Source organism: Bidens hawaiensis, unplaced genomic scaffold, assembly GCF_021521415.1.
Source record: "Bidens hawaiensis isolate Kalapana, Puna unplaced genomic scaffold, B.hawaiensis_p1.1 tig00001269_1, whole genome shotgun sequence".
Lineage (NCBI taxonomy): Eukaryota > Viridiplantae > Streptophyta > Magnoliopsida > Asterales > Asteraceae > Bidens > Bidens hawaiensis.
Window position 1 is genome coordinate 1,367,374 of NW_027491072.1, and position 72,089 is coordinate 1,439,462.

At 39.3% G+C, this 72,089-nt stretch overlaps 1 pseudogene across 1 annotated transcript; it reads left to right on the top strand.

Moving 5' to 3' along the window:
• The first annotated feature begins 31,487 nt into the window (after nucleotides 1-31,487).
• Nucleotides 31,488-35,479, top strand: LOC143570573 (glutamine synthetase cytosolic isozyme-like; annotated as a pseudogene). The gene is made up of 12 exons (XR_013141954.1): nucleotides 31,488-31,576; nucleotides 32,488-32,527; nucleotides 32,621-32,724; nucleotides 32,816-32,864; nucleotides 33,671-33,777; nucleotides 33,850-33,937; nucleotides 34,023-34,151; nucleotides 34,312-34,386; nucleotides 34,458-34,511; nucleotides 34,588-34,625; nucleotides 34,714-34,873; nucleotides 35,324-35,479. The product of XR_013141954.1 is annotated as a glutamine synthetase cytosolic isozyme-like (transcript).
• Nucleotides 35,480-72,089: the final 36,610 nt, after the last annotated feature.

A 72,089-nucleotide genomic window follows, 5' to 3' on the forward strand; every position in this document is an offset into this window, starting at 1 on the left:
AATAAAGACTTATAAAATGGAAAGTAAATTGGGAAAAGTAACTTGAGGAAAAACAAAAGGTGATAAAATATTTATAGTTTAAAAGTTGAGGGTAATGATTGAAAATACACTTTGATAATTTATAGTTTGATAATATGGAAATAAATGAGAAAAGATGAATTAAATAATATTTTAACGGATATGGATTAGTATAAGATTTCTTGTTCGATACATGCTAGTTTTGTTGAGGTTGGCGGTTGTTTGGTTAACGGAATACAACAGCAAACTCCTTGTCGATTCTAGTAATTGAACTGCGATCACGAGAAGCAAGCGAACGATATTGATTATGATGATAGATTCTTAGGAAAGACATTCTATGAGAACCAAAGATGAAACTTTACGAGTTGATGGGTAAGTTGTGAATAAGTTGATGTGAAATAATAGAGAAATATAATTAAATTGTGCAAGTGATGACTCGAGGACGAGTCGGGATTCAAAATAATGTATATAAGTATGAAGCATTTAAGTAAATGAATAATGTTTATAAAATTTTCCAAGAATAAAACAACCATACGTGTTGACCTCCCATGAGCTTTCCATGTCAATTTGAATGGCCCAACTAAATAAGCAACATAAAGTTTGTGAATTGGCCACCCATGAGCGTTCCATGGCAATTTGTTGGCCTAATTCAAATAACGAGTAATAAACAATTGAGTTGGTCAGCCCATGAGCGTGTACATGGCATTTAATTGACCAAACTAATTAACGAATTATCAAATCAATGGAGTTATTCGGACCATGAGCGTTACATGGCATTTAACCGACCCAACTAAATATCGAATCAACGAATCAAATAATTTAAAAATAATTAAAAACACAATTTGGGAAGTTTTTCCTGAATTTAGCCATGAACCACCGTGAATTTGGTTTTTATAAAAGGAGTGTAACCGTTTATCCGGTTATGCTTACCACGCAACCGTTTAGCCGATTACGTGTACCACTTGAAGTTATGGTTGTACGACATTTGTCATACCCCCATGCTTCAAGGTGAATGAGCAAAAACAAAAAAAAAAGAATTCTTAAGGAATTTCACACAATAAAAGATAATCTACCAAGATAAAAGTGATATCGTCTAAAATATACATATATAATATAATATTTCCTACACTTTTATGTATTTTTAAACCAGGTTTTATTGAGTGTTATCATTAATTGGTTCATATGTGGGGTTTTAAGGTTTTAAGAGACAACAAGTTAAAACAGAGTAATTTTTATTAAATTTGAAAATCAACAATGGAAATATAAAACAAATTTAATATAGTTAATAATTTTTTCTAAAAGTTAACGTGGTTAGATAATAATTCTTTCTTTTTAAATACTATTTGATTAAGTTATGATTTAAAACTCCATGTTTCTAAATGAAATACTCATGTTAGCATTTAATAATGGTGGATTGATGTAGGCTCACGTGAAGCAGATCACAAATATCTTGATTTATTAGTAAATGTTTTTTTTGGATGAGGGGCCCGTTGATGGAGGACTCCACGGCTCAATTAAGATTTGAGAGATTGTTTAACCGACTACTAAAACATATTAAACGGAAGAAAGAATTGTGGGCCGGTTTTTGTTTTGACTTGTGAAAGAAGAAAATGACAAGCAATTATAAAAGGGGTCATCATTATTATTAAAGAGGCGTTTTGAAGTCAGCAAGAACAAAGATCGACAGAAGGTTTTGTTAGAGTTCATCCCAAGAAAGAGAAAGAAGCAACAATAGTTTTGTATCCGGGTTCAATACCGACTCATCCAAGAATCCTTATTATTCGGTTTGAATTTATTATTTTCATTATGAATTTATTATTTGAACCTATTTATTATCTTTTGGTCTTGAGTATGATTGTTGGCTAAACCCTTATACTGCCTAGGTTATGATGAACCTACTTTGCTGTTTTGACTTGACTTGGGATTATTTATCGTTATGGTTTTTATGTTTTAGTAAAAGATTTATTTATATTAAATTGATGCATATGGATGCTTATGATTGTTTGATGAGTTTTGTTCCATAGTTTTCCTTGATTATTGTTTATCATATGATAGGATTGCTATTAGGTCGATTACTTTGTGTTCTTGATTATTTTATGATTGATGTCATGATAAGATCATAGGAATAATATTGTCAAATAAACCTAAGTGTGCTGCTAACCTAAAATCTGTAAAGTGCTAGGTTATTGATAGATCTTTATTATTTAATCTTGCTAGATTTAGTTCTTAGTAAGGAGTCCGTCTAGGGTTGATTATTTATTATTGTCTATTGAGTCAATTAAATATTTTAAATTGCCTTTGATTTCCGCGCTGTAAGGTAGGATTTCGTATAAAGGAACTAAATCATAATTAATTAGGTGACCGTAAGGGAACTTGATTTTTAATACTGGTGTGCGTTAAAATTTATTAGAAACCCATAGGTGTCTTCTTGAGAAGGGTCAGGGGTCCTGTTCGGATTTTCTTTTAAGTGTCTATTTTACGATCCCACTCCATAACTAAATATTTTCCCGTGTTAATTCATTACTGAAATTTAGGGGATTCTAGCCTAGGTAGTTTTCTCATCATCATCTTATTTTCACAACAAACTTTGTTTTCGTTTACATTACTTATTTTCTTAATTATTTTTTAATTATAGTATTAAATTAGTTTTTTAAATAAAAACCCCCCAAATAAATATAATTAATTAGTCGTGTTTTATAGTCGAATATAATTAGCTAATAAACGTAATTTAGAGGGTCTCGTGGGTTCGATATCCGGACTTACTTAGCTTTACTAGAGTCGATCGGTTCACTTGCCGATTAGTAGTTTAGTCAAGTTTTAGAGTCTAGAGTATTACTTAGTGTTTATTTTTATTTAATTTAGTTAATAAATATTAAACTACTTTAAGCACAAAAAAAAGATTTAGAAAAATATTTTGAATGTAAGGCATAGCCTTGGAATTTGTGTGTGTGTGCAATAAATAGATAAGATACAATACAATAAAATAATTAATCTAATTAATCTGTAAACAATAAAATAGCACATAAGGCAGTTTAGATAAGCATGTATAGGGTTCCTAACATATGTCTAGGACCATTTCTAACAACCTATCTTATAACCTTCGGCTCTAATACCAATCTGTCACACCCCAACCTAAGGAGGAAATGTCGGGGCGTGATCTGATTGGTCACAGCTCAAAGATACTATCATGACTATAAATGGAAACATCTAATTAATTATTTTATTCAAAGAATAAACACACAATATCCAAATATAACAAAATATTCCAAATAGTTAAATATGATTTCCAAACAAACTTAAGCAATGATTTTCTTTGTTAAACCCTAAGGTCTTGTCTATGTGTCCAACTCCAATCTTCAATACAAATCAACCTGCATATGCGTAGAAAATAAAAGAGTTTGTCAACAACACATGTTGAGTGAGATGATCACCAGATTTTGACACAACAACGATATATATATATATATATATATATATATATATATATATATATATATATATATATATATATATATATATATAGGGGAGGGATATTTTGAGAACCATGTTGAGTTGTATGAACTTAAGAACTCAATTCTTGGCCCCACATTTAATTAAATGGATTGGAATATGTGGTTGAGATTAAATCTGACAAAAAAGTCAAAGTAGGAGAGAGAATAAAGATGTAACTGGTTAGACTAACTTTTACGTCCGTTACACAGGTGTAAAAAGCGACTCGGTGCGTAAAAAATTCTGTAATTTTTTTACGTGTGTGTAACCTACATATATTACACATGTGTAAAAAAAATTTAGAAAAAAAAAATCGTTACACTGTGTTCTTTCGAGTTCTTAAAACTCAAAGAGGTTCTCATTTGAAATATCCCCTACATATATATATGATAGATAAATGATAAATACGCAAACAAACATATGTGGTAATAATGGTAATAATCAATCAAAGCTTGACAAACCATATACACAACCAAAGTCTTGCTAGTGTGCCAATGAATCGTTGCCAAGCGAATCGGGCATTGATTACAGTGACTGAGATTGTCGTTTTACCTTCGCCAAGCGAATCGGGCTCCGGTTACTAAGACGGTCGTATGATCATACTAATGAGCACCCTGTACAAGGGAATACAGTGGACCTCTCCGACAATGATAGGATATACACATGAGAAAATAGCAATTAGCAAATAGCATTTAATTGATATGCACACAATGATTAAGTTTGCGAGTTTGTGTATATATGTAACATTTAGGATTTTCTAAACCCGTATTCGTTTGCGTTTAACCCAACTCGGAATATTTTGGGATCTTTATTATAAATTAAAAATCAAATATTTATAAGACTTTAAGTTTCTAATATTCACTTTAGGCCCTTCATACTTTAAATGATGTTCAATTATTAATTTATGCATAAAAGATTCATTATTTATTCAATTCTCAAACTACAAGGACTAAAAGCGTCAAAAATCAAATTCCTCCCATTTTGGCCGGAGCACCACGTGATGGGGTGGCCTTCCCCAATTGTGCGGCGCCTTGGGGTGTCTGCACAGATCGTTTAACTTATTTTCTTTCCTAGTTCGTTTTTAGCATCCGAATCGCTTATTTTAGGCATAAATCGAGTGAATTAAGGTCCAAAAAAAGAATATTAACTAAAATAAAAGTCCATACCCTTAGATTACTTATCAACCACGAAATCTTTTGATTTATTTCGTAGATCTTCTCATTAAAACCGTATCTTGTTACTTAAACGAGTAAATCTTCCAAATATGGTTCGTTTTCACTATTCTTATATAAACAAGCCTCATAATCTCTGCCACAAACTTTACATGAGCCCTAGGAGACATCCTCAGCCATCACCTACCTCTGTTCATCACCAAACCCTTCGGTTTTTGTAACGCCCGTTAATTTTAGGTTCAAGGATTCGAAGCTTGTAAAGCATGTATAATTCTCGGGACTTAACCGACATTTCTCGGAAACCTTTTCGTAATCCCGGTACGTTAAAACACTTAACTTTCCATACAAGTTGCCAAATCTTACAAATTTGAGGGGCTTGGATGAAACATTTTTATATTATAACATTAATAATAAAAAAAAAAACCTAACCCTAAACCTCTTGTCCGATCGGCGCACCAAGGCAGCCCCCCTCCCCTTTGTTCTTCAACTTCTGATCGATTCCAAGGCAACTAGGAGTGGTTCAAGGTATGTACTACAATCCCCAACACTCCCTTTGTCCAATCCTAGTCGTTTCGATACTCAATTTTGCCTATTCGTTTCGTATGACAGTTTTCGGCTAGGGTTCTTTTGACCAGCTTCCCATGGATAAAAATTGGGGCTTCTAGTGTAGAACGACTCCCAGGTATGACATTTACATCATATTAAAATTCCGGGGTCATTGAAGGTGTTTAGGTTGGTCAACTGATTTGAGTTCGAAAACTAGGGTTTATCGGGTGTAGAATCGTCAATTGTTGAGTTTGATGCGTTAATCGATTGAATTACCAACCGAATCAGTTTTCATAGCCCTAGAGGGATTTAAGGGCTGTGGGAAAATTATTTTTTTAGTACTCGGGGCTGATTTGGTTGGTGATTAGTCAATCGAGTCGGTTGTGCGCGAATTGTTGTTTAAACGTTAATTTGAGTGTTGTGAAAAGGAACCAACCATATCAACTCGGGTTACATAATTATGATGCATGAAAAGGTTAAGATGGGAATTTGGTCCATTTGGGGCTGATTTGCTTGGAAATTGGTTTAAGGATTTATTGTGCGCTTATTCGACTCGATTTGCATACCAACGGGTGATTTGTGGATCATGGTTAGCCCCGACCATGATCGTAGGGTGGGTTTGGTTAATTGAAAGGTTTTAGGGGCTGAGATAAAGTTAATGAGTATGGGCTAGGCCTCGGGTCAAAACTTTTGGGTTTGGACGGTCCACTAGGCGAGTGTGTTATTACGATCTAGTTTCGTAACACGTTGTGTACAATTTAAAGGCTCTTACTTGTGAGTGTGTACTTAGAGATTTCCTAGCTCGTTGCTGGTGTTTGGTTGATTTCAAGTGAGTTCATGACGTCCCTTTTAACTTCGTTTAAGTTTTGGGCTAGCATGCACACCAAAACGATTTTCTTGATGAAACATTAAAACTATTTTATATAGGCTTGCTCGTATATGGTAGGCCTTGGGTTGTTATAGTATGTATGTATATACATTATTGTATGGCCAATATCAGGCGATGTTGTAGTCGTTATCGACTACGGATGTTACGTATGCCTACTTTGTGTTTGCATACGTTGATGAGATGTTACGTGTTTGGGTTGTACGTTTTCTCGACCCTGATGTTATTACTGGATGGTATGTATATATATATATTTATATATATAGGGATGCACTTATAGAGATGTTTAGATATATGTATGTGTATATATATATATAAGGATGATTATTTACTAAAGATGATGGCCTAACTGATGTATCCCGTTTACAGTTTAAAACCTTTGGAATGATTATTATGATTGATGTTATTTATTAAAACTTGAACTCACTCAGCTCAAGCTGACTTTGTGTACATGTTAGTGTGAGTTTCAGGTTAGGAGGAGGATGCCTTAATCGCTTGGACGTGCGCAAAGCTACTTGGACGGTGAAGGGCATACGTGGATGGAAGATTTCATTATTGAACATTTTATTTTAAAAAGTTTATAAAATATATTTAAAATTGGTTTTGGGCCTAATTCCCGGGTTTTTGGGAACTTATTTTATTTATTATGTTTTCCGCTGAATTATACTCTAAATTGGTTGTTTTAATGAAATGAATTGTTTTCAAGTTTAAGTATTTTTACAAGTGTTTTGTATGAATACCAACTGTAGGATTCCCGGAGTTCTTGGGTCTTACAAGTTGGTATCAGAGCCATGGTTCGAGGGATCCGAGCATCCCCGAATGCTTGGACTCGAACTGTAAGGGAAAAGACTAGTATGCCCACCGCGAGTAGCTGCACGCCAAGAGGTAACTTTAAATTGTTTAGTCATTCATTTGAATTTTAAAGTTCAAGTATGTGATTAATTGTTTAAGTGTTAGATAGAATGCTAATTTGGTTAGGGGTAGGGGTGCTTAGGACGGGCCGGTGAAGTAAACGAATAATAACACTTGATCAACGTTATTAGCAGTTTACCCTTACCTTCCATGTTCTAAATACCACTTGTGTATGACTATGTTAGGGTTCCGTCTTTGTAGGGATAGGATTTGGCTAACTCTAGAGTCATTAGCGTTAAAGTTCATCTTATTCCCTAAATTCTCGTGTTCGTTTCCCATCCTCTCGAACGCTTTGCGCATAATTGTTTAGCTGAGGCGTAGCATGCTGTCACTCTGGGTTCCTTGGTACTTGACCGCTTAAATTCCTCGCTCCTTTAAGAGTGTATGTGCAACTGTTTAGCTAAGTAGGAGCGTAATGTTATCCCATATACCTTTTTACTTGATGGATTACAAGCTTCGGTCTTATTTGATTCGGGTGCCAGTAGAAGTTTTGTGTCTACCGCTTTCTGTTCTTCGTTGAATAAATCACCTGAGCGCGTAGTCGATGTGTTTGAGGTTGAGGTCGCCGTAGGAAAGTCCGTTTCCGTGTCTAGGGCTATTCAGGGTTGTTCCATCGAGTTGTCTGGGTATAGATTTCCAGTGCGGTTGTACTTGATGCCGCTTGGCAGTTTCGATGTGGGGCTTGGGATGGATTGGCTTGCAAGTGTTGATGCTCAGATCGTTTGTGGTCAGAAATTTGTACGTCTAAGGGCCCCGGATGGGACCCAAATTACGGTCTTCGGTGATCAGAATGGTGCGACGCCACATTTCATATATATGCTTAAGGCGAGGAAACTGATGCAGCGGGGGTGCGGGGCGTATCTGGCGTATGTTTTAAACGTGAAAACCACGGTGGCTACCTTCGGTGATGTTCCTATTTTTCGGGATTTCCCGGATGTATTTCCTGATGATTTGTCAGATGTGCCGCCGGATCGCGAGATCGAGTTCCAGATAGACCTTGTACCGGGCGCCAAACCCGTTGCTCGAGCCCTTTACCGTCTAGCACTGAATGAAATGAAAGAACTTATGGCTCAATTGGAAGACTTGCTCGACAAGGGCTTCATTCGACCGAGCATCTCACCTTGGGGTGCCTCAGTCCTATTCGTTAAGAAGAAGGACGGTAGCATGCGGATGTGCATTAACTACCGTGAAGTGAATAAACTCACTGTTAAAAATCGGTACCCTCTCCCAAGGGTCGACGACCTATTTGATTAGCTCCAAGGAGCTAGTTGGTTCTTGAAGATCGACCTTAGGTCCGGGTATCATCAGTTGAAAATTCGTGAGGAAGATATCCCTAAGACTGCCTTCCACACTCGATATGGGCATTATGAATTCCTCGTGATGTCTTTCGGTTTAACCAGTGCACCGGTTGCGATCATAGATCTTATGAACCGGGTGTGTAGGCTGATGCTCGATCGTTCGGTTATTGTGATCATCGACGACATTCTTGTGTACTCCAAAAGCGAATCCGATCACGCCGGTCATCTCTCAGAAGTTTTGGAAGCTCTGCGAAAGAACAAGTTGTATGCAAAATTTTCTAAGTGTTCATTTTGGCTACGCGAGGTTAAGTTCTTGGGTCATGTTATTAACCCGAGTGGTGTTTTGGTTGACCCTGCAAAGGTGGAAGGCGTAAACGAATGGGAATCTCTTAAGTCTCCATATGAAATTCGTAGTTTTCTGGGCTTGGCGTGTTATTACCGTCACTTCACTCCCGACTTTTTGAAAATTGCTTCATCATTGACCAAGTTGACTAAGAAGAGCGTTAAGTTTGTTTGGGGTACTGAGAAGGAGGAGGCTTTTCTCGAGTTAAAGAACAGGTTGACGCATGCCCCGATTCTAGCCTTACCCGATAGCACCGATGATTTAGTGGTTTATTCTGATGCCTCTTACCAGGGGCTTAGGTGTGTTCTGATGCAGCAAGGTCGAGTCATCGCTTATGCCTCACAGCAGTTGAAGCCTCATGAGGCGAATTATCCTACTCATGATTTAAAGCTGGCAGCGGTTGTGTTTGCGCTTAAGTTGTGGCGACATTATTTGTACGGTGTTCCTTGCGTTTCTATACCGATCATAAGAGCTTAAAGTATTTCTTCGAACAAAAGGAACTGAATATGCGTCAGCGTCGATGGTTGGAGTTGATTAAGGATTATGACCAGGAGATTATGTACCATCCCAGTAAGGCTAACGTGGTAGCCAACGCGTTGAGCCGGAAGGAGAGACCCAAACCTATTCGTGTGAAATTTTATCAGCTTATTCTTAAACCCGATATTTTGAAACAATTAGCCAACGTCCAGAATGAAGCTTTGCAGGTGGAATGGATTATGTCAGAACGTATTTGGGGTCAGGAAAAGTTGTTGGGGGACGTCGGTGATAGGGTGAAGTATAAGGATGGGCGTTTATGGGTACCGAGGTATGGGGGATTCAGAGGTAAAATTTTGGATGAAGCACATAAGTCGCGCTATTCCATTCATCCGGGCGCGACCAAGATGTACCAAGACCTAAAAAAGAATTATTGGTGGCCTGCGATGAAGTTTGAGGTGGCTCAGTATGTGAGTAAGTGTTTGACGTGTCTGCAAGTTAAGGCCGAGCACCAGAAGTCGTTCGGGAAGCTTCAACCATTGGAAATACCTGAGTGGAAGTGTGATCATCTTACGATGGATTTTGTAACTAAATTGCCGCGTACTCCTAGGAGTAGTTATGACACCATTTGGTTCGTTGATAGACTGACCAAGAGCACTCATTTCTTGAGATCGTTACTAGGCAGCTGGCTGATGTGTTTATTCGTGAGATCGTTACTAGGCACGGGGTGCCGGTATCTATTGTTTCGGATATGGATGCGCGTTTTACCTCCAGGTTTTGGAAGAAGTTCCATGAGGAGATGGGTACCAAACTTCTCATCAATACTACTTATCACCCGAAGACGGATGGTCAATCCGAGAGGACCATTCAGACTCTCGAGGATATGTTGCAAGCTTGTGTTATCGATTTTGGTGGTAGTTGGGATCGTCACTTACCGTTAGTCGAGTTCTCGTATAATAACAGTTATCACGCCACGATTGAAATGCCACCATTTGAGATGTTGTATGGTAGGAGGTGTAGGACTCCAGTCTGTTGGGGTTCCATTGGTCAAAAACAGTTGGGTAGTTTGGAGGTGGTTGAGGCTACGACTGAGAAGCTCGATAAGATAAAGGCTTTTATGAAGGCCGCTCAGGATCGTTAAAAGTCCTATGCGGATAAAAGGCGAAGACCTATTGTGTTTGAGGCTGGGGAGCGGGTTATGTTGAAAGTTTCTCCTTGGAAGGGTATTATTCGTTTTCGTAAGAGGGGGAAGCTTAGTCCGTGGTTTATCAGTCCGTTCCGTTTATTGTCCCGTATTGGTGAGGTAGCGTATAGGTTGGAATTTCCCGAGGAGGTCGCGGGGATTCATCCTACTTTTCACGTGTCCCATTTGAGGAATTGTTTAGCAGATGAGGAGGCCCATGTGCCTCTTGATGATATTGAGATTGATAGTAAGCTGAACAACGTTGAGGAACCTATTGCTATACTTGACCGTCAGGAAAGGCGTTTGAGAAATAAAGTGGTTAGGCAGGTGAAGGTGCAGTGGAGGCACCGTAGGGGTTCCGAGTCTACTTGGGAGTCCGAAGATGAGATAATGAAACTCTATCCTCAGTTGTTCATGTCGCATCGGGATTCGGGGACGAATCCCACTATAAGGGGGGGTGGACTTGTAACGCCCGCTAATTTTCGGTTCAAGGATTCGAAGCTTGTAAAGCATGTATAATTCTCGGGACTTAACCGACATTTCCCGGAAACCTTTTCATCATGCCGGTACGATAAAACACTTAACTTTCCTTAGAAGTTGCCAAATCTTACAAATTTGAGGGACTTGGATGAAACATTTTCATATTATAATAATAATAAATAAAAAAAACCCTAACCCTAAACCTCTTGTCCGATCGGCGCACCAAGGCAGCCCCCCTCCCCTTTGTTCTTCAACTTCTGATTGATTCCAAGGCAACTCGGAGTGGTTCAAGGTATGTACTACAATCCCCAACACTCCCTTTGTCCAATCCTAGTCTTTTCGATACTCCATTTTGCCTATTTGTTTTGTATGACAGTTTTTGGCTAGGGTTCTTTTGACCTGCTTCCCGTAGATAAAAATTGGGGCTTCAGGTGGAGAACGACTCCCAGGTATGACATTTACATCATATTAAAATTTTGGGGTCATTGAAGATGTTTAGGTCGGTCAACTGATTTGAATTCAAAAACTAGGGTTTATCGGGTGTAGAATCGTCAATTGTTAAGTTTGATGCGTTAATCGATTGAATTACCTACCGAATCAGTTTTCATAGCCCTAGAGGGATTTAAGGGCTGTGGGAAAATTATTTTTTTAGTACTCCGGGCTGATTTGGTTGGTGATTAGTCAATCGAGTCAGTTGTGCGCGAATTGTTGTTTAAACATTAATTTGAGTGTTGTAAAAAGGAACCGCCAACCATATCAACTCGGGTGACATAATTATGATGCATGAAATGGTTAAGATGGGAATTTGGTCCATTTGGGGCTGATTTGCTTGGAAATTGGTTTAAGGATTTATTGTGCGCGTATTCGACTCGATTTGCATACCAACGGGTGATTTGTGGATCATGGTTAGCCCCGACCATGATCGTAGGGTGGGTTTGGTTAATTGAAAGGTTTAGGGGCTGAGGTAAAGTAAATGAGTATGGGCTAGGCCTCGGGTCAAAACTTTTGGGTTTGGACGGTCCGCTAGGCGAGTGTGTTATTACAGTCTAGTTTAGTAACACGTTGTGTACATTTACAGGTTCTTACCTGTGAGTGTGCACTTAGAGATTTCCTAGCTCATTGCTGGTGTTTGGTTGATTTCAGGTGAGTTCATGATGCCCCTTTTAACTCCTTTTAATTTTTGGGCTAGCATGCACACCTAAACGATTTTCTTGATGAAACATTAAAACTATTTTATATAGGCTTGCTCGTATATGGTAGGCCTTGGGATGCTATAGTATGTATGTATATATTATTGTATGGCCAATATCAGGCGATGTTGTAGTCGTTACCGACTATGAATGTTACATATGCCTACTTTGTGTTTGCATATGTTGATGAGATGTTACCAGTTTGGGTTGTACGTTTTCTCAACCCTGATGTTATTACTGGATGTTATATATATATATTTATATATATAGGGATGCACTTATAGAGATGTTTATATATTTGTATGTGTATATATATATAAGGATGATTATTTACTAAAGATGATGGCCTAACTGATGTATCTCGTTGTTGGGCTATATTTGTGGTTTATGCTTGTATTTTGGGCTTAGGTCGGGTATATTATGTGAACCGAGAACTCTATGGTTCTCGGTGGGCTTTGGGCTTTGGGCCAGTGTGCTGGCTATCCTATATATAGATGTCTTCGTATAGGGTTAGGGGTTGTTCGTTCACTTGTTTATTGGCCGTCTACTATTATAGACGAGTATTGTATTAATAGTGCTTAAGCACCCGTCGTTAATATCAACGTGTGTTTTGAAGCAAATTCTTGGTGCTGTTTTTGTGTTCTTAAATCATCAAGTGTTGGAATTCCGCACCAACACCTAGATTGTTGATATCATAATTGTAATGATCCAGATTCGGGACTTACAATTGGTATCAGAGCCTTAGACCTATTCAGGCTCGTTATTGTGATATCAAGGATTCAAGATTTTGATCTTTGGTGGTTGTGGTTGTTGTTGATTTGCCGGTGATACTTTCGTCGGAGAAGGAAAATGTTTTGTTTTGAAGTTGAAGATTGACCTAATCTTGGTTAAAATTCAAATCCTAGAGATTTTGGGATTTAATTTGTTACCAAAATTTTCTGGTCAAAGCATCTTTGGGTTTCCTGGAAGTTCTCGGACAATTTTCATTGTTTTCGGCCAGCATTTGGTCGTTCTCGGTGAAATTTGTTGGTTCTCGGCCAAATCTGCCTGTTCTCGACCAAGTTTGTCAGTTATCGGCTACATCCAAGAGTTCTCGGTTGACTAAGAGTGTTCTCTGTTGACTTCCTAGCTCTCGGTCAATATTGTTCTTGGTATCTTTTCTCGGCTGCCACTGGTTCTCGGTCAATTTTTATTTGGACCTGACACTTGGACTAGGACTATAAAACTTCCTGGACTAAACTTAATCTTAAATTAAAATAAAATGGAACAGTTATCCAACAGCAATGCGTCATCAAATGCTATACTTCATCAAGAACTGGATTCCATAATGGGGACAACAACTCGTGTACCTCGTCTATTGTCTCATGAGGGGTTCAGTGAGTGGAAATTTCGATTCGAGAAGTATATTAAAATGAAAGATGCTAAGATCTAGAGAAGCATTGTTAGAGGACCCCAAATCATCACGTATCAACGTGAGAATTCAACTGAGGTTGTTGTGAAGCCGGTTGCACAGTATGAAGATGATGATTTTGCCAAAGTTGAAGAGGATGAAAAGGCCCTATCAACTTTAACCATGGCACTTTCACCTGAGATTGCCCTTGGTTTTAGAGAACTTCAATCTGCTAAGGAACTATGGGAGGCATTAATCAAGGTGTATGAGGGAAACGAAGATATGAAAAGAAGTCGCCAAGACTTGCTGCGACAAAAGTTCAACATGTTTAACCATGTTCTGGGGGAGTCATTGGAAACTCAACTCCAAAGGTTCATATCTTTAGTGACTGAAATGAGATCTGCGAGTATTTATCTAGCAACTTCAGAGATAAACAACAAACTGGTAAACTCATTGCCAAAGAGTTGGGATATGAATGTTGCTGTTATCAAGAAGACTAAAGATCTCAACAGAATGTCTATCTCTGAGATGATGGCTACTATCAAGGCATGTGATATGGACGACAAGCAACGTGAAATAAACCATGCGAATTCTTACAGTGCAACTGGTTACAACGTTGCCTCCAACAATGCTCTTATTTCTCAAGATAGTTTCTCTATGTTCAAGGCCACTCAGCAACCTCCAACCCAAAGAAACTTTCAGATGTTTAAGTCCACTCAAGGCCAGTCTTCCTCTACTCCGCCTCAACAAGCTCCAATTTTCTTCACCAAGTCTACGCAACCTTCATCTGCTGGCGCTGCTCAAGGTCAGAACTCAAGCCAGCTTCCCTCCATTCCGAAAGAGACTCAGGAGAACATAGCTCTAATGACAGGGCTCATGAACTGCTATAATGCATTTCTAGCTGGAGACTTGGTTCAACCTGTTGTGGCTGCTGAACTCGATCAGATTCATCCTGATGATGTTGAGGAAATGGATATTGCTTGGCAAATCGCCATGGCAGTGTTTCGTGCCAAGAAATTCACTAAGAGGACCGGTAGAAACAATTGGGACATGCCTAACAATCAGAAGGTGGGTTTTAACAAGAAAACTCTGAGATGCTATAACTGCCACGAGCTGGGTCATTTTGCTCATGAATGTACTAACCCAGCGAAGGAAGGAAACACAAAACGGGCGCTGGTTCCAGTGGGTAATGCTAGGGTAGATGTTGGTGAGATTTCGGGAAATGGTGAAAGGGGATTGATTGCTCAACAGTTCTCTTGGGAGGATCAGATGGCTGCTCTCAACATTGGAAATCAGACCACAAATTTTGCAAATGTTGAAGACATTGAAGAGGAAAACGCTGCTGAGGAGCAAGTCAAGGAACTTCAATTCGCATTCATGGCGTTCACTCCCTCCAACTCATCTGAGGTAAGCTTTCAACCATGTTCTCAAGATTGTGTTGATAAAATCAACTTATATAAACTTCATAATGATAACTTGATCAAAGACATGGAAAGAGTAAAATCAGAAAACTTTAAACTTAAGAAAAATGAAAAATCCTTCTTAGATAAAATAGAAGCATATAAAAAGGATCTCTCTAAGCTTAAGTCTGAAATCAGTATAAAGTGTTGTCACCACCTAGATGCCAAGCAGGAAATTACTGAATTAACTGCTAAACTGGAAGCCTCCAAATTGGAAATTTTGAACTTAAATGCTAAGTTTGAAAGAGTTGAACTTGATTTTAAAAAATTTGAGGGTTCTAGTAAAATAGTATATTCAATGATTGATAATCAATTATGGTGGAAGGAAAAGGAAGGTGAGGGATTAGGGTATAGCCAGGTACCCCCACCTTACAATGACAACTATGTTCAACTTCCTGTCACCAAAGAACAGGAAGAAAAGGGACAGAACATAAAGTACGGTATACATGATAAGAATGACAAATCTGAACATGTTAATGCATCCACTTCAGGAGTGAACGATTCTACCGTGTTTGCTTCATGTGCAGAAAAAGTAACTGTCAGGGAATGGACTGATGAGGACGACGACTCTTGTTTTGAATTTAATAATGACATTATTTCTGATGTTCCTTTAAAACTGCCTGGTTTAAATTTTATTATTCCGACTGTTTGTGTGGGCTCTATTTTAAAGAGCAAGGATTTTTGTGTGGTTGATTCTGTTAATAGTTTGAATTCTGACAATGTGGTACCAAATAAAATTAAAAATTCAAAATCCAACAAATACTTACCACCTAAATTTGTTAAAGAGGGATGCTCTAATGAAAAACAAGGTGATAAGCTGAATAATGTGAATAATGAAAAAGGGGGCCATCGCAATTTTTAACAAACTAGTCCACACAACCAGTCCAGACGAGGAATTGCCCAAAGTGATTTCTACATAAAACGTCAAACTTGTTTTAATTGTGGCACTCCTGGTCATATTGCCAGAAATTGTCCACGTCGTCCATATATTCCATATTATGGATTTTATCAGAGGAATATGTCCTATATGCCTCACAATTAACACAGGCAAAGATTCAGGCATTATACGGCTAATTCCTCTGACGATGATTGGAACCGAAACAAATCTGGTAGGTTTAGTTCTCATCAGACCAAGCCTAACATGTTTCGAAAAAAGGTTAGAAAAGGTGCTTCAGTTTTAAAAGCGAACACAAATTCTAAGCCAAAACAGGTGGAAAAGGCAACCTCGTCTTCTTCCAACCCCAAAACACCGGAGGTTACGACAACCATTCGTACATATAATGCCAAATCATACAATGGTAGACACAAATGGTTGCCTAAATCTCTTGCAAAGGAATCTGAAAAATCCACGTTTGATGATAAAAGGGACATGTCGTGGAAACCCGTGACAACCATAAATGCATCAGGGTCACCCAGTGTAACTATGGACTGGGTACCAAAATCTAACTAATCCCGCACTTTGTGCAGGGACAGCTATGGAGGAATATCATCAGACCTTGGTATGTTGATAGTGGCTGTTCCAGGCACATGACAGGAGACATTTCCCAACTACACGACATTCAAACCTTTAACGGTGGGTATGTGTCCTTTGCAGGAGGAGAAAAGGGAAAGATCACACAGAAGGGTACTGTAAGTAACGGTGTTCTAAAATTTGAAAATGTTAATTTCGTTCCTGAATTGAAGCACAGTTTGCTGAGCGTGTCACAAATCTGTGACAAAGGGTTTTCAACTCACTTTACTAAGAAAGAATGTTTGGTTTTAAAACCTGGTATCATTATACCAGAAGACTGGATTCTTGTTCGATCACAACGAAAAGATAATTCTTATGTGATCGACATGAACAAAAATGTTCCTGATGAAATAACATGCTTGTTTTCAAAAGTGTCGGAACACAATGCTATGCTTTGGCATCATCGTCTTGGTCATGCTAATACGAAAAATTTAAATCGTCTTGCTAAAAATGATTTGGTCCGTGGCTTACCCATTAAAGATTTTGTTACTATTGAAAAATGTGTGGCTTGTGCCTTGGGTAAACATCATCGAAAAACTCATAAACCAAAATTGATCAACACCATCACATCAGTTTTTCAATTGCTGCATATGGATCTCTTTGGTCCAGTGCATGTTTTGAGTCTTTCATGGAGCTCTTATTGTCTTGTTATTACCGATGACTACTCACGTTTTACTTGGGTGTTTTTCTTGTCGAATAAGAGTGAAACTGCAGATTTGATCAAAAGGTTTATAGTGCTCATGGAGAACCAACTGAACTTGAAGCTGAAGGGAATACGCTGTGATAATGGTACAGAATTCAAGAATGCATCATTAAATTATTTCTGCTCAGAGAGGGGAGTGCTTCGTCAATATAGTTCAGCACGGACACCACAACAAAATGGCGTGGCTGAAAGAAGAAACCGAACTCTTATTGAAGCGGCAAGGACGATGTTGTGTGATTCTAAGTTGCCATTATTTTTCTGGGCAGAAGCTATTAATACGGCCTGTTATGTTCAGAATCGGGTGATAATCAACAAATCACAAATGAAGACTTCTTATGAGATTATCTATGGACATAAGCCTACTGTCGCGCACTTCAAGGCTTTTGGTTGCCCATGCACTCTACTGAACCTTGAGTCTACTCCGAAATTTGGGGCCAAAGCTGATGATTGCTACTTTTTTGGGTATGCGGGCCATACTGCTTACAGGTCTACAACAAGTCTACCAAAAAGATTCTAGAATCTTATGATGTTCGTTGGTTGGAAGAAAACGAGACTGGTGCTTGTGTTGGTCCGAACTGGCTATTCGATTATAATGAACTCTTCAAACCGTTCAATGTGTTTCTGGTGATCAACACAGACCCTTCAGGCAGCACTACAGTGGATGCTGAGAAAGATGATTCATATGCAGTATCCCACATCTCTCCACTCCTGGATGATGATGTCCCAGAACTAGTAAATGACGACAAACCCGCATCTGTTTCTCAACCGAAAGCAGTTCCAGAAAATGAATATTCGCAAAGTTCGTCTGAAGATACCGCGACAGTTGAGGGGGAGAGTCCTATTCATCAGAATTTCGGGAGCAAACTATTTCCCGATGTCATTCCAAATGAATATGTCGCTAGCACTTTGTACTCACATAGTACAGCGACCTCCGGATGGAAGAACCCCCTTGCTGACATTGACGTGAATTTATCAAACCTGAACTCTACCAGTGATGTTTCCGATCAATTACTTCCTTCAAGAATTCAGAAAGATCATCCAATTGAGAACGTCATAGGTCCCCTTGAAACGGGCGTGTCCACCAGAAGTCATACTGGAAATATAAACAGTTTCTTGTTTTCCTGTTTCATATCTCAGATAGGGCCAAAGACTGTAGACATGGCCCTCCAGGAACCCAGTTGGGTAGACGCTATGCATGAAGAGTTAAATCAGTTTGATAAGTTGAAAGTTTGGAGATTGGTTGAGTTACCAGAGGGAAAGAAAGCACTTGATACGAGATGGGTGTTCCGAAATAAGCAAGATGACACCGGGGTTATTGTTCGAAACAAGGCTCGATTAGTAGTTCGTGGGTTTCATCAAGTTGAAGGGTTGGATTACACTGAGGTTTATGCTCCAGTGGCTAGATTTGAAGCCATCAGAATTTTTTTGGCCTACGCTTCATTTATGGGGTTCACAGTGTATCAAATGGACGTTAAGAATGCATTTCTGTATGGCGAGGTCAAGGAAGAGATATATGTGGAACAGCCACCGGGTTTTACTGATTCCAAGAAGCCAAATCATGTTTACAAGTTAGACAAGGCATTGTATGGGCTTCATCAGGCTCATCGAGCATGGTATGCTACATTGACAGCACATCTTCTAGATCATGGCTACAAGCGAGGAACCATTGATCAAACCTTGTTCCCCAAAACTGTCGGAAAAGATTTGATCTTAGTCCAGATCTATGTAGACGACATTATTTTTTGATCCACCAGTGCTGAATTGTGTGCAGAATTTGAAGAAGTTATGAAGAAAAGATTTGAGATGAGTTCGTTGGGTGAGATGACAACATTTTTGTGGTTACAGGTTCGCCAAAGTTCGGCGGGAATTTTGCTGCATCAAGGAAAGTATGTTGAGGATATGCTCGCAAAGTTTGAGTTTCAAGACTCCAAGAGTGCTGACACTCCCATGGCGGAAAGGCCTTTACTGTCATCTGATCCAGAAGGGAGTCTCGTAGATCAAACATACTATCGATCAATTATGGGGTCTCTAAGGTACCTCACCGCCAGCCGACCCGATATCATGTTTGTAGTCTGTCAGTGTGCTCGTTTCCAGGCTAATCCTAAACTCCCTCATTTAATTGTTATTAAACGTATTTTTAGATATCTGAAGGGACAACCAAAGTTAGGTCTTTGGTATCCCAAACAATCAGAATTTGATCTTTATGCTTTTGCTGATGGCAATTATGGTGGAGATGATATTGATAGGAAATCCACATCTGCCGGATGCCAGTTCTTAGGAGATCGTCTCATTTCATGGCAGTGTAAGAAACAACAAACGGTGTCCACTTCGACGCCGAGGCGGAGTATGTTGCTGCATCAGCTTGATGTTCTCAGGTTATCTGGATGCAAAACCAGCTGCTGGATTACGGTTTGGAATTTCTTGATACTCCCATTTTTTGTGATAATGATGCTGCTATTGCAATTGTTAAGAATCCAGTTCAACATTCTAAAACCAAGCACATCGATATTAAAATTCATTTTATTCGTGACTGTTTTGACCGAAAATTGATTCACCTTGAACAAGTTCACACTTATAATAATGTGGCGGACTTATTTACAAAACCGGTCGGAACAACCAAATTTAATGTACTTGTGAGTTTTTTTAAAATGCTTCATTTCGAGGACTGAGTCTTTTTGAGTGTAAACTCATACATATCTTCTTGATCTGTACAATTTTAGGGGGAGAAAAATCAAAAAGCCAAAAATAGTGTGTGTGCGTGAATAATTAAAAAAACACTTTTGTGTGTGTAAGTTTCATTTTTGCTTAAAATTATGTCGGTTGCTTAAGTTTGAAGAACATATACTTGTATATGTTTGGTTCGGTGATCTACTTGTAGAGTCAAAGATGATAGCCATTTGTCTAAAGACTGAAAGCATCTGGGGCGATTGTGATATGTTTTGTGTTTTGAATTCTTTCATTTAAAATTATGTCGGTAACTCTAAGTTGGAAGGACATGTATTTTCATATGTGTTTGGTCCTGTTAACCATTTGTGGACATACGGGGTACCTAAGAGTGACCAGGGTGAGCGAGTCTCAAAACTGTCCTTTGGGAAATGATATTATTATTCAGCTAAATGCTTTTCAGATAGCTTAAAGTATTTTTAAATGAAAATTGATTCAACCTTTGAGAAATGATAGATAAATTGATTTTGAATGCCTAACATGTGAAGTTATTAGGCTAAAAAGGGCTTTTCATTAGTTATTGATGTGTGTGGAAGCTTTTCATGATAATTAACAGTTTGAAGTGATATAAACTAAATCTGCTAAACTTATTGTGGAGAGTCATTTTGAAGATATTTGCATGTCTCTAGATACATCTCTTCGAATGATAGGCAGAAAAGCAAGTACCCAGTCATACACGAGCCTGTTAGTATCTTGATCACCAAAAAGATTATATTTCATACTTGTGTCATAAAAAAAATATTTTTTATAATTTATCATTAAAAGTGTTTTCTAAAAGCTTAAAGGGGTCTCAGGGAACTACAGGGGAGGGGCACTAAAATAAGTCCTAAACACCCTGAATGTAAGGCTTGTAAGTCCGGATGGCATGTAAGTCCAACGTTCAACCTTAAAGCTTAAAATCGTTTTGTACAAAGAAAAGTATTTTGATCAAGTACTAGGAGGTTGGAGTCAAATTGGGGTGATCTGAGGAAAGCCAAATACGCCTTGAGAATAGATAAGGGGCATCAGAGGTCCATAAGTGATGTCCATGTAAGTCTTATGCCTAATTGAATCTAATCATATCACTAATGCAATGAAAATCATGAAAATTACCTGCTATCAACCTTTTCACTATGTCACAATAATGCTGAAGATGAATCATTGTGAAAGTACCTTAATCAATATGATCTTATGTTCGGATCTTTTCATAAAAGGTGGTTCGTTTTAAATAGCTGAAATTTGATCCCAATATATGTTAATTTTCTAAGAGACTAGATAGGTAAATTCAGTTTTAGTTTTATTTTACTCTTATTTTTCTGTTTATTTTGTTTTTACCTCAAATCTATTCGTGTCTAAACAAATGTTCTAAGAAATCGTTTTCACATGCATCGGGTTTTTTTTTTCTTTTTCAAAAGTGCACTGAGCTGTTCTCTGTTAAACATGATCTCTGAGTTCTCGGCTCTATCATTCTCAGTCCTAGTTGCTTGTAATGATGATGTTCTCGGCCATTTCTCGTTCTCGGCCAGATTTGAGAGTTCTCTGCCTTCAGTGAATGGTTCTCGGCCACATGTTTCTGTAAACAACTGTTCTCAGCCTAGTTTGATGTGACCAGGTGGTCTATAAAGGCACTTATTACTCTTGAAAATCTCAAACTTCTTTTATCTTCTAAAAGCTTATTTCATTCTAACCATCAAATCTTTCACCTATCTCGCCGCCTTACTTCTCTTCTTGTCCCCTAGAGATTCTCAAGTAAATTTCTTTAAATAGGTGAAGACCTTCATTATGGTTGAGAGGTTGTTAGTGATTATTTGATTTTGTTGATTCATCGTTTTAGACGGTTTGTTTGCTCTCTGTTGAAGTTACTGATGGTTGGTTTTGTCATTGATTGTAGTTACAGGTTTGGTCATTAATGGTGATTGGTGGCATGTTGAAGATGATAAACAGTGCTCTGAGGTTTTCGGCATGGACTGACCAGATTCTTCTGGTCAATCAGAGAGATCTTCGTTTTGAAGAGTTTTTGAAGCATTCTTGGTCAAACCTTGATCGAGGATTTATTGGTTCTACCAAAGATGCATCGTACTTGACTTTTCTGAGTCAATCAAGCCTAATATTTGCTGCAATTCATGATGACAAACATCATGCTTATCTATTTCATATGGATAGTGGTTTGACCTGTGCTGGTTTCCTAGCCAGGTCTTAAATTAAGGCATTAAATATGACACTAAACCTCCAAGTGTCTATTTGGAAGCCACAGTATATACACCGAATGGCCTAAATAAAAGTATAGATGGACGATGATTGTCTTCCGCCAAAGCAGTTTTGATCAAGCAATAAACCAAGGGGGAGAATGTTGGGCTATATTTGTGGTTTATGCATGTATTTTGGGCTTAGGTCGGGTATATTATGTGAACCGAGAACTCTATGGTTCTCGGTGGGCTTTGGGCTTTTGTTGGGCCAGTGTGCTGTCTATCCTATATATAGATGTCTTTGTATAGGGTTAGGGGTTGTTCGTTAACTTGTTTTTTGGCCGTTTAGTATTATAGATGGGTATTGTATTAATAGTGCTTAAGCACCTGATGTTAATATTAACGTGTGTTTTGAAGCAAATTCTTGGTGCTGTTTTTGTGTTCTTGAATCATCAAGTATTGGAATTCCGCACCAACACCTAGATTGTTGATATCATAATTGTAGTGATCCAGATTCGGGACTTACACCCGTTTACAGTTTAAAACCATTGGAATGACTATTATGATTATTATGATTGAGGTTATTTATTAAAACTTGAACTCACTCAGCTCAAGCTGACTTTGTGTGCATGTTAGTGTGAGTTTCAGGTTAGGAGGAGGATGCCTTAATCGCTTGGACGTGCGCGAAGCTACTTGGACGGTGAAGGGTATACGTGGATGGAAGATTTCATTATTGAACATTTTATTTTAAAAATTTTTATAAAATATATTTAAAATTGGTTTTGGGCATAATTCCCGGGTTTTTGGGAACTTATTTTATTATTTATGTTTTCCGCTGAATTATAATCTAAATTGGTTATTTTAATGAAATGAATTGTTTTCAAGTTTAAGTATTCTTTGCAAATTTTTTGTATGAATACCAACTGTAGGATTCCCGGAGTTCTTGGGTCTTACAGTTTTTGCTTATTCGTTGAAGATACAAGCTTGTTCGTTTGACTTTGCATGCGTATGGACCTTTGACTCATCGTATCTGTTGATTCTTTCACGTTCTGGGTACATTGTAAACATAGGAATCGTTCATACATATTCCCTAGTCAATAAAATTCAATCAATTTCGGTGGTTGAAGGGTGTTGACTGGTCAAATCGTTTAAAACTCGTTAAAGGGGAAAATAGTCAACTAGTTTGACTTAACGTTTTCTCATACTTCTGGTCGGATTCAGTGTTCGGTCCAGAAGACTTTTATTCTCATAATGTAATTTTAAGATTACTGACTAAAACCCGACTTTTGACTCGCTGTTCGGATTCTGGTCAGTACCAGCTCGCTTAAATCTTAAAACAAACATAACTTGAATTCTAAACGTCCGTTTGGATTGATTACAGCGAAAACGAGTTCGTTTTTAATTATATTATCATATCCTAAAGTCTCAAATTCTGAATTCTTAATATCATTTGACATGTAGTGGACGACTCGCTTATTCGTTAACTCGCTTATTCATATTTATATTCGTTTGTCATTAATCTAAGGTGAGTTTATCATTCCCCTATTTTACCAACTTTCTAAATGTTTTGGGGACATATGCGTACCTATCCGTATTTCATACTATATATATATATATATATATATATATATATATATATATCAAACAAATGCATACGTGTAATCGTGAGTGACTTAATCAAATATACGTGTTACATGCTTACTTGTGTTAATATTCATTCATTCGTATATTATATTAATACTCATTCATTCGTATATTCAGAGGGGGTCCATCGTATTCCCATGTATTGGGTGCTCATGCTATTGACCAACGCCCGATTCGCTTGGCAACAATCTACATACTTGTTTATGGTTTGATTTATTTACCGCATTTACTACGTTATGCTTATTTATATTGACATGCAAAACTGGTAATATTCTCACTCAACTTTATGTTGACAAACTCTGTTTTCTACACATATGCAGGTTACTTGAAGTTGAAGTATGGACATTTAGAAAGACCTTAGGGTTTTAACGAAGAAAAACATGGATTTAAGCTTATTATATTTGTTTACTTGAATTGATTTGTTGTATTTGGATATTGTTTGTATTCTTTGAATAAAATAATTAATTAGATATTGTCATTTTTATTCATGACAGTATCTTCGAGCTGTGAGCAATCAGATCACGCCCCGACATTTTCGCCTTAGGTTGGGGTGTGACAATATATATATATATATATATATATATATATATGATAGAAAATATGAGTAAGTACACATATGTCCCCAAAACGTTAGAAAACAGTAGATAAAAAGGGGAATGATCAAACTCACCTTAGATTAATGACAAACGAATATAAATATGAATAAGCGAGCTAACGAATAAGCGAGTCGTCCACTACATCTCAAACGATATAAACAATTAAGAATCTGAGACTTTAGGATATTATAATATAAGTAAAAACGAACTTGTGTGCTAGAATCAACCCAAACGGACGTTTAGAATTTAAGTTATGTTTGTTTTAAGATTTAAGCGAGCTGGTACTGACAAGAATCCGAACAGCAAGTCAGAAGTCAGGTTTTGGTCAGTAGCCTTAAAATTACGTTACGATAATAAAAGTCTTCTGGACCAAACGTTGAATCTGATCAAAAGTATGAGAAAACGTAAAGTTAAACTTATTGACTGATTTGCCCTTTAATGAGTTTTAAACGAATTGACCAGTCAACACCCTTCAACCATCGAAATTGATTGAAGGTTATTGACTAAGGAATATATATGAACGATTCCTGTGCCCGGAAAGTGAAAGGATCAACAGAAACGATGAGTCAAAGGTCCAAACGCATGCAAAGTCAAACGAACAAGCTTGTATCTTCAACGAATAAGCAAAAACCGAAGGGTTTGGTGATGAAAAAAGGTAGGTGATGGTAGAGGATGTCTCCTAGGGTTCATGTAAAGTTTGTGGCAGAGATTATGAGGCTTGTTTATATAAGAATAGCGAAAACAAACCATATTTGAAAGATTTACTCGTTTAAGTAACGAGATACGGTTTTAATGAGAATATCTACAAAATAAACTAAAATATTTCGTGCTTGAACATTAATCTAAGGGTATAGACTTGTATTTTAGTTAATATTCTTTTCTTGGACATTAATTTACTCGATTTATCCCTAAAATAAGCGATTCGAATGCTAAAAACGAGCTAGGAAAGAAAATAAGTTAAACGATTTGTGCAGACACCCCAAGGTGCCGCGCGATGGGGGAAGGCCACCCCATCACGTGGTGCTCCAGCCAAAATGAGAGGAATTTGATTTTTGACGCTTTTAGTCCTTGTAGTTTGAGAATTGGATAAATAATGAATCTTTTATGCATAAATTAAGAATTAAACATCATTTAAAGTATGAAGGGCATAAAGTGAATATTAGAAACTTAAAGTCTTATAAATATTTGATTTTTAATTAATAATAAAGATCCCAAAATATTCCGGATTGGGTTAAACGCAAACGAATACAGGTTTAGAAAATCCGAAATGTTACGAAATGTAACTAAAGTTAGAGGCTATACGCCACTACTAACGCTCGCTATCTCTCCCACTCTCTCTCATTTCTCTCTATGAGAATGAAAAGGCGATGAAGGTGAAGAAGAGAAAGCGATGAGATATGGTTGGGAATTCAAATTTTGAGTTGAATATGCGTAAGCATGTTTGAAGAAAAGGAGAGTTCAAATTTTGGGTAAAACTATGTTTTGTTTCATTGGTTTGTACCTCTAGTATCATGAGTTAAGCATTATGAGTTGTAAAACTATTAAACTTAAGAATTTTGGGAAAAAAACCTTCTTACGCCTCTAATATGTATAACATAGTAGTATAAATGGATAAGTTATACGGATACCGATACTATTATGTGTGTTTTCCTTTTTTGGTTTGTAGTCATTACCATTACAAACCCAACCAATACCGACCGTATTCATGTCATTGAAGCACCTCAACATTATGGGTTTGTGACCTAATTTTTACAAAGGCAACTTTTTATGATTGTTACTTTCTAAACATTTAAACACTTCATAATACTTAAAGAATAAGAAAAAAAAAGAAAGAATACTTTTAAGAGCATCGCAACAGCTCCTTGATAAATACGTGAGTGTGTTGTCTATATTTTATGGATTAGTTATGAATGGTTGTGAGTGGATAAGAGATAAAAAAAATTACTGTTCATGAATTAATTGAAGGAATATTGTTCAAACTCTGTAATTTTTTAATACTTTTTAAAAGTGATTGCGAATGAATGTGAGAAAAAATGTAATGATAAAGATATAAAGATTTTATTTAATTGAAAAAAAAGAGAAAATAATGGTTTTTAGTATAATAATAAGTTATTTTACAAAGAGGGACAAAAATAAGAAAGAGTTATAACCACACAAAAAAACTCCTTAAAAATTTAAAAAAATTAATAAAACAATCATAACTCAAAATTTAATAAAAGAATGAAAAAAATAAAAACACAAAAATGTTTCCACCGTCTTCATCGTTCTAAAAAAAACAATGTTGAGGGAAAAAAATGATTGTATTTTTGCTTATAATTGTGTTTTGTGTTTATTTTCGTCATTGATTGTGTATCTTTTTCCTTGACATTGTGTCTTTTTTCTTGATATCTACCTATTCTAATAAACTAAAATAAATGGGGACACTTGTCATGTTTTGGTTAATTCTCACAATTTTTTCCCTCCAAAATTAATATACCCTAATATATGTAATAACTCAATAATTATTCACTTTCCTTTTACACTATATTTATATATTTTTATAAATATAAATATTAACATATTATTTTACTATATATTTCAAAATACTAGGTGAATTCCAAAAATCAACAACAAATCATGTTTCTCAAATGAAAATTGTTTCGGATTTTTTGTGGAAGTTAAATTTGATTTTATGGGTCAAAAGTTGGTAAATAGATTGCTTGGTACAAGTTAACTACATTTAGGTCAAAATATTTTACGGGTCATAAATAAAAATTTTGAATATTTTTAAAAGTTTGAGAATGCAAAATCGATTTATCATCAAATTTGTTATGGGTTCAAAATGTTGACTTTAAAATGTCAAAAGTATGAAAGTTAGAATTTTAAACATGATTCGGGTTTCAAGTTTATTTTTAAGGGCATTTTTGAAATAATCAAAAGGTTCGGAATTTGACAAATTGACTATTTTTCCCTCAATTATTAAAACTTAAGAAAAGATTGCGAACACTTTCGACATACCATCCCCCATGCCTATCAATGCTTTTAACTTTTATCAAATTTTAAATGTTTATATCAACATTAATTTTTCCTTCAATGGTGATCAGAACGTTGTATGGGAAGCACGTCATGCAATTTTGCAATAGAAAGAAGCATTCTCGGTTACGATTTTGCACGAGCATTTTTTTTATTAAGTTCATTTAGAAAAACCATTTTGTGTATAAATAAAATCAATTTATGTACACATTGTATAGATACAAGCATAGATGTAATACATTTTTTTTTTCATATACGCTATGTAATTATTTGTTTTATTTATAATTTTATAATTTGAATTATCCCGTGTGTAACACGGGCTCTAAAACTAGTTGTGTTATATTACTCAACATTATGTTATATTTTGTCGGTATTGTATTATATTTTGCGATCTATTGTGTCTTTTTTTTATTTATAATTGTGTTTTTTTTTATTATCGTCATTACGTATTTTGCCTCGGCATTGTGTCTTTTCAGTGTTCTTTTTTTGGAACGGGGTTGATGAGGGAAACATTTTTTGTTTTTTTATTTTTAAAGTTATGATTTTTTTATTAACTTTTTACGTGTTTTTTATGTGGCTACAAATATTTCTCACACTTCTCATTTTATCTCACTTTGTATTTTAACATTTCCTTAATAATTAAAATTGAAGATCAATGATCTATTGGAAATGCTCTTAATATACTCATTTTCAAACTAATTCAATGCATGCTCTATTGTTTAAAAACTATATGCCATTAAAACTTCCAATTAACATCTATTTCCATTTAAGTTAAAACTCATTTATCAAACAAATTTCAATTCAGGTTCAAGCCCAAATTCGAGTCTAAATTAGAAGTGATTATACACCCTAAGCATCCCTTACGGTCTAACTTGTGATCTATCATCCCATAACAATCTTTCATTTAAGTTATACGTCTAGTTAAGTTAAGATCAAACTAATCATTGAACTATTGTGTGACGCACTATTGCGTGATTCTCTATGGAAAATAAATTTGAAGGAGCATAAATATGACTATTTTTACAAAACTTTTATATAAATATAAGCTCTTTTAAAAGTAACAGATCGAACGGGGGGGCATTCTCCCATTTTATTTAAGTGTAATTTTCAATTTAACTTCATAACCTGATTGGTTGATGGGTTTCGCTGCTTGTTATTTTTATGACAAAACTGTAATGTCGTCGATATTTAAGATCAAAATACGTTATTTTCACCATATAAATTAACAGGATATTTTTAATTGATGGATTGTCTGGTAGCCTCAACCAATGGCTCGAAAGCGATCAATGGCTCGAGAGACTCATGATAATCAAAAGACGATAAATTGAACAGAAGTTCTAAGAACAATGTTATAATAAACTTAATCAAAAACTAATGAACTAAATAACCATAACCCTATTTATACTAAATAAAGAAAAGAGATAAGTATGGAAACAAGATAAACACAAAATATTAAAAGATAATAAAATTAATAATTTAACTTAATAGATGCTCCAGCGTCATACTCCCCGTCTTCGAATAAAACTCGTCCTCGAGTTTTACCTTCAAACCAAAGCCACCCAGATCAAATGGAACATCAACGTGATCTTGTTTTATTATTATCGTCACGACCCACCCAAACCGCTCAACTTTACAAGTCGTCTCACCCGTATCTAAATTCACCTGAGTCTATTGGTTGTTGGGTCTCTCCACCTCCTTCTCCCCGTCTTTGAAAAAGACTCGTCCTCGAGTCTTGAGAGTGTCGAAAAGATCGCCTCCTTTTTTTCCATTTTGATCCATATACGTAAGGTTAAATAACAACCGAGTTTCTACATGGTTCGCATCTTTATTTTGTGACACCATTTCATTTGAAAAATCACCATCCATGGAATAAATTAAAGGACTTAAAAGACTTTGCTGTAGAGTAGTTTTTCCCAAGAGGTATTCACATAATTTCCCATGCATGAGCCTTAAATTCTCAATTAATGTACCCTACAAAACAATATGGAAATCCTTATTATTAAAACTCAACATACTTTCCTTCATTTGAAGATTTTTTCCATTTTGAAAGTTCATAATTATAGGTTGACTAGGCCTATTATTATTATTAAGTTGAAATCCTGACAATTGAGGGTCAATAAACAAACTCAGATCTTTTTGGGAAAAATATGGACTATCAATGAAGGTAGCCAGAATACCAGTCCCACCGTGGGGATTGAGTTTGAGACCCAATAGCAGTTACTGCACCATCTAGAACCACTGATGGAACACCACCATCAACCACCATACAAGTTAACGTACCACCGTTAATGGCCGTTTCTCTCCTTAAAATTGCATATTTCGCTTCGTCTTCTTGAATAGTGATTCCGCTAATAACCTTTTGGACAAACGAATATTCTTCTTCATCGAAATCACTTCCGCCTTCATCAAACTTAGGCTCATCTTGCGACTCGCCTTCGGTATATGTCGGCTCATAGAACCGGAGTGGGTGACGGCCAAACGGATGCTGCTCTCCGTCGCCACCTTCGTCCTAGACGACAGTGCTTGACTCGGTTTTCGTCTTGCACATCTCCTGTTGTAAATCGAGATCGTGGACTCGTTTTCGGAGCCGTTCGATCTCTTCAAGATCACGGACTCGTTGTCGGAGTCGTTTGATCTTCTTAAGGTCGGAATAGACTCCACCATTGCCTCGGTCGGCGACTCTGTGAGTAGGATGTCGATCTTCTCCACGAGCACATGAATAGAAAACGCTCGTGTCGTCCCAGACGATGGTGCTCGACTCGGTTTCCGTCTTGCACATCTCCTGTTGTAACTTGAGATCGTGGACTCATTTTCGGAGCCGTTCGATCTCTTCAAAATCGCGGACTCGTTGTCAGAGTCGTTTGATCTTCTTAAGATCCCGTGGGTCGGAATAGACTCCACCACTGCCTCGGTCGGCGACTCTGCGAGTAGGACGTCGATCTTCTCCACGAGCACATGAATAGAAAACACTCATGTCGAGCCATTTGAGAACTAAAAGCTCTGATACCAACTGATGCAGTTTCGTAAGCGATCAATAGCTCGAGAGACTCATGATTAATCAAAAGACGATAAATTGAACCGAAGTTCCAAGAATAATGTACTTATAATAATAAACTTAATCAAAAACTAATGAACTAAACAACCATAACCCCATTTATACTAAACAAAGAAAAGAGATAAGTATGGAAACAAGATAAACACAAAATATTAAATGATAATAAAAATAATAATTTAACTTAAGAGATGCTTCCGCATCAGCCTCTTAATGATTCTATTATTAAGTGTGTTAAGTTTACCAGAATGACACATTTGTATCGGTTAACAAACTTCTTACCCGTTAAGCTTCAAATGATGTTGAATGAAAATTCTACAATATTCATAACCCTTAGTTTGCCACTCACGCACCATATCCCCGGCCCAATAGCACTATCACCGCATCGCGTACTCGAACTGACTTAACATTTAATGGCTAAGAGACTCTTAACGATTCAATCATTTTACTAATTTAGCACTTAGTGATATAACAGTTGTTAAAACAGCCGGAGAGTCATACCTTAATCATTAGTGCACAGAAATTGATCCGGGTAGCTATTTTTGTCAAATAATTGGTTAGAATGATACGATTTCCGTTTCTTATGTTTTGATTGTATGAGTGGTTGATGAGCTGTCTAGAATGGCACGCATTATTGTTACGCTATTTAAGTTTTAGTTAATAAAAGTATTTTATGAAAAAAAAACATAATAACTTCCATTTATACATTTCTCTTTAAATAATTGCTGCCAGCAACATTCCCCTACTTTTAGGAACTCATTTATTCAATGTTGAGATACTGAATATAATAAAATAATCATAATTAACTTTCTATACTAGATCAGCTGATTATGACAATAAAGATAAAAACTATGGCAGTCATTAGCTTAAATCCGAGTCATAATTAACTTGCATGCGTTACGCAGTGGGTTTCAACTTTTATTGCGACGCAACTGGTGTCAAGTGGCATCAAGGAAGAAGATTCCTCCGAGGAAGGGGGAGACCCGGAAACCAGATGTTATATTCATCAGGAGAAACACTCTGGAGGATCCAAACCAAGTCGGCTGCAAGCTGACCGCAACCGTCCAGTCATGCTGATTGTCCCCGCTTATATAAAAAGAAAAAAAAAAGAAAATAATTATAATTAATACCTAATAAATAATAAAAATATTATTAATTTTATGAATTGGATACAAATAAATTCCTTTGCTATAAATAACACACTCTATCTCTTACAATTTCTTGTCTCCTCCATTCCATTGATCTGCAACAGAAAATGGCGTTGCTTAATGATCTCATCAATCTCAACCTCACTGACTCCACCAACAAAATCATTGCTGAGTACATCTGGTTCGCTTCTTGAATCAACTTTGACTTTTTGTAACATATGTTTGACTTTGTTCCGTACATGAGTCTTGAGTCTTTAATCCCTTTTTTTTCCGCCATGGATGTCTCTTGTATGCTTGATTCTATTGGGTTTTTCAAAATTTGGATGATTTGATCTTTGTTGGTCAAATATGATGTTTAAAAAGTCAAAGTTTGGCAGATTGTTAACATGAACATAAATCAAGAAGTTGTTGTGATCCGGGTTTTGATCTTGTTGATGTTCAAAAGGTTTCAAAATACGGATTTGTGCTATATTTGATTTAGGGTCATGTATCTTCTCACAATTAGATCACCAATGTTGTTCCAAAGTTCTTGGAAACTCAGTTTCCAAATAATATGTTTAATTAGTGTGGAAAAACAAAATTATTATTTATATATAATATATAATTTTGAATTAAAATATGGCCCTACTTGTAAAAGATATGAAGCTTGTAATAGGCAACATATTGACCATGAGAAAGTGATTTTTTTGGAACTGGACTGGACAACGATACAAAATACTCGTTTAACTGGTCTACTGGTTGAATCACACTCTTTTTTTTTTTTTGGTTCAGATCAAATTAGAAACAAACGCTTTAAAAAAATTATTAAAATATTTAACTTTTGACGTAGATGTGAAATTTTACTTGCACTTTGGTATAGATTCGTAATTTTTATAAAATATAAACACTTAAATTAAATAAATAAAATATAAAGTCGGGAGTAATAATTGAACCATAAATGATATTTTGACAAACCGGCTCACCCTAACGGGACCAGGCAGACTGATCATGAAAAGATTACTGAAAAGCAATTAAGTTTTTTTATTAAGAAATAAATTTTAAATCCAGTAAAAAAAAAGTAACATATTGATCTCCTCCTTAATATTCACACAGGATTGGTGGATCTGGTATGGATCTTAGAAGCAAATCAAGGGTAAGTAATTGAATATGCTCAAAGATCATATTTACTTGTGTTATGTTCAATCGACAATCGTTTATTTGATTGATAATTTTATCCCTTTTATAGACGCTTCCTGGACCAGTGAGTGATCCCAAAGAGTTGCCAAAATGGAACTATGATGGTTCAAGCACCGGCCAAGCTCCAGGCGAGGACAGTGAAGTGATCATCTAGTGCGGATTTGACCTGCAATTTATATTGTTCAAACTATAAATGATGTTTTGATATTATTTGTAATAAATGTGATCTTGATGAATGAAACAGTCCTCAAGCTATTTTCAAGGATCCATTCAGGGTTGGAAACAACATCTTGGTATGTTTTCATTTTAAGCATAAAGTTTTGGTTTTTTTTTTCAGTCTGTTTATAAGCATGTTTAGCTAAATGGGTTGTTTTCGGGATAACCCTTTCGACGGTCAACCTGTTTAATCCACCTTTCTGTAACCTTTTTTTTCTTAAAAAGTTGTCATTTCATAACTTAAATTGATCGAGTGTTATGCTAAAATTTAAAAGATAAAAAGAGAAACAAGCACCATGGTTAATTGTTTACATAATTTTGAAGATTCTTGTACTTTTTTCCTTTTTTTTAATCTTTTTTTCTTCTTTTTGAACTGCAAGATTCTTCGTATATTTGTAGTTTTTTTATAAAGCAAATAACTTTGTTTTCAATTTTTTTTTTAATTAATAAACGTGACAAAGAAAAAACTGAAACTTTTATTTAATAATTCTCTTTATGATGAACTGTCAACTTTTTGGTCACGGGTTGCAATAGTATACAATATATTCAGACAAGATTTTTTAGTTAATATCAATTAAATTTTCCCAACCACCGATATCTTTTATTTGTCAAAATCCTTTGTATTTATTTAAGAGTAAATTAAAGATCTTGATGTTCATTGGGTGTTTTTTTAGAAAGAAAATACCTTTACTTTCCATTTTAAACGTGACAAAAGATTGTAACTTTCACTTAATTATTCTGTATATGATGAATTGGCACCTTTTTACTCACTATTGGCCATGATATACATTTACATATTTCAACATTATATTCATCTCTTTATTATTATTATTATTATTATTATTATTATTATTATTATTATTATTAACAACACTTAATATAGGTGATCTGCGATGCTTACACCCCAGGCGGTGAGCCGATTCCAACCAACAAGCGTCATGCTGCGGCCAAAATCTTCAGCCACCCAGAAGTTGAGAAGGAAATCCCATGGTAAATTTCCCATTTTACCTCACAAATCGACCAAATCTCGAATGCAATACTTATCGTTTATGCGTGTGTTAGGTACGGTATCGAGCAGGAGTATACCTTGTTGCAGAAGGATATCAACTGGCCATTGGGCTGGCCTCAAGGAGGGTTCCCAGGGCCTCAAGTAATAAATAATATTTACACATGCATTTTTCTTTTAATTCTCGTAAGTATCGTTAACAAAGTTACATCGGTTTAATGTGATATAGGGGCCATATTATTGTGGTATTGGTGCTGATAAGGCCTTTGGCCGCGATATAGTTGACTCACACTACAAAGCGTGTCTTTATGCTGGTATTAATATTAGTGGCATCAACGGTGAGGTCATGCCGGGCCAGGTATATACATGCATTTCTCTTACTTATATAATTTTTATTTAATGTATTAGATATATGTTAATGAAATTATAATAAAAAGAAGTAAATAATATATGATATGTATAAAAATTTTAATTAAAATAAATAAATAAAAAAATAATTATGGATTAAATATATACAGTGGGAGTTTCAAGTGGGACCGTCAGTTGGCATATCTGCTGGTGACGAGATTTGGGCTGCTCGCTACATTCTTGAGGCAATAATAAGTACTTCTTGAACATGTTATTACTGATGATAATAATCCGGTTTTAATTTCTTCTTCAACAGAGGATAACCGAGATCGCCGGAGTCGTTGTTTCATTTGACCCGAAGCCAATTCCGGTGAGTTTTTTTATATAATAATAGTAATAATAATTATTTCTTCAACCTATGTTTTATACATTCATTCATTTATCAGGGAGATTGGAATGGTGCTGGAGCTCACACAAATTACAGGTATATATAATATAATTTATAAAACTATAACACTCGGGGTTTTTTTTTTAAAAAAAATATTAACCCGACACGTTACGTGATATTGTAGCACCAAGTCAATGAGGGAAGAGGGGGGATACGAGGTCATCAAGAAAGCTATTGAAAAGCTGGGTCTCAGGCACAAGGAACACATTGCGGCTTACGGTGAAGGCAATGAGCGTCGGCTCACTGGCCGCCACGAGACCGCCAACATCAACACCTTTAAATGGGTACACGTTTATGATATATGCCTAAACTAGCCGAGATAACGTGAGCTTATTAGCTCGACTGGTGAATGGTTTTTCAAGTTTAAGTTTGGCTCAATTATCTCGTTTTTAATTTATTAATTATTTGGTTGTTATTTTATATATATTTTTTAAATATTTTAATTACCATAATTTTTATAGATAGGGTATATATTATTTAGCTTTTATTATTATCTACGCAAGTATTTTTAATATATATATATATATATATATATATATATTTATATATATTTATATATATATGCTAAGAGTTGGCTGGTGATGCTTGGGCTTGAGTTTGTTGAGCTTAGCTAATCTCTAGTAACTTACAAACGACTCAACTCGTTTACAGTTTACATCCCTAGTTTTTATGTATGCACATAGCAACATATGTAACATGATCTTAATCTCATCAAATCTTGTTTGATGTGACAGGGGGTGGCGAACCGTGGTGCATCAATTCGTGTCGGGAGAGACACTGAGAAAGAAGGGAAGGGCTACTTTGAGGACCGTAGGCCTGCTTCGAACATGGACCCGTACGTTGTTACATCTATGATTGCCGAAACCACCATCTTGCTGTAAAATCCATGAACCAGGTGTTGATTAATGGGGGGCAGATTTAAAACAGAATTTGGAAACCATCTTTATGTTTTACTGCATTTTAGCTTAACTCTACTTCTACCATGGTGTTTTGTTGGTAAATTTTCTTGTGTAATAACATTGTCAAGAATTGGTTCCAATATTTTCTTCTGTCATATTTGCTTGATTGGGTTCATCTATATATGTTATGTTTAGCAAACCGCATGAGAAACGTAACGAAAATGAAATAGCAAGTTTTAAACTTTTAGACTGAAATGGTGAATTTAAACAAACTACATGAATGAAAATCGCGTTTTACTTCACGTTGAAAAAACTTTGTCAAATTGTGTCTGAAAACTGAAGTTTAATAAACGAAGCCAAAACACGTCAAATATTGAATGACTAAATTGTTTAAATATTTATTATATATTTATTATTCAATAATTTATTCTAGATTTAATTGTGCATTAAAATTTTTAAATAATGGGAAGATATGGATTTTGAGTAAAAATTGTTAAAAGAAATCGCATAGTTATGTTTCTTTGATATTTGGAGTTTTGAAATACCAACATAAGATTATTTTAAATAATCGCCTGCATTCTTGGAAAGATAAAAATACAAGATTATCTAAGTTTTGTTTAAAAATAATCCTTATTGAATCGTATTGGTCAATAATAACTCCTATTTATTTTATCACCATTGACGGTCTCAAGTTTAAAAAAGTTGGCCGTCAATGATCCCCCGTTAAATAGGACTTAATGACGTTATATATATATATATATATATATATATATATATATATATATATATATATATATATATATATATATATTTTTCGAATTTCAAGTTAATGTTTTAAGGCTTTTGATCGGAAGAAGAATACAGTCGATTGATGTAAAACTTAGTTTGAAACTGTGCTCCAAAACGACGAAACAATGCTTCAAATCGGGTGCTTGAACTTTTAGTTAACAAATATCAAGCCTTTGGGATCATTGTTTCGAGCTAAGTTTACATCAATCGACTTGTATCATTCTTCCGATTGAACTTTCAATTAACAAAAGTCAAGCCTTTTAAATCACTGTTTCGAGCTAAGTTTTACATCAATCGACTTGTATCATCCTTCCGATCAAAAGCCCTAAAACATTAGTTTAAAATTCGAAAAAAAGAATAACGTTGTTAAGTCATTTTTAATGAGGGACCATTGGGGGCCTATTTTTTTTTTTATATTTGTGAATGTCAGTGGCAATAAAATAAATAGGGATTGCTATCGTTCAATACCATTCAATAGGGATTATTAAAATCCAATAAACATATTCTTATGACATAGCGTAAATATTAAAAAGACAAATTGGAAATAAATAATTCCAGCTTTTGTGCATTAGCCGATAATAATATCAAATTTAAAAATCACTACCAACGGGCCAACCTTTCAGCTATTTATGTCTCAGTGGTCTTCCGTTAAACAACACTTAACGTCGTTAGGTTTTTTTCCGAGTTTCAAACTGATATTTTAGGGATTTTAATCGAAAGAATGATACGAGTCAGCTGATGTAAATCTTATCTATAAATGGTGATTCAAACCGATATTTTAGGGCTTTTAATTTTTTTGTTTTTGATTTATATATTGAGTTACGATTTTTTTTAATTAATTTTTTATTATTTGCTTGAGTGTATTTTATGTGGCTATAAATTAATCATATTATTTTAATTTTTTTCCATTTGTAAAATAACTTGAGTAGACTATGTAAAAACAATATGATTGCATATAAATATATATTCTCATATTGAATTTTAAACCTTGTCATTATTGTATTAATAATATTTTTACCTTTCGTTATTAATATATTTTTTTTGCTTGCTTTCTTTTTTTCATTATTGATATTGTTTTGTTTTCATTATTGATATTGATTATTCATATCGATTGATTATGTAGTCGTGTCCATTAAGTGAAAACTTGAATATTTAACTGAACTTCTTTCCCGTTCTTTTTTTTTCTTTGTTTATTTTTGCGTGGTAATTCACAACCTACAACTAAAATTCAAGACAATTGTTATGTGCAATGGGTTTTTCATCTTACAAAAACAGATTTTTTTAAGAATTGGTATCCTTACAAAAGGATTTTAAAATATGGTATACCTCTATGAAGCCTTTCATTTTTGACGTAACTATGGTCTTAAACCACGGTTTGCATTGTTTTGCATCAATTATGAAGAGATGTGTCAGACCTAATCGTGGGGAGTACAAACCGTGGCACAAAAAACGAAATGATGCTTTTTTAAAAACAAATCATGGTTTGAAACCATGATTAGGCATTAATTCATGCAAACTGTGGTCCTGAATATCGGATTGCACAAAAATACGACACTTTGCTTAGCCCTAATACCACTAATGATTTTTTGGTGGTTTTAGTACTCAAAGTTGTGGTCCTGTACGACAATTTGAAGTCTTTCTTTGTCACTAGAATTATACAAGCAATGTGTAATTTGTCATAATATTCATACTCAAATGGAGTTTAATCCACGGCTTTTCATGTTTCCACGAATCTTTTGTGTACAATACTTCATGGGAATTTAGCTTTTCAGGTTTTGAAGATGGTTGGTGGGTACTTCAGTGAGATTTCATATCAATACCTTTTAGTGAGATTTCATCTCAATACTTTTCCAAGACACAAATGCAATAATACTATGAGTCTATTAATTGATAATAAGCATAACTTGAAACCTAGATCATATTATAATTATTAATGAAGAAGCGTGTATCGACTTACTTGTATACGATCAACGTTCCTCGGGTACGAGTATGCTATATCACCGATGGTTTTCCGAGATACGAGTTCTTCCACCTACAAAACGAACAGCACCGTGAGCTTACCCCTCAGAAAGGGACAGAGGGGTCCTCTTTGGGGTAACCCTCCGGTGTGAGAATCATGTATTGTAGAAGATAATAAGGATGTGAAAATGAGTAAAGGACTTAGAATATATTTTCTTGCCCTTCCCACTGTTGAGGTGGTGTGGTATTTATAGTATTAGGGTTTCCAATGATTGGGCTCAGACCCAATTAGGGCCTTTTTGGCCTCCTCCTATTGCTTCGCGCCACGTGTACTTAGGACACCTGGTGCTTTTTCATTGATTATTCTCTGACCTAGGTATTTCACCTGACCCATGTGCCATCACGTGGTGGCACATGGGCTTTGCTGAGTTGTCCACCCTTCATTGGCAGCTGTCAACATCAGCACATTCTTTATTCCTTAAAAGATACCTTCTGGAAGGTTGCCTGATGAGTACAATCATGGTTGCCCTTATCCTGATTTGGATTAGACTATTGTCTCATTTGTTGTGTGTCGCTTACGCGCGGTCTTTATGCGCCTATCCCGGGGATGCGCAAGGTCTTCTCTTTATTCTCACACTAAATGTGTGTGTTGTGTGCATATGTGATATGCGCCACGCGCAGATGTTTCATGCGCTTGCGCATAGGTTTTGGCTTTGTGGGTTGACCCGCCCCGCTTGCGCTTGCGCTTGCACATATGTGATATGCACCACGCGCAAATGTTTCCTGATTTCAAGCCTCTTGTCTATATCTTGTGGGTTGACCCGCCCCGCTCGATGTTAAGGCGGGTGCATACCCCTTCAAGCCCCCCCAGTCTAATGTGTGTCTTGTCTCGCGCGAGCGAGGTAAGATAGATATTAGACTTAATAGTTTGCTTTTTCAATAGGGCTTGTTTTTTCTTTTTCTTTTCTTGTACGCGCGTTGCGCGAAATTCCATCCCTTTGGTTAAAACGAATCGTCAATGCACGTGGTTGGTTGGTGTTGACATGCATAAGAGATGGAGACGTTATGTGTCAGACCTTTCGTGTGCTCGAGGTGCTACAGTGGCCTTTCACGTCTCCTCATACAGTGTCAGGAACACGTGTGGCGCTTATGTTGGCCTACGCCTGCGAGTGGGGGCGCGTGAGCGTAGATCTGATTATTACTTGTTTCTCTTTCTCTCCCCTGGGCCTATAAAACCAAACCTTTTTGAACGGTTTTTTCTTCATCTCCATTGTCACTTTAGAGCTTTACTTGTCATCTAACCCTTCGATTCAGAGCCTTTATCTTTGCTTCCGGATTCTGTGTTTAAATAATCGGATTGCTCTTATTCTGCAATCGCATGTCTCTTAACCCAGACATTACCGAGTCCCCCAGTAAAGGCCGTGTGAAGTCGATGGTTATCTCTAATTTGAAGAAGACCGGCAAGGGTATTCGGGTTGCCGAGGCATCGTCGGAGGAGGGGGGAAAGAATAAAACGGCGAAAAGATGGGACGAGATCCCCTGCAAGTTGAAACAGCCTGAGCTTGATAGTCTCATTGCTTCTCAGGGTTTTCTCCCTGAGTATGGTTGTCTGCTCCCGGCAGCCGGGCAGACGGCTGCGGATCCTCCTGCCGGCTATATCTCTCTATATTCTCATTTTTTTACTCACTGTAACCTTCGTCTTCCGATGACAAGGTTTATAGGTGCGTTCCTTCAATTTTATGGGATTCACATATCCCAAGTTCACCCTTTTGGGTTGGTGCGCAAGACTCATTTTGAGTTTATGTGCAAAGCTCAGCGCGAAGAGCCTACTCCTCGCCGCTTTCAATATTTCTATAAACCAAAGGTTCAAGATTCTTGGTTTTCGTTTACTCCGCGCAGTCAGAAGGTTAAATGCTGTACTGTCACTTTTAAGAGCCTTTATGACTGGACTGAGAAGTTTTTCTACGTCAAGGCTGGTGTGATTCCAATCCGCATGACTATGCGCGCGATCACTTCTGCGCCCGCGGATGACAATGTCCTTAAGAACCCAACGGGCACATGGGTTGAGAAGTTATCTGCTGAACCATCCCCCGCCAAGAATATTTGCGAGGAAGCGCTGGTGGGAGTTGGTATGAGCAAGAGGTGGACTGACAGCGAGACTGAGCCTGTCATCCGTGTTGATGGCTCAGGTGGGTTGTTTGTTCATTGCATTAATTCTGCACGAGTATAATTCGTTTTGCTGATATCGCTTGTCTTGTTTTATGCAGACAGCAAGGAATACATCCACGCCGCCTATGACAAGCATACGGAGGGTGGATCTGCTGCGCTGAACCCTGGGGAAACCGCCTTTCCTGATCGTTTTGACGATATGTTTATTCCTGTTGACTTAGAGTTTTGCTTTGACAGCGATGCGCCTGGTAAGCCCTTGTATTTGTGTTTAGGCCCTTAGAATACCAAATTTGGTTTTAACATTTCTATTGCGCGTATTGTAGATGCGCTCGCTAATTATGAGTTGGAGCCTGTGGAAGAGGAAGGGGAGGAGGAAGAAGCTGAAGCGCAAAAACTCAAGCGCAAGGCTAAAGGCAAAACTGGCGCAGGGGCCAGTAAAAAACAGAAAAAAGATGATGCCTCTGTTGCCCAGAATCTTCCTCCTACTCAAGTGAAGGGACTTGAGAAAACCAAGGGTTTTACTTCCAAGTTTTCCTCGTCTTCTTTGCCTCAAGGTGTGGGCAATCCTCCAGTCCACACGAGGTATGGTGCTGCCACCTCATCTCTGCGCGCGGCGGACAAGGGAAGCGGTGCTGCGCCTGCTGTTTCGTCTTCTCCAACAGGTATACTGTTGGTGCATTTTGTGACCGTCGCTATGCAATTCTGATCAGCGGAAACGAAGTACAAAGTTAGAACAACTTCACCATAGGCGAAGTTATAACAACTTCGCCATAGGCGAAGTTGTAACAACTTCTGCTATAGGCGAAGTTAGAACAACTTCGCCATAGGCGAAGTTATAACAACTTCGCCTACTGGCCCAAGCCCAAGCCCGCGAAGTTGTTTTGTCTATATATATATATGTGTCTTGTTTAGGTTTGAGTATCCAGAAAGTCAGAGTGTTTTGTGATCAGTTTAATTGTCTAGAGAGAAACCGAGAGGGAGAGTCGTGTGGGACGGCCCGAGGTAGGGCTCACCTCGGGTCGGCCGTCATTTGTTTTCGTGTTTGGTATGTAATGTGTTTCGGTTATTATATAAAAGATCTGCAGATGTGTTTATCCCATTCGTGTGTTTGTTCGTGTGTTTGTATGTGTGTAATCGTGTTCTTCGTCTTCTACACCATTAAATGAGTCTAGGAGGATTTCGCACTCCTAGACCTCGTGCGGATCTCGTATCGATCAGCGACGCCCCGCAGGAACCTACAAGTGGTATCAGAGCCTTAGGCTCTTATGCTATGGTTCGAGATCTGCGTTTTGGTGTTTCTGGCACGTTTCTGATGCGTTTTTGGCCGAACAGCCGCCGCAGGAGAAGTTATGGGGTTCAGGCGAAGTTGTCGCTTAAATTTTAGGGTTTAGGCGAAGTTATCAGTCAGGCGAAGTTATGGACAGGAGAAGTTATGGACAGGCGAAGTTATGGACAGGCGAAGTTAAAGAGGGGCGAAGTTGACTTTTAGGCGAAGTTGACTTTAGGCGAAGTTAAAAAAAAAAATAAAAAAAAAAAAAATTGTTTGGAGTTTTCGTCTGTATGGCCAGGTGTACACGATTATTGTGAGACCGAAGACGTTGTTCCGTCAACGAGTGAAACTTGTTATCTCTTGGTCTTACGTGTGAACAAATACGTGTCAACTGTGGATATGAAGTTGAGGTTGTGAATGGGATATTGATTGAAACTGGATATTGACACATATTTCGGTGTTTGTGGGCAATGAAATAGTTGTTGTTCGAGGTTGACCAACTGAAGAAAGTCAAATTGAACTGAAGGTTTTTGTCATTACTGGATTGCGGTCAGAGCATATTATTTATGTTATTTTCAAGGCGTTCGAGAATTGGATCCTGAAACGTGATGCTTATTTATTAAAGTGAAAATTCTGGAACAAGTTGGATTTAATCGGGAATTAAAGTGTTTATGTTCTTGATCGTTATCCCTGGTGGTTGAAGATGCTTCGGATTAATTAATGGTCATGTGTGTTAGATTCTGTCAAGGTGGTTTTGTGATGAAATTGATCACTTGATGTTGAGTAGTTGAAGATTAAACCTTATCGTATGCCGACGTGTTGGTGAAGTTGTGGAGGGAGCCCAACTTCACGTGTTGGTGAAGTTAGAAGAACTTCACGTGTTGGTGAAGTCAGAAGGACTCACGTGATTGGTTGAGATGATCAATTAGGCACGGGGATGCATGCATTTCAAAGACCTCAATCTATATAGTCGGAAAAGCTTACACTGAAGGGGAGATCTGATATGGAAGACGCTGGGTGATTGGTAGATTTGTGAAGCTACAAGACAGTTTCAGATACGGCTGGTTGAAGAGCAAACAGAAGATCATCAGTTAAGAGGGAGTCTGTTGGTGCATGTTTTGTAACAGATGATCTTTTGTGTTTGTTAGAATTGAGAGCAACGGTCAAAGGGGAGTCTGTTGGTGCATTTTGTGACCGTTGCTATGCAATTCTGATCAGCGGAAACGAAGTACGAAGTTAGAACAACTTCACCATAGGCGAAGTTATAACAACTTCGCCATAGGCGAAGTTGTAACAACGTCTGCCATAGGCGAAGTTATAACAACTTCGCCTACTGGCCCAAGCCCAAGCCCGCGAAGTTGTTTTGTCTATATTTATATGTGTCTTGTTTACGTTTGAGTATCCAGAAAGTCAGAGTGTTTTGTGATCAGTTTAATTGTCTAGAGAGAAACCGAGAGGGAGAGTCGTGTGGGACGGCCCGAGGTAGGGCTCACCTCGGGTCGGCCGTCATTTGTTTTCGTGTTTGGTATGTAATGTGTTTCGGTTATTATATAAAAGATCTGCAGATGTGTTTATCCCATTCGTGTGTTTGTTCGTGTGTTTGTATGTGTGTAATCGTGTTCTTCGTCTTCTACACCATTAAACGAGTCTAGGAGGATTCCGCACTCCTAGACCTCGTGCGGATCTCGTATCGATCAGCGACGCCCCGCAGGAACCTACATATACTTTGTTTATATTTTGTGGTTTTATGAGCGTGATTCCGATAGAGTTATTAATGAAGCTTTGTTCACTCAAATGTTTGTAGAGCCGGCAACGTTGGTGGCTCAACCTCAGGCGCAGCAAGGTGCCAAGGCTATGCCGAAGATTGTTTTGAAGTCCTCTGTTTTGCCCTCAAAAAGGGGGAAAATGGACTTCATGGCGATGCTTAATTCGCGGACTGCGGTGCGCCAAGGTATTTATTGCGCTTTGATTGTCTGATTTTTTCCTTTAGTTCAAGTCATGAATCATTTCTCCTTGTTGGTTTTTTCATAGGAATTATAGCTGGCACACAAGCTGCTGGTGGCACTGCTAGCGCTGGCGCCGTTAGTTCTGCTCCTGCTCCAACAAGTACTGAATCTCCCCTCGTTGGGATCACTAAGGAGCAGGAGACTATTTTTCGCGCTGCTCTAACAGCGTCAAGACCTCCCTCACCTCCTCCTACGCGCAGCCCTCCTCGTGAGACTATTTTTGATTCTTCCAAGTCGCAGGAGAAGAGACCTGTTATAGAGGATGATGAGGAGGTTATTTTTGAAAATTCTGATGGTGGCCGCGTAAGCCCTATAGCGCCACGAGATTTCGTGGCGCAGCCTTTTTCTCATGGGGCAGGCAGGAGCTCATCAGCTGGCGCTAATCTTTCTGCCGGTTCTCCTCAGGTATAAGTTTATTTTGCTCCGCTGTGCAGACTTCCAAATTCGTGTTTAGATAACTAAAACGTTTCTTTGCGTTGCTTTGTGTTTGTAGGGAGCCGATCACATATACCGCCCGAGCTGGAGTATCACTGAAGAGAGCTCATTCCAATCCTTGGGCGTATGTGAAGACTTTTGGGCTCACTCTGTTCCTCCAGCTGAAAGGAGGTTTCAAGAGGACCGCGCTCGCGTGGATTTGCTTAATGACCACCTTTTTGCTGGGTCTGCGTTTTTTGCTGCCTCCCAAGAGCTTCGCAATGATTATATAAAGGTACGTGATGCCCTTGCGGAGGCCAAGCAAGAGGTTAACATTTCTGCTTGGAATCTTTCTGATGCCCGAGAGAAAGCTGAGAAACTCCAAGCAGAACTTAGCGAGAACCGGGCAAGTTCCAACGCTGCTTTTGTGAAGCGCGGGCTTGAGCTGCAAGCTGCGCGGGAGAAACTGCAAGTGGCAGAGGCAGATGCGGCCAAGTACGCGCGTCGAGCGCGTGACCTGGAGTTGGCAGTGGAGGCGCATGACCAAACTATTGCGCATGTTAATACTGAAAAATCTTTATTGGAGAGTGAGGTTGCGCGCCTGAAGAAAGAGCTCGATGCTGCGCGAGCGGAAAAGAATGAAGCCTTGGCGGCAGCAGCGTTTGACAAAGAAGAGCTAAAACAAGCCAAGGAAACTGTTAAGTTGTTAAACTCTCAAATCCCTGCTCTTGAGACGTCTGTTTCTTCCCTCGCGCAGGACCGTCAATGGCTGATTTCACAGGGTGTGACTTGTTGCGCTTATGCCATGAAATACTCAGACGAGTTTCAGACCCTTGTGATGGACTGTAATGCGTCGTCGCGCTTGGTGGGTCGGGCTGAGGGGTTTAAAGATGGTTATGAATATGGCATGTTAAAGAAGAATCCATCCGACTACCCTTATCAGCTCGACGCTGTCTGCGCTGACATGGCTGAGGTGGGGGAGAAGTACTTGAATACTCCAATTCCCATCCTTGAGCAGGTATTTTAACCTTAATGAGTTTACTTGACTTATTTTCATAATCTTTTGTACTTATGCTGTTCCTTGTGACTTGCAGATAGCGGCGCTTGCTGACCAGCCCGATCTTGGCGCTTTAAAGAAATTACTTGATGAATGTGAAGGGAATGGTGGCAATGATGATGGCGCGGGCAACACTACCTCTGCCAGCGGCTCTGGCGTGGCCAAAGGACCTACTCCTGACGCTATCATGACAGAAAACGACTATATTCAAGACGAACAGCTTGATTATGGTAAGTTTGGGGATGACGAGGAGTGGGCTGCGCCAGTTGCTGAGGGAGGAAATAATGATGAGGAAGATGAAGAGGCTGATATTAACATAGAGACTTGAAAAGCCCTTCTTGTTTTTTTTGTGTTTGTAGTTTTTACCTCATCATTTGTAAATTTGTAAACTTCTATGTTTCGAAATGAAATTTTGTTTTTCCCTTATTCGCATCTTGCGCATTCCCATTCATCTCTTTATATTGCATGTGTGTGCTTGTTGAATATAAGGTATGCTTACACATTGAAACTTGAACAAGGTTGTAAGGAAATTATTTTTACTTAATCCTTAACAGTTGTCATATTTCAAGTTATTTTGCGATATTTCTGAATATGCTGACACGTGCCTTGGCATTTCATTATTCCTCTTTTGCGCGACGTTATCGTGCATTTATTATAGGGAATTATGAATGAGTTTTTTAGCCTTTACGTGTCAGTATGTGTTACTCTGCCTATATCCATTATAATCCCATGCGCGGCCCCGACCTGAGACCTTAACAACTATGCTTTGGCATGTGCTTTGCCTTAGTTGTGCTTAGGTATTTTTATGGTCCAGCTGCGTAATACGTAGGATGGATGCTATGAGTAATTTGAGCTAAGGCTCATATTATTGGGCTAAGGCCCTGACGTTTCAGAGTTAAAACTCGTTAACGCGTCTGAGCTTGAAGCTCGCGCATGTATGTTTTACTTCGTTTTATTTTTAATTTGATGTCAATACAATGTTGTCATATTGCTCAAAATTAATAAAGGGAAGTGTGAAACATGTATGCAAAAGGTAATAGAACGCATATTAAAATAGAGCGTATCATTATTCATAATGGCTTACAAAGCCTTGATTACAAACTTGACAACTTTTACATGAAACATTTTCTAAGTTGTGCTGCGTTCCATGTGCGCGGGATCTTCTTTCCATTTAAATCTTTTAAAGTGTATGCGCCTTTTCCCAATTCTTCCGAGACTTGATAAGGTCCCTCCCAGTTGGGAGACATCTTTCTCAGGGGTATTGCGCGACTAGCTTCATTGTTCCGAAGGACAAAATCATTCTTCTTGAAGTGGCATTCTTTCACGCGCTGATTGTAGTATTTTTCTAGCTTTTTCTTGTATTTGGCTTCACTGATGATAGCCGCCTCTCTGCGTCCCTCAAGTAAATTGAGATCCAACCTCCTTTCTTGCTCGTTATCCGTCTTACTCATCATGAGCACTCTATAGGATGGGCATCCAATCTCTGCTGGAATCATAGCCTCCGTTCCATAGGTTAGGCTGAACGGTGACTCGCCATTGCTGGTTTTGCTTAATGTCCTGTGCGCCTACAGGAAATTAGGTAACTCCTCGACCCATGCATGGGACTCTCCCTCCAACCTTTTCTTCAGCCCATTCAGCAAGCTTTGGTTCGCGCGTTCCACTTGGCCATTCCCTTGAGGGTGGTATACTGAAGTGAAGACCTGATTGATGTGCAATTCCTTGAACCAACTGGATATCTTCCTGTCAGTGAATTGTTTGCCATTGTCGCTCACGATTTCCATGGGCAGACCAAAGCGGCATATGAAGTGGCTCCAAATAAATTGCTTCATTGCCTCGGCTGTGATTTTTTCCAGTGGCTTGGCTTCAACCCATTTGGTGAAATAGTCTACTGCCACTACCAAAAACTTTACTCGCCCTGGCGCTTGTGGTATGGGACCCACAATATCGATTGCCCACTTGTGGAAAGGCCATGCAGAGGTCACCGGAATCAAGTTGTTCTTTGGCCGCATGGTATTTGGCGCATAGCTCTGACACGCTTTGCATTTTTGGATCTCTTTTAACGCGTCCAAGTACATGCCTGCCCAATAGTAACCTGCGTTCATTGCCTTGGCGATCACCATGCGCAGGCCAGCATGTATTCCACAGATTCCTTCATGTATCTCTCTGATCACATAGCTTGCTTCCTCAGCGTCTAGGCATTTCATGAGTGGTCCAAGATAAGAGCGTCGATATAACGTACCATCTGGCATTTCGTAGTTCTGCGACTTGTGTCTTATCTTCCTCGCCTGTGCGCGATCTTCTGGTACCTTTCCCTCCTTCAAGAATTCCATTATTGGAGTTATCCATGATGAAGGTGTTGTATGAATTACAAGAACAGACTTCGCTCCCACTGACGGGTTGCTCATTACTTCCACCCTGACATCTTTGCCAAAATGATCGAAGCTGGTTGATGCCATCTTGCTTAGCGCGTCGGCAGACTTATTTTCACTGCGCGGAATGTGTATGATTCTGAAAAAGTCAAATTGTTCGGTGAGTTTCTTCGCTTGCTCTAGATACAGAGGCATGGTGTTCTCCTTGGCATCATAAAGGCCATTGACTTGTGCTGCTACCAGGTATGAATCTACATGAGCCTCTAGCTTTTTAACTCCGAACTTGTGCGCGATGCGCAAACCAGCCAGCAGGGCTTCATACTCGGCTTCATTGTTGGTGCTCTTGAAATCCAACCTGATTGCGTAAGTATACTCATGATTTTCAGGATCCACCAGTTTGAGGCCTGCGCCGGACCCTTCGTTGTTTGAAGCTTCATCAGTGAATAATCTCCAAACGTTTTCTTCATTATTGGCTTGCGGAGGGTTTACTTCGCGCTGAGCCTCTTCGACTTTTCCTTCAGGGATTTCTGCGATGAAATCAGCTAAGACTTGTCCCTTGATTGCTGGATGAGGCTTATAGGTGATCGTGTGCTCCCCTAATTCCAGCACCCATTTTGTCAGCCTTCCTGAGAGCGCGGGACGTCGCAAGACTTACTGGATGTTGTAATAAGTCAGGACTTCAATAGGATGACCATTGAAATATCTGTGAAGCTTGCGCGACGCATGCGTTAGTGATAAAACTAGCTTTTCTATGATGGTGTAGCGCGTCTCAGGATCTGTCAGCACCCGACTTACATAATAAATTGGTGTTTGGACTCCCTTGCGATCCACCAATAATACTGCGCCAATAGCGCGCTCTCCTGCTAACAGATACAACGTTAAAGTTTCACCAGGTAGTGGAGCTGTGAGCCCAGGCAGATTTATCAGACATTCTTTTATCTCGCTGAAAGCTTGCTCGGCCTCAGGCGTCCACTTGAATTGGCTTTTCTATAAGCAATTTCTCAATGTGTTAATGAATGGGGTAGATTTGCTTGCATGGTTTGCTAGGAACCTGTTAATTGATACCAATCTACCATTCAACTTTTGAACTTCCTTCATGGTGGATGGTGAGGGCATTGTGACACCCGGTAAATTCCCAATCCCTTAAACCAAGTAATCAACCTAAATATTAGGTAATTGTTATATGCGCCCTGCGCGAGCGCGCCATATTAGAATCAGCGCGTGCATTTGTTATGTGCGCCCTGCGCGAGCGCGCCATGTTAGTCAGCGCGGGCATATTATGTGCGCCCTGCGCGAGCGCGCCATGTTAAGAACCAGCGTGGGCATATGTTATATGCGCCATGCGCGAATGTTTTGGCTTTATGTTTTCATGTACCTTAACGTTATGTTGTCTAATGGGTTGACCATCCCGCATGATGCTAAGGCGGGTGCATCCTAAATCGTTTATGCGCGTGCGGAAGGGAACTAACCTCCCCGCATGGCGGGAACATTGAGAGCTAGTTTGTCTGAAGCTCCAAGATGGAATTGACTTCAACATAACTGATCACTATGTTGAAATACCAAGACCACCTGGAGAATCTACAAATGAAACTCAATGTCCTAACTGCGAGAAGGTTACGCACCTACCCGCAGCAAAGAAATGTCCTTCACGCAGAAAGCTATGCGCACAAAGTGATACGCACAGAACACTTAGTCTATTCTCCAGACGTAAGGAGATTACTCCCGCCCAAAAGGAAACAGTAGCGTGTTTCAGAGATTTTCCACTTTTTACTGTACACGGACAAAAGTACCTGAAAAAGCACACTGTAACATGAAAAGTCAACTGTCAGCCACCCTATTCTCACCAACCCCAGACCTGCATGTCCTGACCAAATCAAATCAAAATCTTTTATCCACTACTCCACTTTTAAATAAATAATAATAATTTCCATACCTTATCATCATTACACCTAGATATGAAAAGATTACAATCCCCTAAAGCAAGGGATTGTGTTCCCTTGAGTTTGCCTATAAATATGTAACCTAAACTATCACCCAAAACACACTTCAAACTTCTCTCTTAAGAACTGCGACTTGCACTAATCATCTCCCAAGCATCCGTTGTTTTCGTTTCCGATCCTGTTACCAGGTAAGCCAAGAATATAACCTTGAGATCTGCTTTCCAACCCTTATATTCTCCTAATTCTTGATCTTAATATATATACTTCTTGTTATTTAATCGCATTCTAGACCTTCAATTCCGAGGCCAACACCAAGAAAACCCGAATCTCGATTAATCCCTTAACAAGAACCACAGGTGAGTCTCACAGCCCCTATTCTCGCTGTTTTCACTGTTTTTAAACTGTTTTCGGGGCGAGGGACACGTACTTAAATAATGTTTTATCATGGTATACTTACAAGCTATGCAAGCGATTATGTGTTTAAATTATATTTCATAATGAGCAATACGAACGGTTATCTAAGGTTTTCGATGTATGTGCGCTAGAACTCGAGTAAGTGATCACTTTACCATTGGAACTCTAAGGGTAGGGACTGCTGGTTTGATCCACCCACTCGTAGGGGTCGCACCTCTTTGCATGGACGAGTGCCTAGTATGGTCATGGGGCAGTACTATGGGTTTGAGCCCGCTCGTAGGGGTCGTGCCTCTTTGCATGGACGAGCGCCTTGTTTTCCGGCACAACGTCTGCGCGTAACCCGCGGGACGGTATTATTCGCTCATAGTGGCAGCGCCACTTACACAGACGAGCACGGTTTTTTCAGATGTGTCCGCGCGTAACCCGCGGGACGGTATTACTTGTTTCGCTCGTAGTGGCAGCGCCACTTACACAGACGAGCACAGTTCCCAGAAATGTTCGCGCGTAACCCGCGGGACGATTTTATCAGAATGTGTTGATAGAACTATGTTTTACCAAGCATGTGTTTTAATGATGCTATCAGAATTATGTTTCAGAATTATTTTTATCAAGATTATGATGCAATACGATTTATCAAGTTACTAAAACTTGTGAACTCACTCAGTTTATACTGATTCAAATGTTTTTACGTGTCTTTCAGGAGATAACTAGGTAGCGCATGGAGTCACACTTAGAGCACCTCACGCTGAACATCTAAAACTAGCTTTTTGGAAGATTTTAGTTCTATCCCTTCGATGCGCGTGGTTGTTCCCGCCGCGCAAGGGGATACGGCGTGGAAATCTTCAACAGTTTTTATACTTGGATGTTTTTATGTAATTTTTAAACAATGTAATGTATTTGTATTAAACATTTCATGCGCAATGAAAATCTTACTTTGAATGTTTGCAATGGCCCGTGCTTAATTATCAATCCCCACTCGCGCGCGCCCGGCTGTTTCCGCCGCTCAGGGCCGGGTGTGATAGATTGGTATCAGAGCACTGGTTATAGCGAACTAGGAAAATAAGTTTTAACCTAGACTATAACCGTTGGGGAATCGCATGAAATATTTTTCAAAGAAAATATTTTCAAAAGAAACTATACACACACTTAGGAACACGGGTCACACAGTGTCTAGTGAATAAAGATAAAGAACATTATGTGTTTAGAGTAAATGCGCTAAGTTTAATATATTTTCATTCTCTTTTAAAGCGAGAATGCCTCCAACTAAAGCCAAGGGAATTACCGTGACACCCGAGGAACTCGCGGAAATAATCGCGCAAGCGATCGCGACACATGAGGCCAGCAAGGCCGAATCAAGTCAGGGTCGTCAGAATGAGACCCCAGAACCCGAATCAGGAGCCTTGGACAAAGGATGCTCCTACAAGACATTCATGGCCTATAAGCCTTGGCCATTCAAGGGTACCGAAGGGGCCATTGGGCTCTACAACTGGATTGACAAGATGGAAACAGTTCTCTCCATTAGCGGATGTAGTGAGAACCAGAAGGTCCTTTACGCGACCTGCATGTTCCAAGAAGCAGCTTCATCTTGGTGGAAGCTTCAAGTGAAGACCTTGGGGCGAGAAGTTGCTCTTCACAAAACCTGGGAGGAGCTGAAGGAGATGATGATGAGAAAGTTCTGCTCTCGCGCAGAAATCCAGAGTCTGCAGCAGGAATTCTGGAACCACACCATGGTAGGAACGGATATCGACGCCTACAACAACCGGTTCAACGAGCTTTGCCAGTTGGTGCCAGACATGGCAAACACGGAGGAAAAGAAGATCGAGAGGTATATCTTTGGGTTACCTCCTGTTGTTAGGGTTCCGCTCAACGCCGCAGCGCCTCCAACCTTTGATGAGGCGGTAGCGCGGGCCATCACCCTTACAAGGGATACGGTCCGTGCGGGTATGTTAACTACGCGCGGAATTGAGCAGCGAACCTCTGATCCCAAGAGGAAGTGGAACTCTCACCACCGAGGGTCCGACTCCAAGCAACCACCGTTCAAGAAGCAGGAGAGCGTAAGGGCTTACGCGATCCAAGCCGCGGAGCCATCAAGGAAAGGATACAGCGGGCCTCGCCCATGGTGCAACAAATGCAAGTATCACCACGAGGGTGAATGCGCAAGAATCGAATGTGCCAAATGTGGCAGACCAGGGCACAAGACGATGAATTGCCGTGTCAGAGAAGCTGGAGCGAGCGACAACTGCTACGCATGCGGGAAGCCAGGGCATTTTAGTCGGGATTGCCAGCAAAAGGGAAACCAAGCTCGCGGGAGAGCTTTTGTGATCGGCGCGGGCGAAGCTAAAGAAGAGCCGAATGTGGTAACCGGTACGTTTTTGCTTAACGGCCATTTTGCATCTGTTTTATTTGATACTGGCGCTGACCTAAGTTTTATATCCGCTGAGTTTAAAAACTCCCTAGGCCTAGCAAGCAGTAGGCTAGACACGCCTTATACTATAGAACTAGCCAATGGTAGGCAGTTATGCGCGAACGAAAGAACTGAACAATGTGTAATAGTCATGGGAGGTCACGGGTTCAATATTAATTTGTTGCCAATAGACTTGGGAAGTTTTGACATTGTGGTAGGTATGGATTGGTTAGTCGAGAACCACGCGAAAGTTATTTGCCATGAGAAGCAGGTTCGGGTCCCACTGTTGAACGGAGAAACCTTGGTGATTCAAGGGGAAAGAAGGGGAGTTGCGATGAAACTAATTTCGTGCCTAAAAGCGCGCAAGTGCCTAAGGAAAGGGTGCTACGCCTTCCTGGCGCATGTAGTAGAGAAGAAAGGAGATGAGCGAAGAATTGAAGACTTACCAGTAGTGCGCGAATTTCCAGAAGTTTTCCCTGAAGATTTGCCCGGATTACCGCCGCCGCGACAAGTCGAATTTCGTATTGATTTAGTCCCAGGAGCTGCGCCAGTAGCTCGAGCGCCTTATCGATTAGCTCCATCTGAGATGCAAGAGCTATCCAATCAGTTACAGGAACTATTGGATAAGGGTTTCATACGCCCAAGCTTTTCACCTTGGGGAGCTCCAGTACTGTTTGTTAAGAAGAAGGATGGTTCTTTCCGGATGTGTATTGACTATAGGGAGCTGAACAAGCTGACAGTCAAGAATCGGTACCCCTTACCGAGGATTGACGACTTATTTGACCAGTTGCAGGGATCCAGTTATTATTCGAAGATAGATCTACGGTCAGGATACCACCAACTTAGGGTCCATGAGGAAGATGTGCCGAAAACAGCCTTCCGAACTAGATACGGCCATTATGAGTTCTTAGTGATGCCTTTCGGGCTAACTAATGCGCCGGCTGTGTTCATGGATCTGATGAACCGCGTGTGCAAACCATACTTGGACAAGTTTGTGATTGTGTTTATAGATGATATTCTGATTTACTCTCGGACCAAGGCCGAGCATGAGCAACACCTGAGATTGATTTTGGAATTGTTGAGGAAAGAAAAGTTGTATGCGAAGTTTTCCAAGTGCGAGTTTTGGCTTAGAGAAGTTCATTTTCTCGGTCACGTTGTAAACGAGAAAGGAATACACGTTGATCCTTCCAAAGTCAAGGCCATCGAAAACTGGGAAGCGCCAAAAACCCCAACTGAGGTGAGGCAATTCCTAGGACTAGCTGACTACTATCGACGCTTCATTGAGAACTTCTCCAAGATAGCTCTACCACTGACCGCGCTAACTCAGAAAGACAAGAAGTTTGTTTGGGGCGAAAATCAGGAAGCGGCATTTCAAATGTTAAAACAGAAATTATGTAGTGCGCCAATTTTGTCTTTACCCGAGGGGACGGATGACATCGTCGTTTACTGCGACGCTTCACATCAGGGACTCGGATGTGTCCTTATGCAGCGAGACAAAGTCATAGCGTATGCCTCGCGCCAACTCAAGACCAATGAAAAGAACTACACAACGCATGATCTGGAACTTGGAGCGGTTGTCTTCGCGCTAAAGATTTGGCGCCATTACCTCTATGGTACAAAGTGTATAATCTTTACGGATCACAAGAGCCTTCAACATATATTTGATCAAAAGGATTTAAACATGAGGCAACGAAGATGGGTGGAGTTGTTGAATGATTATGATTGTGAAATTAAGTACCACCCTGGAAAGGCGAATGTGGTAGCAGACGCGCTAAGTAGGAAGGAGCGAATAAAAACGCTACGAGTCAAGGCTCTAATGTTGACCATTCGCGCAGATCTCTCTACCCGCATCCGAGACGCTCAGCAAGAAGCCTTGAAACCAGAGTTTGTTAAAAACGAATCCCTTGGGGGTATGATTAAGGATTTGGAGCTCAAAGAGAACGACACTCGGTATTTTGCTAACCGCATATGGGTCCCTCTCAAGGGAGGATTGCGCGAGCAAGTATTAAACGAAGCTCACAAGACGCGGTATTCCGTACATCCTGGCGCAGACAAGATGTACCAAGATGTTAAAGCGCTGTATTGGTGGCCCAATCTTAAAGGCGCCATCGCGACGTATGTCAGTAAGTGCCTGACGTGTTCGAAGGTAAAGGCTGAATACCAGAAACTATCAGGGTTGCTTCAACAGCCAGAAATTCCCATGTGGAAGTGGGAACAAATCTCTATGGACTTCATCACCAAATTGCCAAGGACACCTGGGGGTTACGACACGATCTGGGTTATTGTGGATCGGCTAACTAAGTCAGCGCACTTCCTGCCGATCAAGGAAACCGATAAGATGGAAAAGTTAGCCCGATTGTATATTCGAGAAGTAGTTTCGAAACATGGAGTCCCAGTGTCCATCATTTCTGATAGAGATAGTCGGTTCACATCAAGGTTTTGGAGATCGTTACAAGGAGCTCTAGGTACTCGCCTTGATATGAGTACAGCTTATCATCCTCAAACGGATGGGCAAAGCGAGCGAACAATCCAGACATTGGAAGATATGCTACGCGCGTGCGCGATCGATTTCGGAGGTAGCTGGGATACTCATCTCCCATTGGTTGAATTTTCTTACAACAACAGCTATCACACAAGCCTCAAGGCTGCGCCGTTTGAAGCTTTGTATGGGCGCAAGTGTAGATCCCCACTGTGCTGGGCTGAAGTGGGTGACAAGCAAATGACTGGTCCAGAATTGATCCAAGAAACAACAGACAAGATTTTTCAGATACGGGATCGCCTTAAGACAGCGCGCGACAGACAGAAGAGCTACGCAGATGTGCGAAGGAAACCGTTGGAGTTTCAAGTAGGGGATAGAGTACTTTTGAAAGTCTCTCCATGGAAAGGAGTCCCCCGTTTCGGCAAGCGAGGAAAGTTGAATCCGCGCTACATTGGACCATTTGAGATCCTGGAAAGGATCGGTCCGGTTGCTTATAAACTCCGTTTACCCGCCGAACTCAGTGGAGTTCATGATACGTTTCATGTGTCCAACCTCAAAAAGTGCTTATCTGACGAAACGTTGATTTTGCCGTTGGAAGAGATTCACATCGACAAACAGCTGCACTTCGTAGAAGAACCTATAGCAGTAACCGGTTGGAAAGAACAAAAGTTGCGCAGAAGCAAAATCAAGTTAGTAAAGGTTCAATGGAAATCAAGGCGTGGGCCTGAATTCACTTGGGAAAGAGAAGATCAAATACGCAAGAAATACCCACACCTCTTTCAGAGCATGGCTTCTGCCAGCAACATCTCCTAAATTTCTGGACGAAATTTGCTTAACAGGGAGAGAATGTGACACCCGGTAAATTCCCAATCCCTTAAACCAAGTAATCAACCTAAATATTAGGTAATTGTTATATGCGCCCTGCGCGAGCGCGCCATATTAGAATCAGCGCGTGCATTTGTTATGTGCGCCCTGCGCGAGCGCGCCATGTTAGTCAGCGCGGGCATATTATGTGCGCCCTGCGCGAGCGCGCCATGTTAAGAACCAGCGTGGGCATATGTTATATGCGCCATGCGCGAATGTTTTGGCTTTATGTTTTCATGTACCTTAACGTTATGTTGTCTAATGGGTTGACCATCCCGCATGATGCTAAGGCGGGTGCATCCTAAATCGTTTATGCGCGTGCGGAAGGGAACTAACCTCCCCGCATGGCGGGAACATTGAGAGCTAGTTTGTCTGAAGCTCCAAGATGGAATTGACTTCAACATAACTGATCACTATGTTGAAATACCAAGACCACCTGGAGAATCTACAAATGAAACTCAATGTCCTAACTGCGAGAAGGTTACGCGCCTACCCGCAGCAAAGAAATGTCCTTCACGCAGAAAGCTATGCGCACAAAGTGATACGCACAGAACACTTAGTCTATTCTCCAGACGTAAGGAGATTACTCCCGCCCAAAAGGAAACAGTAGCGTGTTTCAGAGATTTTCCACTTTTTACTGTACACGGACAAAAGTACCTGAAAAAGCACACTGTAACATGAAAAGTCAACTGTCAGCCACCCTATTCTCACCAACCCCAGACCTGCATGTCCTGACCAAATCAAATCAAAATCTTTTATCCACTACTCCACTTTTAAATAAATAATAATAATTTCCATACCTTATCATCATTACACCTAGATATGAAAAGATTACAATCCCCTAAAGCAAGGGATTGTGTTCCCTTGAGTTTGCCTATAAATATGTAACCTAAACTATCACCCAAAACACACTTCAAACTTCTCTCTTAAGAACTGCAACTTGCACTAATCATCTCCCAAGCATCCGTTGTTTTCGTTTCCGATCCTGTTACCAGGTAAGCCAAGAATATAACCTTGAGATCTGCTTTCCAACCCTTATATTCTCCTAATTCTTGATCTTAATATATATACTTCTTGTTATTTAATCGCATTCTAGACCTTCAATTCGGAGGCCAACACCAAGAAAACCCGAATCTCGATTAATCCCTTAACAAGAACCACAGGTGAGTCTCACAGCCCCTATTCTCGCTGTTTTCACTGTTTTTAAACTGTTTTCGGGGCGAGGGACACGTACTTAAATAATGTTTTATCATGGTATACTTACAAGCTATGCAAGCGATTATGTGTTTAAATTATATTTCATAATGAGCAATGCGAACGGTTATCTAAGGTTTTCGATGTATGTGCGCTAGAACTCGAGTAAGTGATCACTTTACCATTGGAACTCTAAGGGTAGGGACTGCTGGTTTGATCCACCCACTCGTAGGGGTCGCACCTCTTTGCATGGACGAGTGCCTAGTATGGTCATGGGGCAGTACTATGGGTTTGAGCCCGCTCGTAGGGGTCGTGCCTCTTTGCATGGACGAGCGCCTTGTTTTCCGGCACAACGTCTGCGCGTAACCCGCGGGACGGTATTATTCGCTCGTAGTGGCAGCGCCACTTACACAGACGAGCACGGTTTTTTCAGATGTGTCCGCACGTAACCCGCGGGACGGTATTACTTGTTTCGCTCGTAGTGGCAGCGCCACTTACACAGACGAGCACAGTTCCCAGAAATGTTCGCGCGTAACCCGCGGGACGATTTTATCAGAATGTGTTGATAGAACTATATTTTACCAAGCATGTGTTTTAATGATGCTATCAGAATTATGTTTCAGAATGATTTTTATCAAGATTATGATGCAATACGATTTATCAAGTTACTAAAACTTGTGAACTCACTCAGTTTATACTGATTCAAATGTTTTTACGTGTCTTTCAGGAGATAACTAGGTAGCGCATGGAGTCACACTTAGAGCACCTCACGCTGAACATCTAAAACTAGCTTTTTGGAAGATTTTAGTTCTATCCCTTCGATGCGCGTGGTTGTTCCCGCCGCGCAAGGGGATACGGCGTGGAAATCTTCAACAGTTTTTATACTTGGATGTTTTTATGTAATTTTTAAACAATGTAATGTATTTGTATTAAACATTTCATGCGCAATGAAAATCTTACTTTGAATGTTTGCAATGGCCCGTGCTTAATTATCAATCCCCACTCGCGCGCGCCCGGCTGTTTCCGCCGCTCAGGGCCGGGTGTGACAGGCATGCCGAGGATAGCCTCCACCTTCTCTGGGTTCACCTTGAAACCATCCTTGGTGACCATTACGCCGAGAAATTTCCCTTCTTCCACGCCGAATGTGCATTAGCTCGGGTTGAGCTTCATGTTTACTTCCTTTAGGCGCCAAAGGGTTTCTTCGATGTCTTTGAGCATTTGTTTTTCCTCCCTGCTTTTAATCACCAAATCATCCACGTAGAATTCCAAGTTTTTTCCAATCTGCTCGTTGAAAATTGCATCCATGAGTCTTTGGTAAGTGGCTCCTGCATTCTTCAAACCAAAGGGCATTTTTGTGTAACAGAAAACACCCTTGTCAGTTCTGAAAGCAGTCTTGTCTTCATCCTGTGGTGCCATTTGAATTTGGTGATAGCCCTTATAGGCTTCCAAGAAACATTTGAGCTTAAATGGCGCCACAGAGTCCACCTTCATGTCAATGTTTGGGAGGGGGTAACAATCTTTTGGACACGCTTTGTTGAGGTCCTTGAAATCAATGCACATTCTCCATGACCCATTGCTCTTCTTTACCATCACAGGATTGGCTACCCATGTTTGGTATCGTATTGGGCGAATGATATTCGCGCGCAGTAGATCTTCTACTTGCTCGTTCATGGCCTTTGTCTTCTCGTCTCCCATGACTCTTTTCTTTTGAGCAATTGGCTCCACGGACTTGAATGTGTTGAGAGAGTGCTGCGCCAGGTCTCGCAGAACCCCAGTCATATCAGAATGTTGCCACGCGAAGACTGACATATACGTTGTGAGCAATCTTTTCATTCTCACTCTTGTGTCTTCTGATATCGTAGCTCCGATTGTGATTGTTTGTTCTGGGAATTTTGGGTTGAGAATCCATTCCTCTGGCGCGTTGTTTGCCACTGGAAGCTTCATTCTCCCCTCTCGAGGTATACTTATTACTGCGCATAAATGATCTCGGTACACAAATGTTACTCCTGTTGGTGTTGGGAACCCCAACGCGCCATGCGCTGGTGACGGTATGGCGTTGAATTGGGCAATCGTTCCTCTACCCAAGATCATACTATGGCATGAAGTGGTGGGCAAGACCAGGAAGTTGACAATTTCAGCTCGCTTGTGCTTCTCATCCCCCATAGTTAGTTCGAATTGTATCTGACCTAGGGGGTGAATAATTTCGTTTGAGACACCCGAGATTGGTGCACTCACAACTTCAAGCCTTGCTTGGTCTGCTGGATCCAACTTCCTGAAACATTGCTCATACATGATGTCTGACTCACTACCGGTGTCCACCAGGACTCTTGACACCTCATACTGAGCGATGTGTGCAGTGATGACTAGAGGGCTGCTGATAGACGGGCCTCCTCTGATTCTTGGAAAGATTACTTGTTGCTCGCGCCAATCCCCTTAGATTTGCGCGCTTCTCTTCCTCGATCCTTGCCCTTGCCTTCTTCCTTCAGCTACACAGATTCTTTTGAATTTTTTACTGGCTGAGGCTCCGTCTGGTTGTTCGTTCTCTGGTCTTGGATTTTTTACCAGGTGAGCCAACTTGCCTGATTTCACATCTTTTTCGATCGCATCCTTCAAATGATGGCATGCATCAGTGTTGTGCCCTGTGGATTTGTGAAACTCACAATATTTGCCACTGTTCGGTGGTCCCTTATGGAGTAATGGCCTGGGGTTTTTAAACTGGACATTCTCTGTGCTTAACACTTGCGAAGGTGTTTTGGTGATGGGAGTCTATATTCTTGGTAGAGGTCTGTTAGGCTCTCTGCCGCCTTCCTTCTTGTCACCTTCTCCGCGATTAAGAATGTCTTTTTGGGGTTGAGGTGAACTTTGTTGCGCTTGCTTTTCCGCAGGAGAATAATTGGTTTCTTGCAACCTGGACCATACGGAGTTTTGTTTGCGCCTCTTTTCATTGTTGCGTGGTGCTTCTGTTTGATGCCCTTTATCTCTTGCTCTGTCTTGGGAAATTTGTTTTTCATTTCGCGCGAAGACTCGCGATGCTTCCATATGCTTAGCCCAAGTGGTTGGCATGCCTTCTCTGCTCACGAGAGCTCTGCGGAGTTGATCACTGCGCGCACCTTGTATAAAGGCCACGCGCAAGAGTTGTTCAGTGATGCCTCCAATTGCAAGAGATTCCTGATTGAAACGAGTTATGTAGTCTTCAATGGTTTCATCATTCCTGCGTACGCAGTGCATGATGTCATCGGGGTCGCGCGTGTGTCTGCGCTGCTGTACAAAGTGAGCCTGGAACTTTTCCAATAGCTCTTCGAACCCATCGATTTGTCCTGTCGGCAAGCTTTCGAACCAGACACGCGCTGCACCCGTGAGGCAGCGAGCAAACATGTGACACCATGTTGGCATCGTCCAGCTTTCTAAGTTTCCAGTGTTATAAAAACCTTGTAAGAAATCATCTGGATCTGTTGTACCATCGTACTTGCCTAAACCACTTGGCATCTTGGTTTTGTGTTGAATGGGAGCCTTCACAATGCGCTCAGCGAATTTTGAATGTTTTACCAAGATGGCTGGCCTATATGGTGTGGTTACGTCCACTTGCCCTTTCGCTTGTGGGTTGTATGGTGTGTATAAATCCATATCAGCTTTGGCTCCAGGTGCTATGTGCATGTGTGCGCGAAGCTGTGAACCTCCTGCATGAGTATCTCGCGTCTTCTTCATGCTGTGCACCTCTTTCTCATCACTAATATCAGCTTGTTCGGTGTGAACAGAATGACCGTCTTCCAGCGCGCCCGTCTTTTTTGTTGTTCCCTGAATGGTTTGTTTATCAAATGCGAGCCTTTGTGTTAAATCGGCTAACTTTTTGTGTTTTACCAACTCATTGTATTTGTCCATTAAACGCCGTTGTTCGTTTATGAGCCATTCTTTAGGGTCATTGGTTTTAACTTCCGGGCCCATTGGTCCTTTTTGTTTTGTACCAGTCAGATTTTGGAACGTGAGATCGTCTGGGGGAGTTTCAGTTTGACAATGAGGTGTTGTGTTGAAGGGATGGTTACTGGTGGTGCGCGCAGTGTCACGCGACGCCCTCAGAACCTGATGTCCCTCATTAACATCCTCAAGCTCATTATCCTCCATAACTTGATCATTGTTTCGAACACCGGAAACCATGGTGAAGATTTTCAGAGAGAAAATTGATGAAATAGTGGTTTTGTTGCCGTTGTAACAGGTGATGGCGCCAATGAAGAAGCGTGTATCGACTTACTTGTATACGATCAACGTTCCTCGGATACGAGTATGCTATATCACTGATGGTTTTCCGAGATACGAGTTCTTCCACCTACAAAACGAACAGCACCGTGACTTACCCCTCAGAAAGGGACAGAGGGGTCCTCTTTGGGGTAACCCTCCGGTGTGAGAATCAGGTATTGTAGAAGATAATAAGAATGTGAAAATGAGTAAAGGACTTAGAATATATTTTCTTGCCCTTCCCACTGTTGAGGTGGTGTGGTATTTATAGTATTAGGGTTTCCAATGATTGGGCTCAGACCCAATTAGGGCCTTTTTGGCCTCCTCCTATTGCTTCGCGCCACGTGTACTTAGGACACCTGGTGCTTTTTCATTGATTATTCTCTGACCAAGGTATTTCACCTGACCCATGTGCCATCACGTGGTGGCACATGGGCTTTGCTGAGTTGTCCACCCTTCATTGGCAGCTGTCAACATCAGCACATTCTTTATTCCATAAAAGATACCTTCTGGAAGGTTGCCTGATGAGTACAATCATGGTTGTCCTTATCCTGATTTGGATTAGACTATTGTCTCATTTGTTGTGTGTCGCTTACGTGCGGCCTTTATGCGCCTATCCCGGGGATGCGCAAGGTCTTCTCTTTATTCTCACACTAAATGTGTGTGTTGTGTGCATATGTGATATGCACCACGCGCAGATGTTTCATGCGCTTGCGCATAGGTTTTGGCTTTGTGGGTTGACCCGCCCCGCTTGCGCTTGCGCTTGCACATATGTGATATGCGCCACGCGCAGATGTTTCCTGATTTCAAGCCTCTTGTCTATATCTTGTGGGTTGACCCGCCCCGCTTGATGTTAAGGCGGGTGCATACCCCTTCAGTTAACAAGATATTTTCTCTATGTTTTATTCTCAACCGTTCACTATGCTTCATTAAATAAAATCCTTTTCTTCTAAAAATTTATTGGGGTGACAATATTTCTTACGAGAATGGAGTTGTTTCTTGTGATGAATCAACCCAAGTTTCTTCATTTTCTAATTGCCAGAAAATGTGTTATGAAGACTTTGCTAATTAATTTAAGAAATAGTCCACCTAATAGATGATTTATGCTCTTTTAACACCTTCAGCGATGCCTCTTCCTATTCATTTTCCATATGTGCTGCAATGATTGCCGGTAGTATTTCATTCTCTCTCCAAAACACATACTTGAGATGTTTAAATTCTTTCAATTCCACAACGGGTGGTTCTCCAATTATGACTTCAATTTTGATTCGATATGATCTGGTAAACTCTCCAAATGATGAGTCAATGGTGGTCTCCCCTCATAATAATTTCAAGGTTTTTCTCCTCTTCCTACAAAGCTTCACAAAACATCTATATGGTATCATCCTCATTTTCATGAGAAATAAACCCGTCAATAACATCAGAAATTAAGCATTGCTCACTAACTAGATAGTTACATGCATTAAAAAAAACATTTAAACAAAGCACGTGATTACTAAATGTCATGTCAATTGTCCTAGTTCTGCAATTGATTAAAGCATTAGCAGTTGCTAGGAATATGCTCGACCTAGTATAAAATTAGGTTGCTTTATTTTATAAAAATACACACACTACAACACCAAAAATCATCTGGGAAGTAAAAATCTTCCACCCTAACATTCACATCAAACACGATCCCCCTAGTCGGTGTCAACCTTTTGATTTAAATGAATTTCTTTGGTAATTTGTGATGTCGTTTTTGGGTACACATCTCTTTCAAATATCATGCATAGGCTAGAACTTGCTTAATTGCACCAAAAATACACACACTACAACACCAAAAATCATCTGGGAAGTAAAAATCTTCCACCCTAACAATCACATCAGACACGATCCCCCCTACACGATCCCCCTAGTCAGTGTCAACATTTGATTTAAATCGAGTTTCTTTGGTAATTTGTGATGTCGTTTTTGGGTACACATCTCTTTTAAATATCATGCATAGGCCAGAACTTGCTTAATTGCACCAATTAATGGGATGTTGATTGTAACCTTTTTGAAAATCTCCAATATCTCTTCTTATTAGGGGCCTGCTTATTTGTGATTGATGATATGCATGTTAACCCAAAACGTTAAATCATTTAAAAGGTGTATCATGAACTCACCTGCATGCAAATCCAGCCTATCAATAAGCCAAGTGACCTCCAAGCAACACACAATCAATCAAAGACCTGTAACGTGGTAATAATATATATTAATATACCACTAACTAGCCTTATGACACCTTTAAATAGTTAAACGGGCAACAACACACAACATAAATCGATATGGTTCTAACTCGTACAACTCGTGACCCGTTCCTTAATTAATGGCCTAAGGGTTCTAAAAAACCATTTTAAATACCCTAAGGCCTATTTTAAAATCATTTTAGAGAAATCTGACAGCTCCCATAATTAATTATATCTTGCAGTTCTAAGTCATCACAACGGGTTGTTAACCGTAATTAGGTTTCTGGTATTGTTAACAATACCCATCCTCATTCAAATTACTTAGATATCAGCCCGCAATTACATCATTATAGTCATAAACCATCAACCCATTCCCACGGGAAGCAACATGATACAAAACTACACCCGGTTCAATTCAAAGACGTTGCATTCGCGTGTTAAAAACTCAATAGTGTGATTACCAACCAATTTAGCCCCAAACCATGAAAGTTTCATCAAATATAATGCAATAGGTCATCAAAAGGGTTTAGTACCTGAATTGTTTGTCAAATCATCTTACGACACACAAATTGCAAAATCCCTAAACTATCTCGAACCGAAACCATAATTGATTGTTCTCACAAGATTAAACCAACCCAAAGCTCTTTCCACAAACAGACATTTATAACAACCCTAATACCTCTCAATACAACAAACCATCTACTAATTCAATAGGCGAGCAATGGATTACAAAACTACACCCGCCTCAGTTCAAGATACCAAACTCGATAACGTAATCATCAACCGATTCAGCACCAACTCATGAAAAGTATCATAAAATATAGTTCAACAAGTCGTTATTAGAGTTTATGAGCTGAATTGGTTGTCAACTTGTTCACACATCGCACGAATCAGAAAATCCCCAAATCTAGATGAACTGAAACCCTAGTTTTACAATTCTATCAATTGGCTGACCAAATCAAATCCAATGGCCTTGGAATTCAAGTATGATGATAATGACATACCTTAGGTGATACTAGAAGAAAATATATTACATCCAAACTTCACAAGGTTCTCAATCCATACAACCAACGAGTATGTTCGCATATAAATCACCTATAAATAATATTACCGAAAAACATCCTCAAACCTCATTTTTGAAAAATTTATCATATCCCATAATCATAACAAACAATACATAAAAAAATTCACCTAGTCATACCTTCAAGTATATGTTATTCTGAACCAATACGCACAGTATCCCAAAGTGTCGGCGCAAACAAAAACTGAAATATTCATAACTTGACCATACGAAATCCGATTTGTGCAAATCAAATATCTACGAACTTGTCTCGACATGGCGAGTCTTAGAAAATTACTGCCACCATCCCCTTCCACCTCAACAGCTTCCAGATTCTAAAACAGCCTTCCAGTTCGTTTGGTTTTGCACGCTAACAATTGAATAGCTCGAAACCTTATCAAACGAACTCCGTTTTAGGCAAACAATATATCCACGCGTTCGTCTCGTCAAGCCCCACCAGGTCCACCGGTTCCCGCCGCTAGAAAATGCCACCATTGTCGCCGAAAAACCAAACAGTCTATCGGAAAGCTGAACCATCAACAGGAATGCGAACCCTTTCTTGTTTTGCCCATAACTTGGTCACATGAACTCGAAATTGAGCTAATAATATATCCACGCGACCGCGTCGCCGAGATCTACCACCCTGAATTATCTTTGCCGTCTGAACCATCGCCGGTCATACAAACGGTGCTCGGATTTCTTGGCTCCTTCGCCAGAATCTTGTTTCGATCGAACCTTTCCTCATCTAAACATCCCCAATCCTCCATACGACCAATTAAAACCAGAAATTGACGAATTCACTGACTAACACCACCTTTATCGTGCATCCTCTTTCTCCTGCTCTCTTTCTTGGCCATCATGGATTCACAAATGAGTGATCTAGGCAATCTTTTCCTTGGTGTTTTAATTCACCATATTATGACTTTGGTCCCTCTAGTTCTCAAACTGACTCCATACTTCCCGAGTTTCACTAATAATCTTCCGTGTAATCACAACCGGGACCCCTCTAGTCAATAAAACATATGCATTGCATATAAAATTGCATTCCGTCGTATTTGATAAAATCTCGTTTAACCCTTCAAAACATGTAGATAGTAATAATAGAGGTGTTACAAGTGATTCCACTTCCCACGAATTTACGGGCGTTGCAAGTCTAGCCCCCTTACATAAGGATTCGTCCTCGAATCCTACTGCACTAAAAACGAAAAAGGGTGCATCTTCCTCTGTTTCTTAACATCAAATGTGTCAACCTTCTCCTCTTTGCATTAAGTGCAAGATTATCATCTCTAAAACAATTACCATCTCTGTCATGATCAACATTATCAATCTACTCATACAAGGTACCAGCTAACATAACCACTCAACCTTAAGTACTCATCTTGGTGGTCCACGCCCTTGCAACATCCACTGATAAACCTTTAACATACCTTTTTGGTTCTCTTGCTCTTGAGGGTAAGCTATTTGATTAAACTTTATTCGGGTTTTCCTTATGCGAGAAATCACCTACCTCCAATGTCAAGAACTCATGCTCAATCTTGTCCATATCATAAACGAAACAAATTGCTTAACAACCAAATTGCTCATTCCCTTGAAAGTCTTCCCTTTAATCACCCTATCCTTAATAGCCTAAGGCAAATTATCCCACTAACTCAACGCCTCTGACAAAGTTACGCAGTTGCATAACTTACCATATCATCCTTCTAACAGTTACAAACCTTCAAAAATCCGCACCATTCCCCGCACCCGTTGATGGGCCAACAGGGCATCCTTTGTGCCACTAAACTGGGGGGGGGGGGGGGTTACACTTCTTAAAATTACCATAAGAGTATCTATCCATGAACATCAACACTACCGACGTAACCTCTATCTCCATCATAACTAGATAAAATCACCCAGCTTCATCCCAAGTCCTCTCACTATCTACCCCCTTCAGTATCCATATTTCTGTCAGACGCATCCAACATTTTCATAGCCTCAGCAATCATTTTAGGCATTATATTACGCACAATTCAGAAACCTTATGCGCAATAGCCTTGCGCAAATATAGACTCGCCTCCAAATGAATCTTCCTTCTTTAACATTAGTGAGTCCTCCCTAAGAGCTCTAACCCATGGTGTATGACCACCACGGCCTCCAGTACAATGTCCTCTAACTAAACAATAACTAGCCATACCTTACTCCTACAAAGGCAAATTACTCACTTAATCAACCACCAGTCGTATTCAGAATATGAAAAGTAAGGGTAAACTACTAATTACGTTGACCAAGTGTTATTAGTTGTTTACTTTACTTATCCATTCTAAACACTTCTTGTTTATGACTACATTCGTATTCTATCTAGTACATTAAGAAATTAAGCATGTTTATGAGTACATTAGTATTCCATCAAGCACATCAATCAATGAAATAAAAAAAACATCCTTACATATATTGAACATCATGGTTACCTCTTGACGTGCAGCTACCCATAGTTGACATTTCTTGTCTTCATCCCATTCACAGTTCAAGTCCAAGCATTCAGGAATGCCTGAATCTCTCGAACAATGGCTCTGATACCAACTTGTAAGACCACGAAATCCGGGAGTCCAACAGTTGGAATATCTTACCATAAAATATACAAAAAAATTTTGACACGTTCATTTAACCTCAAAATACAAACAGCAGAAGTCTTTCTTCCCAAAAATGCGGGAAGCATCTAAACTAAAAATAATTAGGTTGGAAACAAGTTGTACTTTTGTAAAATTCAAAACTCAAGTCTACGTAGCAGAAAGATTTAAATCAAGATAAATAAATAGCGGGCCATAAAAGTCTTTCAATACAAATGTCATAATCTTTAATTATTATTCTATAAATAATGTCATAACTCTATTTAAATAAGTACGGTCTCCAACTAGAAATGTCATCTTCAAATGTCAGGTAGCCTCTAGCACATCCAAGTGGTGATCCTACATCCGTATAACCTGTAGTAATCTAGCATGCATACAAAGTCAGCTAGGCTGAGTGAATTCATGTATTTATAAACACAATATAATGGATATAAAAGTAAACACATTAACCTTCACGACACGATGAATAGTGATAGTAATATCAAATATTAATTCATCACATCAGTCAAATAACACAACTTCCTCAACCAAACACACGACACGGATCTCCTCACATTAAGTCTCCAAACACAAAGTAAGGGACTTAAGGAATTTTACATCCTCACCTTAGAGCGCCAAAAGAAAACTTCCCGCCCCAAAAACAGATAAACCGTTCGGGGACCTCCTCACCTTAGATCACCAAAAGGGAACTAAGAAATTTTATCCTCAAATTTTGATCCGTTCATGGCTTGACAAAACATTAACATTCACATAGACATTCACACACAACTAAATTTAGCTAGCATAAGCTAAACATTCCTCAAATATACACATACATTTAGCTAAAAATTAAGCTAAACAATTTTCGAGAATACATATACATTTAGCTAATAAGTTAGCTAAACAATCCTCGCGCATAGACCTAACAAAATATCTAATTACCTCTATATATAAATATATATATAAGCTTATGATAATTTCAATCAAGGGTAAAATTACTAAAAGTAACTTCATGGTAAGCATGTTAGCCCAAAACGTTAAATCATTTAAAAGAGGCATCATGAACTCACCAACGTGCAAAGCTAGCCTATAATAAGTTAAGTGACCTCCAAGCAACAAACAATCAATCAAAGACCTGTAACGTGGTAATAATATATATTAATATACCACTAACTAGCCTTATAATACCTTCAAATAGTCAAACGGTCCAAATGGGTCAACAACACACAACAGAAGTCTGTATGGTTCTAACTCGTACAACTCGTGACCCGTTCCTTCATTAATGGCCTAAGGGTTCTCAAAAACCATTTTAAGTACCCTAAGGCCTATTTTAAAATCATTTGAGAGAAATCTGACCGCTCCCGTAATTAATTATATCTTACAGTTCTAAGTCATCAGAACGGGTTGTTAAACGTAATTAGCTTTCTGGTATTGTTAACAATACCCATCCTCATTCAAATTACTTAGACATCAGCCCGAAATTACATCATAACAGTCATAAACCATCAACCAATTCCCAAGGGAAGCAACATGATGCAAAACTACACCTGGTTCAATTCAAAGACGTTGCATTCGCGTGTTAAAAACTCAATAGTGTGATTACCAACCAATTCATCCCCGAACCATGAAAGTTTCATCAAATATAATGCAATAGGTCATCAAAGAGGTGACTAAAATGACCGCAATGAGTGCATTTACGACACTTGAGGTTAGGCGAATGGTGGAATTTGCACGTATCACATAAAGTGTGAGGTCCTGTATAGGGCTTCTTAGTGGGTTGGGCTTGTTGGGCTTGAGATTGGGCCAAGACATAATTTTGGGAATTTGACTTTCTTTTGTTGTTGCGGTAATGGGGTGAGTTGTTGTTGTTGTGTTTGGAGGATTCAGGTTTAGAGGATTCGGTCTTGGACTCTTTGGCTGTTTCGGGCGCGGGCTTATCTTTGGGCTCTTTGGATTTCTTCCGCGTCAAGGTCCCGACCTTAACGTGGTTCTCGGTGAGGGTACCGGCTAGGGTAATGGCGTCGTGAAGTTCCTTCGGGTCTTGACTTAGTACGGAATCCTGGATTTGTATCGGCAACCTCGTGATGTACTTTTCAATTGCACGCTCCGAAGGAGTGACCATGTGCGGGATGAGAATGCTCAATTCTTGAAACCGATCGTTATAGGTGGTATTATCACCTCCCTCTTGCTTCAAATTCCAGAATTCTTCTTCCAACTTCCGGAGTTCATATTTTGGGCAGAACTTGTCTAAAATGAGCTTTTTGAGGTCATCCCATGGCAAGGCCATGGCAACCTTAGCCCCGAGATCTTTCTTTTTGCTATTCCACCAAGTTAGGGCACTCGATTTGAAAACGCTTGAGGCATAAATGGTCTTTTTGTCATCCGGACATGCACAGTGGAGGAACACTGTCAGGACCGTGAGTCGAGTGAAACCTTCTAGAGGTTGACAAGAACACACCGACTCGATTACCTAAATGGCCTGTTAAATATCTCGGTGGAATCAGGATATCCAACGAGTGGGAATGAAGGAGTGTAAATAGCAAACACAAAACAATAATAGATAATCAATAAAAGCTCATTCAAAGACAAGGATTCACTGTATTAAATGATTCATTAATGAAACAGTGAAAGGAATGTCTAGGGTTTCGTGTATGACGGAGGCGGCTATACGAGGAAACAAATAGAATATTCTTTTGGAATGTTTCTCGTATTCTGTGTGTGCCAACCTGTAAATCCATCTCCTAAATGGAATTCTAGGACCCCTATTTATTGACCCTGACATTCCTTCTAGAAGTTCCTAATCATTATATAACGAAATACAAAATAATACAAGTGTTGAGTCCTCAAGCAAGGTAACAATCTTGCTCGAGCAGACTCACTATGCCAGGTTTGCTCGATGAATGTCCTCGAGCATACTTTACTTAGAATATCTTCAGTGAAGATATTCTTCTCCAGCAATCTTCATTCCTCTTGACTAATTCATGCTTTGCTCGAACTCGTCCGTCGAGCAAGCTCATTCTTCTTGATGTCTTCAGTTTTTCTTATTCAGCAATCTTTAGCATGCTCGGATGTAAATCTTGCTTGGGAACTGAACTATGCTCGAAGTCCTTGCTTTGATCACGTGACATCTTCTTATTGTATCCATTCTTGTCCCCATGTGCTCGATCATCCTGTGCTCGTAACACTTGGTTAAAACTTGTATGATCAAGCTGTTTGCTCGATTGGCAATCCATGCTCTATAGAAGAATACTTTTGCTCGTTGAGGGGTAGCTTGCTCGAAGCCTTAACACTTAGAAGAATTAACAATTTAAGGTTCTGAAGACCTTGCTTGAAGTAGTAAAACCATGCTCGATCGTCTAGGCTTGCTCGAAGTCCATACTTAGCCGTTTTCTGAGGAGGTTGAGAAGATTCCAATCTTCTTTATCATAAATCCGACCCAACAATCTCCCCCTAGATTGGAACAAGCTCACATGCACCAAAACATACCTGCATAGGGTTACATATGTATCAGACATCAAAGATATATCATTTAAGAACATGTCATTTCATTACATAAGTAGGAATTCTGCCACTTGGGCATTACAAGTTAAAGTTTTTACATCAAGTACAAATTAAACAAAAATTACAAGATAAATAGAAAGAAAAATTAATCATCGTCTATCCCTTATATGCTATCTTCTCCTCCTGCTCTCTGTATTAGATCTTTCTTTCATTCTCTTGATAAAGGCAGCCTTCTGTTTAATCATATCAAGCTCTACGGCATCAGAGGAGTCATATGGAAATTTAGCATTAATCAAGTCTTGAAGGTCCAGTGGATGCATAAATTTGAGATCTTCATCATGTCTTATCACTGCAATGGGTATGCTTGACTCATTTCTCAATGTGATTGAATCATTGTGCTGATTGTACGTTATGTAAGTGATTCTCCCAAATTGTTGCACCACTGAGTTTGGTTCCTGCATCACTTCTCTCATAGCCAAGCACTCTTTTAATGTCTTTCTTTTACCAAGTGAGCTGCTTGCTTGAGAATTTCTTTTCTTCATCTCAAAGAGGGAGAGTTCAGAGATATGCACTTCATTTATCCTTGTGTTTCTTTTCTCCCTCTCTGTTTGGCTTCTTATCTCTCTCTTCATTTGTTGCAAGAATGGGAATCCCCTTTCTGCTTGTTCTTTTATAAATTTTGAGAGGTCATTTCTTTGTTGACCAGATGGCTGACTTCTGATTTGATTGTCATACAATGTCAATTCAGCCATCCTGGTTAATTGTTCTTTGTAAAATTTCTCAAGTCATCTCTAAAGATGATGAGATGTTCTTCTTTATCTTCAGTAAGAACCCTCAAGGTCTTGGATCGTTATCGAAGAAGAGATGTGTGGGTAGATTCAAATTTCTTGGTTGCTCGTGCCTCACAATCTCAGATCTTAGTGACGCTCAGCTGGTGCTTCCTTGTTGAGTTGTCTATACTTTGTCTAGCCCTTCCTCTTCATACAATCTTTTTATCGTTTCATCAGTCTGTACCAGCAATCTTGACATTCTGACCCCTTTCTTGTGAAGAGCACTCATCATCTCTGCTCTTACTTCCTCTTCTGCTCTCTTCATATCTTCTTGTCGTTTTCTCTGGGTTTCCATATATAACTTTTGCTCTCTGTTGTATATGTCAATTAGTTGGTCATAAGGCATGTTTTCAAACTGTTCTTCAGTCATTCCTTTTTCCATCACAATTTCCTTCAAGGTTTGTACCCTTTTGGGGTAGTCGAACCATTTCCTCACTTCTTCTTCTTTCTTTTTAGCCTCATCTCTTTCCCTCTGTAGCCTCATCTTTAACTCCTGTTCTCTCTCAAATCTTTCTCGACTTTCCTAATCTTTGTGAGAGTCCTTTATCTATTGAATTCTTCTTTTCAATTCTTCAGGAGAAAGATTTATCAAATAATTATAACTGTAGCCGTACAGTTGAAGAAATTTGATATCTTTATGTTTAGCCTTTAAAATTTCATAATCTGCTTCATCACTGGCTTTCTTTTCCGTTCTCTTTTTACTGCTGTCAGACTCCTTTAACTCTTTTTCTTCCTTCTTCCTCTTCTTTGACACTTTTTCCACATAGTCAGATATGTCATCCACAAGAGCCCTTTTGTAGAGTCTGTCTATTTTGTCAAATGATTGCTAGTTAAGGAATGCAGGCTTGTGACCTGCCTTC